Consider the following 71169-nt stretch of genomic DNA (forward strand, 5'->3'; position numbering starts at 1 on the left):
GCCCTATCAGGGCCCCATTCATAGTGAATGGAGCCCTGGCTGGGCCGGGTCATGGGACAAGAGGAGCCTGGCAGCTCCTGCAAAATTGTGGCACCAGGGAGCCAAGGCGGGGCACATTCCCCCCCCCCCCCCCCCCGATCTTTGCATGGGTCAAGGGTGGGCTGCAGTAGTGAGGCGAGCACCGCTTTCAAAGGCTGCAGTAAGGCACAGAAACCAACTTGCCCTGCAACCTGAGCCCACCCTTGTCCTGTGCAAAGATCAGGGGGGCTATGTGTCCCCCTTGGCTCCCTGGCGCTGTGACTCTGCAGGACCTACCAGGGATGACTTAGGTGGGGCGGGGGTCGCTAGGGCTGCGTCTCCTCTGGCCTGGTGGTGCAGCTGAGGCTGGCCCTGCTCCAGATCCAGGCCCCCCAGGCGGTGTGAGGCTGGGGCCAGACTGGGGCCAGTGTGGGGATGCAGCTAGGGCCAGTGCAGGGCTATGGGGTAATGGATGCTGTGCAACGACCTCTGGCACGAGGGAAGGGGCAGTCGTACGGGTGCAGTGGACCCTAGCCCTGAGCCCGATCCCTGCCCAGTGCCAGCCCCAGCCTCGCTCCCTCCCCCCCATGGCCCTTTCCCCTCCTCCACCCCTTCCCCTGCAAACTTTCACACGGGGGGTGGGGGAGGTGGGGGAAGCACACATGTGTGCACACTCAGCCCCTCCAAAAAATGTTTTCTCTCTCTGCTCCCCCGCCCCTGGTTGGCGAGTGGCTGCTGATGCCCCCCCCAGTATTAGGAGGCACCTGTCACCATGATGAAAATTGTCTTGTCTGTTTTGTATTGTTCATCTTGTTGTTTAATTTATTTAAATGTGAAGAGTTTAGATGTAAATCAATATCATGTAAATATAATAAAATGTATCGGGGAGACATCTGAGAATTAAACTTGTCTGTGAATCCCAGATCAGGACACTTCCATCCAGCCTGGACTGGAAGGATGTCTTAATCCTTGAAGTAAAAAGTGGCAGTTTATATGAAAATTCCAGGTTAAAGGCACTATGGTAATGTGTGTACTGTTTATAAATCTGATGAAATATATATTTGTTTTGTTTTTTTATTTTCCAGAAAATCCCTTTGGCATTTACACGTAATATATAATGCTAATTTACCAGGTTGTGTGTGTAAAATCTCATTAACCAATTGTTTTAAAGGAAATATAAATGCGCAAAGTCAGGTCTCTTTTGGATCTGGAACCCATGTGGCCAGAGGATGGTTGGAAGCCAAGTTAAATTTTGCCCAGTTTGGGCAGCTGCAGCAGACTGGAAGGTAAGACTGCCTTTTGTAATTAGAATTATTGAAGGATTTATTGATTATAAATTGGCAAGTATCTGGGAAAGAACTCCCATAGTGGTACATAACTCATCTGGAACACACCGGTTCTATGGCAAATGTTATACAGAATCTGGAATATGGACCCATAGTACACACTGTGGTTTGGAAAGAATCTTGTTCATGGGGGTCAAGCAAAATAAAATTAAGTTATATTTGTCAAGGCAATGTAACCTTGAGGGGTGAGGATAGAAGTTTTATTACTGTTACAGCTTGGAATAATTTTGTTGGTTCTCCTCTCAGGTTAGACCTCCAACACACACACCTTCTGAGTTACACTTGACTCCAAAGGGAACTGAAAGTAGTAAACCCCACTTTCATAATGTTTCACCATGATGTTCAGCAATATTAGTTCATGCTTTCAATTGGGTCCCACAAATAAATGTAACATTGCATATTGTAATGGGGCTTTGGGAGTCCAGACTGATTTCCCAGCTGGAGAACTCCCCCATCCAATTATCTACTCCAGGTGGAAAAATCGCTTCCACAACATTAGCTTTTATACAGCAGTCATGTGTATTTAATGTTTTCTTAGTAAATAATTCCAGTCCTCCAATTTGGTCCTCTCTTGCCCATTTAAATTAGTATGTATGAACTCCACAGGGAATTCAGTTTTCATGGTTATGCCTGGGAAATGTGTCACAAATTGTAGAAAAGGGTGCTTAGTTGGTATGGACAGCATGGCACAATTTATCATTACAAGTAATTAATCCCATTTTAAATGCCTCTCAACTAAGTAAAACCCCTATCGTGGGGCCTTGTGTTGTTAAGTTAGATCACAATAAACAAGTTTTATTGGGAGTACAGTGAGCTATTAAGAAAATTCCATAGATTTAAAGGGACTTAATTTGGCCACGATTGTTCCAAAATGTGCCCCCTATGTGCAAACTAGTTATCAAGGTTGAAAACAGTGGCTGCAACTTTGGTATGCTAATAATGGCCAAGTCCACATATGAGCAAGGCTAGAAGCAGCTGTTTTAGACGGTGCCAATACTGAAGATTTGGCCAACAAATTAAGCTATGCTACTGCAGAGATGCAAAAGATTGGAAAACCCTTAGTTGGCTCCTCGTCCTGTTGGGCTGGGAAACCAAATGGTGGGACACATTTTACCCATATTTCAGCAAGTTGCAGAAGAAAATGAGCAAGTGATCATTGCCACCGTTGACACACTGGTTCAGCATTTTTCCCTAGCCCTCACTTGCATTCAGGCACAGGCTGTAAGCCAAAGCATAGTTACTCAAATACTTTGGTCAGGTCTTCAAGGCCATCTCCACATTGAATTAAAAACGGTCATGTGAAACCATGCTTAGGCTGCAGAACAAAATCTCTCTGTATGGTGGCAGCTGGTATCGTTTGCATATAGGGATGCAAAACAACAAATTGTTACTCATGTAGTCACTTTTGGTGCTGATTCCCAAATTACAATATACCCATTAGTATCAGTGGGTCTAGGAATCAGTGAGGGAGTTATGTACCCAAGGAACCATCACCAGTGGGCATTTAAAAGGGTGGGTATATGGGAAACAACATGGAAAGGTGTTTGACTCATTAAAATGTGGGGTTTGTGTGTGAAGATCATAAGTTGCAAATACAGGATGAATGCTTGTTTGAACAACATGAAATTCATCAATGTGCTTTTGATATGGTCAGTGAAAATTATTCTGCAGTAGGTTATGCTGGAAAAGGGTATGTAAGAATGCCTTGTCCCTATGTAATGCTTGAACAAAATTGATTTTATTTAATGGCATTCTCTGTTAACCAATGTTTTTGTAATGTATCATCTATCAAAGGTTGTGATTTTGAATACTTTGTGCCTCGTTGGACAAAGAGCATTCTGAGTAATCCCTGGGTTTATAAAAATATCACTCCAATTTAATTGAGTCTGAAACTGTCAATGTCAAAACAAGTATCTCATCCAGAAGTACACGCAATGGTAAATTCCATTAAGCAATATAATCACAAAACTATGGTTCAAATTAAACATGATAATAAAGATGTTTTGCAAGTATTAGAAAGAGTCCAAAAGGTGGTGAAATATTCTCGGTGGGAAGTTTTCCTGGGATGGAGCCCTACCGCCCCAGGAGTTTTAAATCTAATGCTTCACTCCATTGTGGTAATAATTGGCATCCAAATTGCTATCATCATCTTTGTTCTTGTTTTAACTGGCTGGACATATTGCCAAGCTTATCAGTTTCACAGAGGTTTTGTTAATCTCTACTAGATCCCCACTACAAGCCTTTATATTTGTAGCAAACTTACCTTTCGAGCTCTGGATGAGTCCTGGGCTCAAGATTCTGAAATTTTGATTGGTGGAGCCTGTGGTAGGCCAGTAGGGGGTGCTCCTGCGTTGAGCCGCCCACTTCACTGCGCCCGCCCACCTTCCAGGCTCCGAGTGCCCTCCCTGGGGTGCCTCACGTCTGGTTGGCCCCTTCCCTGGAGCACACCCGCTAGCCTGGGGTCCCCGCTGCCACCACTCAAGGCTCTGGACTCAATTCTGGCTCTGCGCACCTTGGAAAACACAGGCCTGATCGTCCAATGGGTACATGACCCAATACAGTCACTTGGGGCACTTCCCCAAGTCAGAGGCTTAATAGGAAAGTCTCCCTTAGTCCACAGACCTAAGGGGCCTCCTCGGCATAATTTAGACCCACCCCTCAATAAGTCTCCCACGCCGGTCACAAAGGAGAACTTTACTGATTACAGGGGGTAGGGTGGAAACAGGGTAAAAGGTAGAGCAATATCATAGAAATATCAGAGGAATATCAGAGGAATCCCATAGAGCAAACCAGCAAGGCTGAGGCAGCCCTTTTGAGCACGCATCTGAGTTACTGTAAGCTAAATATCTAGTCGGATCTCGAGTAGCTTACTCACGCGCATCATCCAGAGGTGGTTGGAGTTTTCCTCTGGAGGCAGGTCACTCTTTGAGCATGCGGTTATGAGAACAGAGCCAGTTTCAGATGGTGAAGCTCTTCTCCCAGTTTCAGATTCCCCTGGATGACCGCATGGCTAATGGCTAAAGGCTGCCTTTTTCCTGGACCGGGCCTTTAAATAACCTTTCTGACCTCAGCAGCCCAGTCCAATCGAAGCTACCAGTGCTGCCCACTAGCCAACCAATTTAAAAAGCATCACTGGCTACCTGGGCCGGTGAGCAGGGCTTTTCCCTCCTCCTCCCCAGGTGAGCAGAGAATCCACATCCGAGGCACCAGGCTTTTGTGATCCCCCTCCCTGAGGAATTCAACACCAGCCTCTCACGCTGGCAGAGACAGATTTCTGGAGAGGGACACAGACGGTGGCATTTCTGCCACAGAGCCCATCCACCAATCAGAAACAAGCCAGGGTAAGCAAGGACATGCCCTTTCCCCGAAGGGAGGGGGGCAAGAAGCAGTCTGGATTTGGCTCGAGACTGTGCCCTGCCAGGTCCAGAGAATTTTGGAGGTGGAGCCACTGAGGTGTATAAAAGGAGCAGCATGCTCGGAATGCAGGGAGACATGATGGGGGAGCTGAAGAAGGAAGATTGGAATGAGAAAAGCTGGGGATGAGCTACCCCAGCGAGGAATAGCCCTGAGCTCCTGAAGATCCCTGAGGGGGTGTGAGACCCTTGGGCTCATCATGCTGCAGGAACTCACTGCACAGAGTGGCCCTGGGAGGGTGTGAGACCCTCAAGCTCATCATGGTGCATAATCCAATGCACAGAGTCCAGGCCCTAGAAGCGCAGCAAGGCAGCTTGAACTTGCAGACCCCGGCAAGTGGCTGGCAACCACTGTGCACAGAACCTGGGCAAGATCCAGGAACAGTGAGCAGCAAAAGGCTGCTCGGGTTAGCCACCTGGTGTGCGACTGGAAGGCCAGAGCCCTGCATATGGCCCTGGCAAGCTGAAAGAGCCCCAATGCCGAGCAGGGAGCAGAGAATGGGCCTGGGGGCACCAGGCCACAAAGGGAGTCCAGAGGCAGTGTGGGAGAAAAGACCCCAGCAGGGAGCATCACGCTGGGATGAGCCAGGCCATCAGAAGGCCCATGAGTTATTGGAGCACTGGGGCTCTGAAAAGGAGGGACGGTATTAGGATTGGCCTCACTAGAGCTGGGTGGAAAACCCCTCCCAGTGGGTGGGTCCTGAGACCCTGTTGGGAGTGGGTGAGGGGACCCCTGTTCTCCAGGCTTGGGGGACAAATTCATAATTAGACTTCTATGTGGTTGAGATTCTGAGTTTATGTTGCACTTTATATTTTATAAATAATTTTGTTCATATTATTTTAGTGTTGTTAACCGTAATGTTGATGGGTTTGAGAGCTTGAAGAAATCTTTGGGTCAGTTGTGTATATATTTTTAAGTACTGTTTTTTACCCGCTGGGGTGAGTATTATTGGAATCATTGGGTCAGGTAACTCATTTCTTGATTTCATAGATTTCATAGACATCAGGGCTGGAAGGGACCTCAGAAGATCATCAAGTCCAGTCCCCTGCCCCAGGGGCAGGAAGTCAGCTGGGGTCACAGGATCCCAGTAATACAAACGTCCAATTGACTCTCGAAGGAAGAGAGTCAATTGGGACAGGGAGGCCTGGGTGAGGGAGGTGGCACCACCACCTCGAAGAGGTGGTGACAGGTGCTGTCACCAGCTCTGGCGGCAGTCTGTTCCAGATCTTGGGGGCTCAGACTGTAAAGAAGTTCTTCCTTATGTCCAGCCTGAAACCATCTTGGAGAAGTTTGTGACCATTTGACCTTATCATCCCATGGGGCGCAGTGGTGAACAGACGTTCCCCCAGATCCTGATGTACACCCCTTATATACTTATAGGCAGCCACCAGGTCCCCCCTAGCATGCACTTTTCCAGGCTGAAGAGTCCCATAGCTCTCAGCCTCTCATCATAAGGTCTGTTTTCTTGCCCTCTGATCATGCGTGTGGCTCTCCTCTGGACTCTCTCTAGCTCCTCCACATCCTTTTTAAATTGTGGAGTCCAGAATTGGATACAGCACTCCAGCTGTGGCCTCACCAAGGCCGAGTACAGCTGGAGTATGACATCCTGGGATTTGCTGGAGAAGCATCTACGGATGCAAGCCAGAGTTTTGCTCGCTTTGCTAGCTGCAACATCACATTAGTGGCTCATATTCATCTTGTGCTCAATTATGACCCCCAAGTCCCTTTTGGCCATGGTGCCAGCAAGTGTAGCACTGCCAAGCCTATAAGCATGCTGCGGGTTTTTCTTCCCAAGGTGGAGTACCTTGCATTTTTCAGAGTTGAAGGCCATCAGGTTTATGTCCGCCCATTTTCCGAGCCTATCAAAGTCGGCCTGGATCACCATCCTGTCCTCAGGTGAAGGCTCTTTACCCCAAAGTTTGGTGTCGTCGGCGAACTTGGCCTGTCCACTCCTGAAACCAACATCCACATCATTAATGAAGATGTTGAAAAGGATAGGCCCAAGGACAGAGCCTTGAGGGACCCCACTGGTCACAGGACACCACAATGATTGACTTCCGTCAACTACCACCCTCTGGGTCCTACCACAGAGCCAATTCCCTAGTCAAAGGATCATGGTGTGACCGAGGCTGCAGTTATCCAGTTTTACTAAGAGGTGATCATAGGATACCAGATCAAAGGCTTTTTTTAAAGTCAAGATCTATGACATCAATCTATTCTTCTTTGTCCAGGTGATAGGTGACCTGGTCATAGAAGGAAATGAGATTGGTCAAGTCTGTTTAGAATGGCCTCTTTGATAATCTTTTCTAAGACCTTCCCTGGGATGGAGATCAGGCTGATGGGCCTATAGTTTGCTGGATCCACTTTCCTCCCTTTCTTGAAGATAGGCATGACATTGGCCTTCTTCCAATCATCGGGCACTTCACCAGAGCACCAGGAGTTCTCGAAGATCCATGCCAGGGGCTGGGCTATGATGTTAGCCAGCTCCTTGAGTACCCTGGGGTGTAAACTATCAGGGCTGGCTGACTTGAAGGTATCCAGCCTCTCAAGGTGTTCCTTCACAAGGTCAGCATTGATGGAGGGTAAGGAATCTCCCTCACCCGGGCCTCCCTGTCCCGTAATGGACTGGGGCGTCCCATGGGACTGATGAAAGACCGACGCAATGTACCCATTTAGTAAGTTGGCTTTTTCCTGAGCGTTGGTTGTCAGTTGTCCCATCTGGTTTAGCAGGGGTCCAATGTTGCCCTTGCTTTTCCTCTGGCTCACCACATATCTAAAAAAGGACCTTTTGTTGTCCTCAATATATGTAGCTAGTTCGAGTTCCGTCGCAGCCTTGGCTGTCCTATTTCGCTCCCTACAGGTCCGGACCAGTGCAGAGCATTCCTCCTTGGAGGTAGATCCAGTCCTTCATCCTTTGTAGGTCTGTCTTTTGAGATGCAGGAGGTCCGCTAGTTCCCTGGAGAGCCAAGGGGGCTGCTGTGCCCTTTTGCTGCCTTTCCTCTGAGATGGGATAGACTTTGCTTGCACTTCCAGGATTGTTACCTTGAGGAACAACCACTTGTCCTGAACTCCCCTCCCCTTTGGGTTGTGGCCCTTTAGGGTCTCCCTGATGGGCCTCCTGAGCTTGTCAAAGTCAGCTTTCCTGAAGTTGAGGACTTCTGCATTGCTGATTGACCTGCCAACTTTACGGCAGATGGTGAAGGTGATCAGCTCGTGGTTGATCATTAGGTCTCGTTGGTCATTAGGTCACCGATTAGGTTGCCCCCCGTTGCCAGAGCTAGTTCAAGCAACGCTTTACCTCTCATTGGCCCATTGACTTCTTGAGTCAGATAGAGGTCATCCACACATGAGAGAAAGCTTTGCAACTGTTCAGATTTGGACGAGCACTCTTCCTATGAGATGTCTGGGTAGTTGAAGTCTCCCATGACAACCATGCATCGGGAGCATGCGGCCTCAGCTAATTCCCTGGCGAACTCCTGGTTAAGCTCTTGATCCTGGGTCGGAGGTCTGTAGTAGACTCCCAGCATTGTGTCCCCTGTGCCAGGTTCCCCACAGATTTTAACTCGGAGGGTTTCTAGTCATCCACCATGGGTGCCAATGTCGGCTTGCAGGGATGCATAGCTTTCCTTGACATAGAGAGGTACATCCCCGGCCCTTTTGTCCGCTTGATCTCTCCTGTACAGGGTGTAGCCATCTATACCTGTGGTCCAGTCATGAGTGGAGTCCCACCAGGTCTCCGTTATCCCTATGACATCATAGTTAGTTGTGTTAAGCAGGAGGACAAGTTCCTCCTGCTTATTCCCCAAGCTCTTGGCATTTGTGTACAGGCAGGCAAGTGTCCCCTTGGGGGCTCTTGCCTTGCCTGCAGTTTACTCCAGGGCTGGGGTGGGGTGAGTTTCCTTAAGTGCCTTGGCCTGCTGGCTTTGCAAGGGTTGCTCAGTGGGCCAGCAGTGGCAGTAGTCCCCCTATTCCCCAGCGGGCTTAGCTTAAAGCCCGGTGGAGCAGGTCAGCCAGTCTGGCTGAGAAGAGCCTCCTTCCCAGTGTAGAGTGGTGGAGACCGTCCCTTCCCAGCAGCTCACTGCTTCTCTCACCAAAGAGCGGACTGTGGTCATGGAAGCCAAAGCGTTCCCTATGACACCAGTGCTGCAGTCTGGAGCATAGGGTAGTGGTCAGTGGGCTGGAGGAGCTTAGGGACCTTCTCCACAATGTCTCAGATACATGGTCTGGGGAAGCAGCAAACTTCCTAGGCTAAGGGGTCGGGGCGGCACATTGCCCCTTCAGTCCCCCTCAGAATGGAGTCTCCCACGACAAACACTTTGTGTTTTGTTTTGGGGAGAGCGGAGGCAGTAGCTACAGTAGAGCCTGTTTTGCCTGTGGGAGCTGGCAACTTAGCAGGCTCTGCTGGGGCTGCAAGAGGTTCATACCTGCTGCAAAGCTCCAGCGGGGCAGGGATCTTGTTGCGGTGGGCCTTGGGACCCTTGACCACCTTGGTTCAATCCCTTGACTGGACAGAATGGGAGGTCCCTGAGTCCTCCCTTGTCCTGGAGGGAGACCGTGGTCTACCCTCTGTATCCCAGGAGAGAAGGGCCTGGCAGTAGGAATTTATCTCCTGCTCACAGTCCCTGATTGCATGCAGTCTCTGGACTGTGGCCTGGAGTTCCTCTAGCTGGCATGCCAGAGACCCCAAAAGAAAGCAGACCTCACAAGGGGAGGTGCCTATGCCCCTGGGCCCCAGAGCCTGAAAAAATGACAGGCAGCGTCTGCGTGGAGCTCAGAACCAAGGGCTCCACCTGGCTGGAGGTCTCTGAGTTGCTGGGGAGGCAGGCCGCAGACCCTGAGGGGACCCTCAGGGTGTGGCATGTGCCCATCCGTGGCATGGTGCGGGTAGGCTGGCTACGGCTGGGACTGCCTACCCAAGGGGGCTGAACAAAGTAGGAGCTGGGGGGGGTGTTCCTCCTCGCCTCCACTCAGCTGGCTCCCAGCTGTCTAAGTTGGTTAAGTCCCACCCTCCACAGGGCCCTGCTTACCTTTGGGCAGGCCAGGGCTTGTCAGAGGTCCTGGGGGCTCTTCTGGGGGTCCCTGGGCTCATGGAGGTGAAGTGGGCTTACACCCACGTGTCTTGCACAGGAGCTGGGTCCCAAGTGCAGTTTTTACCATTGCCAGGCCCTTTTTAAACTGCACATGTGCAAAGTAGGGCCGGCCGGTGCCACACTGTTTTCGGGGGACTAAGGGGGCTAAGGGGGGTTCCCTCCCCCCACTGAAGGGGGGGACGGGTGAGTGCCCCCCTCTAAGCTGGCTCGCGCGCTGGCAGCCAGTCGCACAGTTCCCCTGGGGGGCTGGGTCAAGTAGGAGCCGGGGAGGTGTGTCCCCCCCCCCCCTCCACTCAGCCAGCTCCCAGCTGGCTAAGTTGACTAAGTCCCACCCTCCACGGGCTCCTGCTTACCTGTGGGCAGGCCAGGGCTCGTCGGGGGTCCTGGGGGTTCTTCTGGGGGTCCCTGGGCTCATGGGGGTGCAGTGGGCTTACACATGTTTATTGAATAAACATAGTTTGAGCAAAAGAGGAACAGTCAAAGCAAAACCTACTCCCACCTAAGAATGAAAAGATTAACTCAGAACAAAAAATTCCAGTTAAAGGTAACCATGTTTGGCAAGCAGAAGCAAGATTATTAATATGCATTAGGAGGAAGGCTTAAGTTAATGTTATGTATTAAAAAATGCAAGCTATATGGTATATGAAAAGAGGAGAGAATGTGTACTCCTTGGAACACTCTTGATGAATGCCTGAAGAGATCCTGTCACTGATCCAAGATCCAAGATCCTCTCTAGACATCAGATGTGGGAGCCAGGAGTCCCCCAGACAAGATTTCACAGCCTGATCCACCAGTGAAGTTGTGTTTGCAACATTTTGGGGTGGTGGGCATCTGCTTTGACTAGCTACAAACCTAAAATTTTTAAACTGATACTACTACTTCAATTTTAATTAGAATTGCATTTGTTAGGGTTTGATAAACTTGCTTTTAGTTTAGGACAACCTTGTCTTAGTCTCGTTGCCTGGAATAAGACCCATTATAGTGTCATAGGGATGCAACACCCCTTTTCTAAAAGAACTCTTATCCACAAATTTTAGCATCCACAGCAGGTTGTGCTTTGTGAAACTCCTCATCATTTGTTACTGGCACACAATCTAGTCAGGTACATGCTGTGTTTCCACATATTGTATAACATTGTCACAGAGCGGGTATGCTGTGCTTGAAGTGGAATAGTCCCAGGAGAGCACGCAGCCAGAGCATAGTAATATTTCAGGGCAAGAATTCTCTCACAGCAATGCTATTTTCATAGGTGTCACCTGAGAACAGAGTTTAGCTCTTACACTTCTCTGCAATCACTCGTTGATTGAAAAAGGCTAATTAACCCTGGGAAAATTCAAGTGAAAATCTGATTGTGCCTTAAGGGCACACCCATGACAAAAGGGTGATGCATTTGTGTCCCATGGTGGAGTGTCCCTCAAGAGCTTGCGTCCTGCCCTTGAGGAAGAGATTAATATGTGACATCCCTTGGTGGGCTACAAAGCACCCCCTCCACATACCCAGTCAGCTGCATTGATGGCATGCCGGGTGATGACTTTGTCATCAACTTCCCACTGTCTGCTCAATAGGAAGCATCTCCATTGTAGCCTTTGTGCATGCCAGAGTGTCTAGAGCCATGCAAGAGAAACTTTACTGCTTCCATTGCCACTGCACAGATTTGTAGGCATGATCTTGTCTGGTTTTATATTCTGCTACAGGTTCTATTTAGGGCTGCTCCAGTACTGGTCCATGGCCTTCTTGGGTGTTCGGAACAAATGCTCTTGTAAAAAAGACTCAGGTATTTAGTGCTGAACCAGAGTGTTTGAGTCATGCAGAACAGTTGTAGAAGTACTGTGAATTCACAAATGTTACAGGTTTTGAATCAGGGTGAATCTGTCCACAGCCCTGGTAGTTCCTAAATATTTGTCTTTGTTACAGGCAGCCAAGCTCTTGAAATCCACCATGGGCTATGGCCAGCACAAAAGGTGGTTGTAACGTCTTGCCAAAGCCCATTGCTTATTGCTTCTGGTAGAGTCCTAGGTTTGCATGATTACTTGGCTGCATTGCCTGTTTATACCAGGAGGTTGCAAAGAGATTTGGTGGTGAAATGTGCCAATAAGAATACTTTTGTATTTCCCAACATTTCTGCATCTAAAATCATATTCTTAATGTTACATTAACAGACATTTGCATACATAAGGCAAGAAGAGAAAGAAATTAGTTTATAAAAGGAAGGCAGCAGAACTACATTTAACTACATTTAACACCAAAGACTCAAGTCTAGTGGCTGCTCTGTGGATAGGATAAGGACTTGCATCCATTGCATTGACTCAAATGGATTTACAACAGTGACAAAATTAACCAATCATTTTTTAACTTGCGATTTGATCTGGAACCAATGAGAGAGAGGCAGCAGTTCATGGAACACACAGTTCTTTGCATTTGTTTTCTTATACTGGCTGTTTCTCTATCTTCCTATCATACACAGACTTGCAATGGATCACTAACCATTCGCTGACTGTACCCAGTCTGCTTTTGCAGACTTAGGAGAAGCAAGATAATATAGGTCTTGTACACCAAATTTTACCCAGACCACCCAGGTGCACAAGCAGCAACTCAGTCATGCATGTAGTATTGGACATGATCCATGACTGGACCTGGCAGAGAAAAATAGCTGGTGCCTGGTTGGCTTGAATAAACCAGCAAAAAGAACACAAATCAGTTAGTTCTTTCAATGTGTATACTTCATGCCAAGAATCTGCTTTAATTTCACTGAAAAGAATGCCTGAAATAATGAGGAGTTAAAGTCAACTGTCACTTAAAACCACTGGACCAAATCTTGAAGCTCTTCCTTTTTATTCCATCAGATTTTCATTGGTATCAGTTAACATTTTCCTAAATGTAGCTAACTGTAATAATGAGACTTTGGTTATGCTGGGCCAAGGGAAATTTTGTCTGATTCAAACTAAGCAATCCTGACCCTGGATTTGGGTCAGAGATCTCTTGGGAATTTCACGTGCTGTAAACATGAGCCAAATGTCCTGGTTGTATATTTAGCAAACATTAGATGGCAGAAATCAAATAAGTATAGATTCCCCTCGCTTTATGCGGGTTCTGTATGTGTGAATTCGCTCTTATGAGCTGACCCTTTTTATACCAAATATTTGTTATAATTGAGGTTAATTCACTGTTATGTGATTGGTGTGGTGGAAGCCTGCAGCCAGCTGTTTTGTGCAATGCATTGTGGGAGTGATGTACACCAAAATATATTCTCCTGTGTAAATCTGTGCTTCTTGCTCGTTGTCGGATGTGTTTCTGTAGTTGCCATCCCCATTATGGTAACATTCACCACTGCCCTGTGCTTGTGAGTACTTTCTGCTATTGGTGAGTTCTCTTGGAAAAGTGGTAGAAATGGGTCTGTGGTTCAGTACAGTCAAGGTTTTGGAATGTATCCCTATTTGTTACATTGTAAAATGGGTTCCCTTTATGCAAATTTGAATTATTCGCCGTTTTCCAGGAACTCACATACAGCATAAAGCAAGGGAAACCTGTAGAAAGATTTTGTTTGATTTCTTTGGCCTGGCTAAGCCAATGCATGGGAATCACAGAAAAAAAAAAGGGCTTGGGGGGTGGGGGGAGGAGGGGGAGTTGGCCATAAGGGCTATGGACAGAAGTTGCACATAAACCAGTTTAAGTCATCAGAAACTGGTTGAAACCTGTAACAGAACAAAAGTTCAGTGAACATAAACCAGTTTCAAAATGGCTGGTTGAATGTAGTATCACACTTAACTGATTTGGGTCAAACTGGTTTATGAAACTTCTATCCCAGACCCCTTCCTGGCTTAAGCTAAATCAGAGTCCCCCAGCATGCTTTCCATTCCTGGGCTGGGCTGGGCTGTGCTGTCTTCTCCAGCAGAGAAGGGTTGAGGGAAGGGGGCAGGCAGGGACTGTCCCCCTCTCCCACAAGCAAACCCCGGCTGGGTTCTGGGTACAGGGAGGGGGAGGCTAAACCCCACTTCCCTTGGTTAAACTCCTTGTCCCCAAGTACAGAGCTGCCCACCTGGCTAAACTTACTGAAAGTTACTGCTGGCTGCAACTGTGAACTACAAATCCCAGAGGTACCTGGAAACAGGACAAGGAAGCGATGAGCAGCCCTGCAGAGTCCTGCTTCTGCAAATCCTAGAGACGTCAGGGGCAGCAAGAAGAAGGGAACACACAGCCCATGCTGGCTACATGCCAGGAAGGTGTGCTCCAGCACTCCCAGGTTCTAGCCTGAGCCACCGCAGGTCTGTGGCTGCATTATCTGAATAAAAAATGAATGGGTGTCCAGTTGTTTCTCAGTTTAATCTCTGCAGCTTAGACTGACCTGCAAAGACTGAATTGATTTAGCCTTAGGCTTTTTGACTGCCTGTACCTAAACAAGATCATGATAGAAAGCCTCTGATAGGTCACATCAGGTCCTTCTCCCAGGCAGTTCAAGACCACCCCAAAGACTATATTCCCAGATGCTTTATCTACACTAAGTTTTAAATATATCAATCACTGGAGCTCCCGTAACTTTTCTTGGAAGACTGTTCCACGGTCCAATGGACCTACACCAGTACCTTTAATCAATACTTTTGTTTTGCTCAATCACTTGAGAAAGTGGTTCCTTTTTAATTTTGTGGAACCTTTTAAGGTGAGGATGTTAAAGCACTCTCAAGGTATTAATCAAACTTCACAACAATGTAGGGCTGATCCCACTTTATTGCCACCAGGGGAAATTCTGCCAATGATAGCAATGGCTCCTTGAGGAGTCTCCTTGAAGCTATTCAATATCCTGGCCCCCATTTTATTGATGGGCAAAAGCAGATAAAAAGGACCTTTCAAAAATAATCAGCACTGGCCTTTCTCTGCTGCCATTAAAGTCAGTGGGAGTATCACTGTCTACCTCCATAGGCATGTCTAAATTTACTGTGCAGTATGGGTGCACATCTACACCAACAGCAACCAGTGGCTGTACTAGGAAAGGGTTTTAAACATGCTGGATATGTGTGCCTGTCTCATTACCATTTCAAATAAACCACACAGAGAGGTATTTTTAGGCTCTGTATAAGGTCTACAATGACATTATTGAGTCATAGGAAGAGCTTGGAGAATCATTTTGGCCGATACCTTTTTTCTGGTGAAAAATACAGATTTGGTGACACTAAAGCTTTTTATGAGTTTGTAATGAAGAGAGAGAGCCAGTGACGATACTTACCGAACACAGGCAAGAACCAATTAAGGAGAAAAGAGAGCCACATTTCTGGAGCAGCTGTTCCATGAAGCTAGAGCAACTCAGGAGAGTGGGAGAGAGCAAGAGGGCCTTGAATAAGGAGGGAGAAGGTGGTGAGGCACACTGGAATGAGTGGAAGATGGATTGAGAAGGTGGGGGCAAAGGAGAGTGAAGGGACGGCTGGCTGGAGAACCCAGAGAATGATAGTGGAATGGAAGAGGAAGATGTAGGACCCTTCATCAGGAGCATGGTCCGGGAGCCAGAGCAACTTCAAAAGCCAGAGGAATCAACAGAGCCTGACAACATAAAGTAAAACTTTTCTTATATTTCCTTTTATGAAATAAGGTGGGCCAGTGCAACTTATTAAAGCAGAAACCCCAAAAAGAAACAATAAGCCCGGCATCATTTAGAGATTTAAAGGGAAAAGCACTGTTGTTTTTTTTACTAGTCTGATATTCAAAAAAAAGAAGGAAAATTGAAACTCACTGAACTCAAAAGATGGAAATTGGGGGGGGAGGCTGTGTCCTCAAGTCCATTATGAGATGTTTAGAGAAGTGGATAGGAATTAATACTTACCTCCAAGAGAGAAATGGTGGAACAGTAGCTTGAGGATCCAAAATCCTGTTACTTCTTCCAGCCCGGGTACAGAGGTACCTAAGAAACAAGAGAAATTGATGTAAAAAGATAGATACCTAATAAAAGAACGTTATCATAAAGAACACCTTGTGAGTCTCTATTTTTTGTCAACCAGTTCATTTTTGTAAATAAAATTCAAAACATAAGAAAATTGATTAACCCTTTTGGTCCAGTGGTTTTAGTTGTACCCTCCTGGTATAAATCCATTAACATCAAAGACATAGCAGAGGAGATCTGGGACACCACTGAAGAAAAAAGAAGTAAAATCAAGTAAACTGAGACTAATTGGAGTGACGGTGTTTTTATATATATATATATATATATATATATATAAAACAAGAGACTAGACAGAACTCCTCACAGAGTTACTTTAATTTTTTGCTGAATTGTTTTTTCAAGAGAAAATCAAGTCAAACCACTTTTTAAAATGTTAAGCAAAATGATTTCAACTTAAAGTGAAATGTTTTGATTTTTTTCTGTTCAAAACAACTTTTCATTTTCCTTTTTGTTCTAATTGTTATTTAAACAGCAGGTAAAATCTTTTAGGAAGTTCAAATCATTTGTTTGACCCCAGACAATTCTTTTGACTTTAATTCCCCACATTTTTTTAACAACATTTGTTTCATATTGACTTGCAAACATTATTTTGATACAGTGCTTCAGAATTTCCAGTACATTGAAAAATTACCCAGCTCTAGCTACAATCTGTGTAAATAAGCTTCTTTCTGTTTCTTTCTTGCTATGAATAAGATGTAGTACTGATAGGGAACTAGATACCTGGTACCCTATTGGAAGAAACCATAGAGGGGAACTATCCACGTTCCCAGTAAAGTGGTAGATGTGTTGTCTTGTGGTTTCCTTTTGTGTTTTTTTGTGTTTCCCCATGTGAAGGGGTTGAGAGAGAGGATGGGCTGAGGTAAATAGCATAAATGGTGCAGGGCCCATAGAGCTTCACATGGTGATTTAATTCTGAGGGCAGGAGTTCACTCTGGGCGAGTGCAGGTTCCACAATCAGGACCTCCAAACATAGAAAGGCACCCAGGACAGGGTAAGTCAAGCAGTCTCCAGAGCTGATTCTCAGGACGGGAAGAAACCCAAGAGGCCCCATAGTTACAGGAGAAGGGGACATGGACAAGAAGACTGAGTGCTCCATTGAGGTGGTGTGAGGTCGGGGTATAGGGGTGGTGGAGCCCCGGGCAGACTGTGTGCTGCAGAGGGACCCCAGATAGTCAACCCCACACTGGGAGCATTCAAAATCGTGGCAGGAGAGATAGGGGAAGACTACTCTTGGAGTGAACAGCTACTCAGCCATTTATGGGAGTCTGCAAGATGTACACCACCCATTGCGTGGACCAAGGTGGCACGTGACTGGGTGTTCAAAACCCGGTGGTCATAAGGAGTTTCTGGGAAACTGCACCTCAAGGTGCTGACAAGCAAAACTCGTGGCATGTGTATCTTTTTATGCTGTTTTTCTGTCCCTCCACCAGAGCACTGGGGGGACAGAAGGGACCTCAAGGAAGGATCAGAGTCACTGGCCAGCTACACAGTCAATATCAGCAGTCCTTCCCCCCTAATCCCCCTCCCTCTCCTTAGTTTCTGTTTAGCTGCAAGCAAGCCCGGCTTCAAAACATGAAACTCGAGTGCCCTTGTTTCATTTCGAAGCTGTTTCAAAGCCTTTTGCTTCATTTCTATTTTTCTGTTTCAAGCTTAAAACATGTTGAAACAGTTTCAAAATGAAAAACCCGTCGAAATTTTGCACAACCCTACTGCTAACTGTAATCTGCAGGATGTAATTTTCAGTCCTTCTACTCCCCTATATAATATTGTATGATGACCTAGTTGGTTCTGATTCTCCTCTCACTTTCTGACAGTTGAAATACACTGGGTCAGATTGTCTTCTGATGTAAATTGTACTAATGTATTAAGGCTATTTGGGTGTTTGTACAAGGAACGTTTTTTGCCCTTACTGCATTTTAACTGCAAGACTGTTTGCATGAATGGGGTTTCTGGACACTTTAGAAGTCTTTCTGGTGCATTAAAGTAGAACTCCTCAGACGTAGTTTAGTTTGGCTCACCAGGAATGAAAGCATCGTGCCCATGGATTTGTTGCGTGCAAACACAAAGGCACTCAAACACATGTAATTAGCCTTTTTTCTATCAGGGGTGCTGCGACTTTTTTCAGTTCACCTTTTTGTTGCTTCAAATTGCTGCCGCTTTTTACTTTTTTTTTTGTGTGCAGTTTCCCAACTTGGATTCCAGCTCCCTGCTCCAGGACACAGTGTGGGGGTCCCTGGGCATGCCTAGGGGGGCAGCGCATCCTGCTGTCCTGCAGCACTATCTGGGGACAGAGCCCACAGCTGTGAGGCAGGGCATCCTGCTGTTCTGTGGGACCAGCCTAGGGACAGAGCTGAAGGGCAGGGCATGGTGTGGGGGTCCCCAGCTGGTCATGGGGGGCAGCATGTCCTGCTATCCTGCGGCACCGACCTGGGGACAGAGCCCACAGCTGTGGGTCAGGGCACGGGGTGGGTGGGGGGCTCAGGGCCCCAAGGAATATCAATTCACCTCTGCCTCTCCCTCACCCCCCATGTGCCATGCTATTGCTGTTTGGCTTGGGGATTCCCTGTGATTCCATCTCTGCTATTTCAAACAAATTGCAAGTGAGAGTAGATAGCAGACACAAAAGAAAAGGAGGCAGATACATAATTAACCTTTAATGGTTTATTCACTCTTTTATTCATTCTTCAGCTTAGTAAACACATAGAACCAAGTGATACAGTTACATTTGTAAAAATCAAACTTGGGCAGACACCCAAGGGAGGTAGCACAGATAGACAGAGAGGAGAGAGAGTGGACATTGGCAACATTGCCCCTCTTGTGGCAAGAAAGGGTTTCTTTTTTAATCACCTCGGGTGCTTTTTGGAGAAAGGCTGGCTGAAACCATTATCATGGTAATTTTCATCATTAATCTTTTTTTTCATTAGTGTATGATCATAATTATTCTTCTTATTAGGCAAGAGGGCACCCACCCCCCAAACACAGACACCAAGTATGCAGGGACCCCCATAGCTTGGGGCAGGCGCCCAAGGAAGACAGGCAGGCACCCAAGGGAGGAAGGCCAAGAAGCAGGTCTGGAAGGGTGCCACAACATACTTCAAGTTCACAGGCATTTCTTACCAAGGACATAATTGGGCTCTTTGTCCTCACAAGATCCTAAAGAGCACAATCATTCTTATTATTAGACAAGAGGGCACCCACCCCCTGGATGCAGGCAGGGGACCCCATAGCTTGGGCTGGCACCCAAGGAAGGCAGGCAGGCACCCAAGGGAGGTGGCAGAAGCAGGCTGAGTGTGAAGAGGCGAGTGCAGCAGAAGCAGGGAAACATGGAGAACACCACTTCCGGAGTAGCTGTCTCTTTAAGGTAGAAGCGTCAAGAGAGAAGAGGAGCGGTGGGTCAAGAGAGTATTGGGAGTTAAAAGAAATAAAAAAGGAGCCTACTGGGGCAAAGGAGACAGATCCTTTCTTTGAATGGTAGAAAAATTAGTTGAGCTTATTTGTGTCCAGATCAAGCAAAGAAGAAATTACGTATCCTGGGAAGGACTCTGAGCGGTGTGGGAATGTCAGTTGCAGCAGTGGTGAGCAAAAAGGGAGACAATTATCTTGAAGGGTACATGTAAAAGAAAAGAAAAAAAATATATATATATTTAGGACTTCTTTTTTGTGTTGAGACTTTTTGTTGAAGTTACTCAGAGTTCAAGGAATTTCATGTAAAGCGGGGGTCTTGGTGACAACACCATAAGGAAGCAGATTCACTTGGGGAGATCTGAAAAGATAAGACCTCTCTTAACGTCAGAGTGCACTAAGCAAAGTGAAGAAAAGGAAAGAAGAATTTCATGGTTGCTATCAGTCATTAAGTTTTAGTTTATTCATGTTATATCTGATAAAGAGTGAAGTAGTACAGCTGAAGAGTTACCAAGTTAAAAATTTAAGAGATACTGGAAAGACCAATAAAGAATATAATTGCCATATTCTGCCTGGCTGTGTGTAATTAAAAAAAATATAAAAAGAAAAATAAAGAAAAAGTTATTAACCTTAATTAAACTGTGATTCGATCTCTAACTTTAAGTTCACGTATTGTCAAGAGGAGATTGATGCGATGACTTAGCAAGTCCATATATGAGTTGTCGTTGTATGAGTGCAGTTAAAAAAAAAAAAAAAAGAGCAAGTAACACCTCTCCACTAATAACATCTAAAAAAAAATATCCAAGACATGGCAGGCGAGAGAGTCAGACTATACCTCAAAATCTCAAACAGTGGCAATCACAGGAAAGGTTCTAATAAGTTAAAAAAAAAAAAAACAGCAAAAACACCACAGTGGTGCATTGGCAAGGAATCTGACAAAAGCCTGATTAATAGATCGCATGGAGAGGCAAACAGGTACCATGGGGTGTCCGGAACCCCTCCAACAAACCTTACATTTGGTGAGCCAGCTACTACAGCAACAACAACAAGTAGCTAGACAAATGCACTCGAAGAAAAATTGCTCCAGCAACAAGCATGGGCTCAACAGAATTAAATTGAATTAAAAGTTCCCAAGATGACTCTCAAGATGATCCAGAAGTTTTCTGGAGAGTTTTGATTGAGGAGCATTGGCTTCTGGCTTAAATCAAAGCAGATGGGCTGACCAGCTAGGTGTACTTTTGATAGGAAGGGCACAAGCTATATATTGAGTTATATTTCGGGGCAAAGCAGTAGATTATGATAAAATAAAAAAAGGAGATTCTGTATTGTTTGGACATCCATCCAGAAAGGTATCACAAAGCCTTCTATTTGAAAAAGAAGAGGGAAGAGAAATCTCCATGAATCCTGCTTCAGCAATTGGCTGACCTATTAGAAAAGTGCTTGAAGCCACATGAAGTATCTAAAGTTGAGCTGTGCAATCAGATCTTATTAGAACAGTTCTTAGTAGACCTGGATGAAAGTACCCAATGTTACGTACGGTGTCATCGTCCAAAGTTGTCTGCAGAAGCTCTGCAATTAGCAGAAGATTTTGATAGTGCACAAGCAGAAGGCAACAGAGAGAGAGGTCCAAAGACCGGACCAAATCACATATCACAAGAGAATGAGCGTAAAGAAACTCAGGAAGGGAGACAATCGACTACTGTGTGTTTCTGATGCGGACAGATAGGACACGTGGCAAGGGAGTGTAAACGCACCCCACACCTGACTCAATGGCCAGATTCAAAGAAATGAGTGGAGTAAAAATGGACAAGTAGAAATGATGGACTGCAGCATTGGGAAAGCAGGCTGGGAAATGTCCAAGGAGAAACCTATTTTTTGGGCACATGTCAAGGGAAAGAAGATACAAGCCATAGTCAACACTGGCTGTGCTCAGACCCTGTTTAGAGCGGATCTAGCTCCTCAAAACTGGGCACCAAAAACAGATGCAGTAAAGATGATTTGTATGCATGAACAGCCGTTGGTGTACCCACGGAAAAAATATTTGTTAGAAATATTAGACCATGCAAAAGAGATGCCAGTGGGCTTACCTAAGGATCTACCCTACCTGATGATATTGGGCAGAGATTGGAAAGAGATTTATAACATATTAGACACAGTGAGAAGATAGGAAGAAAAGCGAGAGGGTTTAGCTGGAGAAGATGCCGAACTTTCTCCAGAAACTGATAGACTGGATCTAAAAAGTTTATCAAGCAGCTCCTACTTTCAAGAAGCTCAACAAGGAGAAGACCTATTCTGATCCATCATCAAGACTGAGTTGGCCTAGCAAGATTGTGGCAGGGCACTGTTGGTGCTTGCCACTTTAAGACCTAGGCCAAGCAGCCAGCAGGTACCTGACTGTGGCAGCCATTTTAGATTTAGGGCTGCCTATATAAACAGGGCAGTTCACTGCTGGCAGGGGAGGCAGCAACATCGCCTCGCTGCAAAGCTTCACATTTCATAGTTTCATAGTTGGTAGGGTCAGAAGGGACCTGAGGAGATCATCAAGTCCGACCCCCTGCCCTGGCAGGAAAGAATACCGGGGTCAAATGACCCCGGCTAGGTGTTCATCCAGCCTCCTTTTAAAGACCCCCGGGGTAGGAGCCAGCACCACTTCTCCTGGAAGCTGGTTCCAGATCTTAGCCGCCCTGACAGTGAAGTAGCGCCTCCTGATACCTAGCCTGAATCTACCGTCTGCCAGCTTGTGACCATTATTTCTTGTCACTCCTGGGAGTGCTTGGGGGAACAGGGACTCTCCCAATGCCTGCTGGTCCCCCCGGACTAGTTTGTAAATGGCCACTAGATCCCCATCCCCCCTCAGCCTTCTCTTGTGGAGGCTGAACAGGTTCAGGTCCCTTAGCCTCTCCTCATAGGTCCTGCCCTGCTGACCCCTGATCATGTGGGTGGTCCTCCTCTGGACCCTCTCCATGCTGTCCACATCCCTCCTGAAGTGCGGTGCCCAGAACTGGACACAGTACTCCAACTGCAGCCTGACCAGTGTTACATAGAGGGGGAGGATCACCTCCTTGGACCTGCTTGAGATGCATCTGTGGATGCATGATAGGGTATGGTTGGCCTTCCTGACTGCATCCCCACACTGTCAGCCCATGTTCATATTGGCCTCAATAATGACTCCTAGATCCTTCTCTGCTAATGCACTGATGAGAAGGGAGTTGCCCAGCGTGTAGGTCTGTTGCTGGTTCTTCCTCCCCAGGTGCAGTAGCCTGCACTTGTCAGTGTTGAAACCCATCCTGTTCTCTTCCGCCCAACCCTGTAGCCTGTCCAGATCTGATTGCAACCTATTCCTTCCTTCTAGCATGCCCACTTTTCCCCACATCTTAGTGTCATCTGCAAATTTGAACAGGGAGCATTTTATCCCTTTGTCCAAGTTGCTGATAAAGATGTTGAACAGTGCGGGCCCAAAGACTGAGCTCTGCGGAACCTCACTGCCCACATCCCTCCAGGTCGAATAAGACCCCTCCACCACCACTCTCTGTGTGTCGCCCTCCAGCCAGTTAGTGACTTATCTGACTGTATAGGCATTAACACCACAGCCTCCTAGTTTTTTAATGAGAATGGGGTGAGATACAGTGTTGAAGGCCTTCCTAAAATCCAGAAAGACTATATCCACCATGACACCTGCATCCAGGGATTTGGTGACCTGGTCATAGAAGGCCACCACATTGGTTTGACAGGACCTACCTCTAATGAATCCATGTTGGTTGCCCCTAAGCATAATCTCCCCTGCTGGCCCCTCGTGGACATGTGCCAGGATAATTTTCTCAAAAAGCTTCCCCAGGACCGAGGTAAGACTAATGGGCCTATAGTTTCCTGCGTCCTCCTTCCTCCTTTTTTTGAAAATGGGAACCACATTGGGCCTTTTCCAGTCCCCCAGCACATCGCATATCATCCTGGAGGTAAGGGAGGAGCTGTAGGGGATGGCTAGGAGGCTCCTGGTCCTGGGCATGACCTAAAACGTCACCCTGCTGGGAGTGGGTGGCCTGGTGGGGCTCTCAGTGGTGCAGGAGCCCCCAGGAAATGCCAGGCTATTGATCACCCTGGTGAAAGGCGGGTAGGCATGCCTTAACCCTAGCCTTCACCTTTGGGTGGGCTTGCATAACACTGGAGGTAGTTGGGGCCAGGTACGGCTGCGGGCACCAGAGCCCCGTGGGGTGCAAGACCCTGTGAAAATGTAGTTGGGGCCAGGCATGGCTATGGCAACCTGAGCCCACCGGGGAGGAAGCCCTGTGGCCCGAAGTGAGGGGGTGGTGTGGAGCCCCGAGTGAAGGGGGCAGAGTTGAGGAGCCCCAGTGAGGGGGGTGTCCTCCACGTGAAGGGAGTAGGCCAAGGTGGGTCTTCGGATGCCTGAAGCCGTAATTTGGGCCAGAGGCCAATTAAAGGTGGCTCAGCCCGAGAGACAGGGGCAGTAAAAGAAAAAAAAAAGAGTAACACCTCCCAACTAATAACATCTAAAAAAAGTATATCCAAAATGTGGCAGGCGAGAGAATTGGACTATACCACAAAGTCTCAAATACTGGCAATCACAGGAAAGGGTCTAATAAGTAAAAAAAAAAAAAAAAAAAAAAATCAAAAACACCACACTGAGGTTTTGCAAAGTGCTTCCATGCAGGAAAGGGGAGATTGTTCATTGGCAGGGAAGGCAGGGCCTGAAGCCCCTTTTTGTCCCTGTGTAAAAAGTATTTACCTGGCTGGAGGAGAAGACGATTTTTTTCCTCCAATCAGAAGCTAAAAATGAGCACAATCGTTCTTGTTAAGAGGGAACTCATTCCCCGAACACAGACACCAAGCAGGGAGGGGACCCCATAGCTTGGGGCAGACACCCAAGGAAGGCAGATACCTAGGGACAGGCAGGCAGGAAACGGAGGCTTAAAGCCCCTTTTTGTCCCTGTGTAGAAAGTGCTGATAGTGTGCACATGTCATCCACAAGGTGCAGTTCCTCTCTGAAGGTTACAAAAATAATTATTCAAATAAAATATGTGTAGGTTATCTCAAAAGAAAAGGAAAAGAAAGGGCAAGCTCAGAAAGTATCAGAAGTGCAGAATAAAACCTGTACAGATGAAGGCAGGGCTTGGAGCCCCTTTTTGTCTGTGCTAAGAAACAATTTACCTCAAGGAGAAGAGGGGGTTTATTTTTTAATCACCTCACGTGCTCTTTGGAGACAGGCTGGCTGAAACCATTATTGGCATTATCATTATCATCATCATCATCATTATTCTATTGTTTTGTCATTATTGCTAATGAAATAATTATTTCAGGCAGGCAGAGAAGCCAATAGAGATAGGGACCTGGCAGACAGACATTGCAAACATTGCCACTCTTGTGAGGCAGCAAATGTTAGCAACTGGGTTTGTGTTTTTTTTATGTCCTCTGGTCCTCTTTGGAATTCTAGCCTCTAGAAAGGCTTTCAAGGGACCTTTTTTCTATAGGCCACTGGCAGAATAATATTGACTTAACAGTGTAACATTCATACTTTATCATACTCATTATCATTGTATCGCACTTTATCATCGTACTTTATCATTTGATAGTAATTTATCATCGACGTTTATCGTTATCATGATGTAACCCCGCCCTCCTCCCAGTCATTAACATGCATCCACAGTGCATGTTTTTTCTGCCATAGACATAGCTTTAAATGTTTTTTTTAATCTCTGCACCAATTGATAAAATTGGAGCTTAGACTGACCTGCAAAGACTAAATTGATTCAGCCTCCAGCTTTTTGATTGTCTGTACTTAGCCAAGATCATGATAGAAAGCTTCTGGTAGTTCACATCACGTCCTTCTCCCAGGCTATTCCAGCCCATTCCAAAGACTATATTCCCAGGTGCTTTCTCTGTACTAAGTTTTAAATGAATCAGTCACTGGAGTTCTCATGACTTTTCTTGGGGGACTTTTCCACAGCCTAATGAACCTATACCAGGACCTTTAATCAATACCTTTATTTTGCTCAATCACTTGAGAAAGTGGTTCCTTTTTAATTTTGTGGAACCTTTTAATGTGAAGATGTCAAAGCACTCTCTGGGTATTAATCAAACCTCACAACAATGTAGGGCTGATCCTACTTGACTGCCACCAGTGGAAATTCTGCCAATGATAGCAATGGCTACTGGAGCAATCTTCTTGAAGCTGCTCAATATCCTGATCCCCATTTTACTGATGGGGAAATCCAGAGAAAAAGGGCTTTTAAAAAATGATCAGCATTGGCCTTTCTCTGCTGCCACTGAAGGCAGTGGGAACTTTACTCTCATACTCCATGGGCACGTCTAAACATGTGCATGTACTGCACAGTATGGGCACACGTCTACACATGTGTGCCTGTATTACACACTAAATATGACAGTTTACACCAACTTGAGTGTAAATTTAATACCTGCATCATGCAGGTATTAAATTTACATCTGATTAGTTGCTGTGCAGCAACGCACATGTAGATGACTTGCTGAGCAGTAACACTGTGTGTGTGGACTGATTTGAGACTAAATTTAGTCCCAAGTCAGTCCACACACAGGGTTAATGTACTTTAATGCCTGCACATGTAGATGCTGGCCTATACCTGCTTACTGAGCAGTAACTTACTTCACAGTACATTTAAGCTGGTATAAATGCATGTATAGACATGCCGAGTGGGAACAAAGTGAGGTTCACCTTCAGCCCTTCTCAAAATGAAGTTGTGACCTTCTTGGAGGCCAGTCAGTGTCAGAGCCAGGACTGGAGAACAGATGTCCTGATTTCACTCTCTCCTCATGGGCTGTGCTGTAGTCTGAGGAGTTTTGTATTCCTCTGGTGAACTCAATTCATTTAGCAGCTCCCCACATTTGTAAGGGAAAAGTTGCAAACTTCCTGGTTTGCAGGGTTTATTCCTTTTCTTCTTTATGAATTCTGTCAGGAATAAACTAACTGTTTCACACTAGAAGCATTGCTACAATATGTCAGCCACAGAGCATAATACTTCATAAATAAACCAGTGTCTGTATTAAGAACAGGTTTTAAACATGCTGGATGTGTGTGCCCATCTCATTACCATTTCAAATAAACCACCTGGAGAGTTATTTTTAGGCTCTGTATACAGTCTAGAATAACATTATTGAGTCATAGGAAGAGTTTGGAGATTGTTTTTGGTCAAAAACCTTTTTTCTGGTGAAAAATACAGATTTGGTGACACTAAAGCTTTGTATGAGTTACTTTCAGTTTTTGCTGCATTGTTTTTCCCCAAGTGAAAATCAATTCAAACCACTTTAAGTTGAAATACTTTTGCTTAACATTTTTAAAGTGAAATGTTTTGATTTTTTTCTGTTCAAAACAACTTTTCATTTTCATTTTTGCTCTATTTTTTATTTAAAGAACAAGTAAAATCCTTTAGAAAGTTTAAATCTGAAACCAAATGGTTTGTTTGACCCAAGACAATTCTTTTGAATTTGATTTACCAATTTTATTTTTAACAATATTTGATTCAAATTGACTTGCAAACATTATTTTGATACAATGCTAAAGAATTTCCAGTGCATTGAAAAATTACCCAGCTCTAGTTACAGTCTGTGTATATAAGCTTCTTTCTTTTTCTTTCTTGCTATGAATAAGATACAGTACTGATAAAGCAACTGGATCTGTGCTCCTGGACATAGAAATCTTTTGCATAGCTGTAGAACAGATACTAAATGGTCACAGTAGGAGGCAGTACAAGATCCCTTCCTGCTGCCCCCTACTAAATCTTTGACTTAAAAGGACCACGTTCAGTAGTAAGAATGCTACTCCTAGTCATGCCTTCCATCTCATGGAACCAGTGAGTGTCCATTTTTGATGGCAGCATTTGTGACTTGGCCTCTTAGGCACTGAGCACACAGGTATGAGATTTACCAGCTGGTTCTACATAGGTTAGTTTACCTAGTCATCATAAGAATAAAAGTGAGTTTCTGTGAGATTTTTTTTCCCTTCAATGTAACAATTGTTCTGCGGTACATAGAGGCTGCTTGTGGCTTCCCCTCTCGCCCTTTTTTCCGTTGTCTCCTTTTCAGCTCACTACTTTGTCATGTAAATGTCAAAGAATTGTAGAAATGAATCAGGCTACTACTCTTTCCCCCCCCCCCCCCCCCCCCCCCCGATAGCTGCTTGCCCTGTCTCAGTACTAACTCTAAAAATTGCCCCCATGTTAATCAGGGGTAGCATGTGTAGCTCATCTGTGGAAGGCTTCTTTTCTTGTGGGCAAATCTAGCCCTCTCATTTTTGTAATCCACCCACCAGGAGAAACTGTGTAATTCCACCCCAGAAATAGGCCTTTCATTTGGGAAGCTGGGCAGAAGCCTATAAGGCATGCTTCATGTGGCAATACATAAGGGGTACAACTGTTGCTAATCAGAAAAGTAGTGGGGGTGAGGGGCAGAGGATTTGCTGCTATTGGGGAAATTCTCTAGGCCTGCTTTTGTCATGGGATCATAGAAGACAAATCTAACCTGTGACCTCAGGTGTCATCTACAAAGTACATTGACTTGAAACGAGATTTTTTTTTTGTTAACAGTTTAGCAAGCTGAAAATTCAAAAATAAATTTGTTTGGGATCAAATGAAATCATTTTGTTTATATCTCATTGTGTTTTGTTTTCAAGATGGCTGAGATGCTTTTAATCACATTAAAATAAAATAAAAAAATTTAAAGTTGTAAAATACTTCTATATTTTCAGAATTTTTAAGGTTTTTCTTTTTTAAAAAGAAACAATTTCCCCCAATAATATTTTGATGGCCAGAATCTGTGTTTTTCAGCAGGGGGTGGGGGGTGGAAATCAGCTGAAAAATGTCACTATGTTCTACTTCAGGTGCAGGAGACCCAATCCTCTACTGGCAGGATGCATTAAAACTCCCTTGACTTCACAGGAGCTATTCCAGAGTTGATACTAGATGCCTCTAAATCCCCAAGGCTGCACAAGTAGTCTAGTAAAGGAAATAGGAGGTTATTTATTCCTTGCATGCTATGTGCCAGTGTAATATCACTGGCATGTAGAATGGTTTTGTGGTCAAAGTACACAGGCATGGAAATCAGGAAAACAGAATCTTAATCATGAATGTGCCATTTATTTGATTGCATTAACTGCTTGATGCTTCCATTTCTGTCATATGTTCACTTACCTCCCAGCATTTTTGAACGGCTAAGTTTGCTCCTGTTGAGAAGGTGAAATAGCATTTTATGGACATGTACTGCCCTTTTGAAGTTCCATGAATAAAAGTTCTGGTTATTTGGAAGTTTATTTTTCTACCAGGTTTTGTTTGTTTGTTTGTTTGTTTGTTTTTAACTTTTGCTACAATGAGCTCAGACAAATAATTCAACAGGATTGTATTCTCTGACAAGCACATTGTTCAAAATAGTCTTGATACTTAGATGAGTGCTGGTTACGAGGGGAAAACCGTAAAACCACCAAAAGCCTCAAGGATTCTTTCAGAAAGTTTAGAGTGGAACTTTTTCAGTGTGGGTGTTCACTTTGCAATTGTGCGAGCTGATTTCTTTTTTCCCACCTCAGTCATTTTGTATTCACTTGCCTTCCCACTGAGCCTCCTCCACTCTAAACGGCTCACAGAGTGAACAGCTAAGGAAATCAAAAAGCCTACAGAATGGAAAATACTTCCTTGTGTCATTTTAAGGATGTAGCTGGGGGAGGGCCATGTTTCATTTCAGGCAGCAAATAAGGAGCAGTCACTTTTGTCGTCAAAAGTATTGTAGTATTTTGTGGAACAGGATGTGGCCATGGAATGGCCAGTGCGTACTAACCAGCATGAGGCTCAGCAGCCTGCACAATTGATGGCGTGGTTAGAAAGTGACAGCTCATCTCATAAGTTGTTTCACACATGAACAGCAAAGAAGAAAACCTTTTTTAAAAAGCTGTGCTTTTTTTATTATTATTCTTTACCATCGAGACAGTCAGCCTCAGAAATGTTTTCATTTCCCCCCACAAAGAAGTGTTTATAGTCAAAAAGATCCAGCCCTAACTTTTCCTTCCACTTGTTGAAAAGGATGACTGGCAAAGCTTGAAAGCCCTGGATAATGACATCATCACTCTAGGACCTTCTACCCTAGCGTCTTGTATTTATGCAGGGCCCATCCAGGCTGATCTGTCCCCTGCCCTTCTTTTACAGTTTACAGCTTTTAGAGGTGTTGGGAGTCCTGATTTACAGGCTGCAGCCCTAACTATCATGTTTAATACCTACTGATGAACCTATTCTGCATGAGTTTGTCTAATCCTCTCCTGACTGTAGGGAAGTGAGAAGAGGTCTGAGAGAAGAGGAAGTGTCTCAGCCTATTTGAGAAACAATCTGTGTCTGAACTGCCCCTATAGTTCAGGGTTCTTAGATTTGTTCAGGGCAATCTCTCATTTCCACAGAAACTGATTTACACTTGATTAACTGAGAGTCAACATTTATTTTGAACACAGTTGGCCTCATTCTTCTCTAACTGAGAGTCACTAGGATGAGAACTGGTTCCCATATCTCAGGCTTTACAAATGAGTCATGTAAGGCACTATTAAGCCTTTCTCAATCTTGGAAACTGAAGAGGAGAAGACAGGGAGTGACAAAGGCCATCATCAAGAAAGAGGAATAGGAGACTGAGAATGCAGTCTCTTTGAGCCCATCTTCCTGTTGTGGAATACTTAGTTAGCTTGCTGTTTGGAGCTTGCTCATGGCTAATATAGACTGGATTAAGTAAAATTAGGTAGATCAAGTGCCTGAAACTTCCTCTTACAGACACTTGGCAGCAACCTGTATAACTATTTGTTAACATAAAGCCCTGAGCAAGAGAGACCACTGACTTATCTTGGCTATATAATTTCATATGACTGCCAGTGCTATGATTTGAACAAATAAAATGTTCTATATAAGCAACGACTATTAGGTTCCTATAGAGGACCTTGGCAAATGGGTCACTGGAGATTAGAAATCCATCATTGCTGAAGATGGTCAAGCCTAGGGTATGATATGTAGTATCTAGACAACATCTGTCTAAAGTCCCTTTCCAGACAAATTTTTCTGGGCCTAACTTTCCATACTTGCATGCCTAAGGTTGGATGCCTGAGCAGAAATCTTTTGAAAGTGCCTGCTGGACATAAGAGTTCATGTTCCATTAAGGGAGTGGACATTTTAGCTAGACTAGGAAAATATTAGTGTGACCTTTTGGTTTATGCAGTAGCAAAGAAGAGGAAGAGATGGTGTGCAACAAAAGTCGTTGAATATGACTAAGAATAAGATTGCTAAAATGTGTAAGTTTCTGTACCAGGAACACTGAACATATGCAAGGTGAAACAGAAATGTTACCAGGGTCCTAATGCAAGACAAAAATCTTTGCACAGGATGAATTCCTGTTAATGTCAATGGGACGTGACCACGTATTAAAATTTCATCAGAAGAACATAAGCAGTTCCATACAGGATTAGCCCAATGATTCACTTAGCCCAGGATCCTGTCTCTGGCAGTGGCAAGCAGTAGATGCTTTAGAGAGAGAGAACATAAATGGGGTATGTCCAGACTGAGGGCGCATGTGGAGTACTGTGTCCAGTTTTGGGCCACCCACTACAGAAGGGATATGGAGAAATTGGAGAGAGTATAGTGGAGGGCAAAAATGATTAGAAGGATGGGGCACATGACTTATGAGGAGAGGTTGAAGGACCTCAGCTTATTTAGTCTGAAGAAGATAAGGCTGAGGTGGGATTTAACAGCAGCCTTCAACTACTTCAGTGATGGTTCCAAAGAGGATGGAGCTAAACTGTTCTCAGCAGTGGCAAATGACAGAACAAGGAGCAATGGTCTTAAGTTGCAGCAAGGGAAGTTTAGGTTAGATATTAAAAAAAGCTTTCTCACCATGACTGCAGTAAAACACTGGAACATATTGCTCAGAGAGGTGGTGGAATCTCCATCCTTGTAGTTTTTTAAGGCCCAGCTAGACAAAGCCTTAGCTGGGATGACAGATTTGGACGGTCCTGCTTTGAGCAGGGGGGTTGGACTAGATGACCTCCTGAGATCCCTTCCAACTCCAGTTTTCTATGACTTCTGTGTTTCCACGTCCATCCCTGACATGCTCTCCCTGGTATCTGCCATCATTGGTGTAGCAGGCTTACCTTTCAGAGCTTGGGTTGAGTCCCAGGCTTGAGATCCTGCTGTTTTGATTGGTGGAGCCCATCCAGAAATAAAGTCATGCTCCTTTCCTGAGGGGAGGGGGAGAAGAGCTCCCCTAGACCTGATTGAAGACTGTAAACTGTCAGGTCTGGAAGACTGCAGGGGTGGAGCCCTGGAGTGTATAAAAGCAGCTGCGTGCCCAGCATGAGGGGCAGATGTAGTGAGGGACTCAAGAAGCCAAGAAAAGCTGGGGTGCTCTCCCTCAGGAGGCAATAGGCCCAAGGTTCCTGAAGCTGCCACTGGAGGAACAGCCTTGGGAGCAATGGGAGACTGCTTGAGCTGTTGACGGCACACAGGAGTGGTGCGCGGAAACCCGGCCCTGAGAGCAGTGTGAGACTGCTCAGGCCCATCACGGTACACGGTTCAGTGCACGGAGCCAAGGCTTTGGGAGTCACAAGTGGCAGCTCGAGCCTGCAACCCCGGCAGTGCCAGCAGGCCACTCAGTGCGCAGGGCAATGCATGGGGCAAAGGCCTTGGGGCTGCAGTAAGTCGGTTCAGGCCCCATCTCTTGGCAAGCAACCAGGTCCCATAGTGTGCAGGGCAGTGCACAGGCCTGAGCCTTGGGAGCCAGGGAGCAGCGGAGGCTGCTTGGGTTAGTCACCCGGCATCATGACAGCCAGCTGGAGCCTGAAGGGCCTGGCCTATGCTAAGAGAGCCCTCAGTGCCAAGCTAGGGCACGGGGAAATGGTAGTGCTGCAGCATGAGGCCCAGCACCCAGGAGTCAGCAGCAGTGGTGCAGCAGCTGAGAGGAGCTGAGCCCTTGGTGCCCAGGGTGGGGCACAGGGTGGGGAGGACCCAGCGGCGCAGGAGAGGCCTGTAGAGGCACTCCAGCAGAGGAGACCCCATCAAGCTGTGCCCTGACCACTGCCACCTGAGGGAGCGTGAGTCATTGGACCCTTGGGTCCCTCAGGGGAAGACATTTGGGGCGGGCAAACCCAGAAAAGGGGCTGGGTGAGCCACCCCCCTGCCTAGTCAAGGCCCTAAGAGGAGGGGCTCTTGATGCTTCCCGGACACCCCCCAAGTGACCCCATTGGAAGGAGGACTATCTCTTGTCATGGATCAGGGACCATATTAAGGAATAGATGTTATTAAGATTGTTCATGTTTGTGCCTTATATTTTGTAATTGAAATGTTGTATTATGATGTTGTAAAAAGTGTTATTTAGGGTTTGACCTTGGTTATTGGTTAGTGTTCACTGTGTAAGTATATATATATGATATTTAGTTTTATGTTTATGTATATTATAACAATCAATTGTATATAGTTAAGAACTTTGGGTTTGGGCTAACTCTATAGAGGAAAGAGGGATCTGCTTGAATTTCTGGTATCTCTCTCACAGCACCCCCTCCTGCCTACCCATCCCATTCAATTGAGAATAGGGCACTCCCTTGTGTGTACCCAGGTTACATTGGTTTAGAGATGTCAAAGACTATATCCTTGGTTTTTCTATTTAGTCACTCCCAATGGATCTGTTCTCCATGAATTTATCTAATCTCTTGTTAAATCTGGTTAAATCTGCCTCTGAAACCTCCTGTGGCAACAAATTAGCAGGAGGTTAAGTACTCTACTCAATAGAAATGGATTTAAGCATGGGCTTAAATTAAACACATAGGAGCACAGGACTGGAAGGCTCCTCTTAGGCCATCTCCCCTTAGGTCATTTTTGTGGAGGGTTGTGAATACTAAAGGAGAAAGTTGCTTCTCTGAAGCTTGGAGTAATGTGTTTAGCATGGGGTAAGAAAGCAGGCACACATTTCTCCCTAGCATTTCCTGCTGGATGCCTTAGGTAGCCATCCACTCAATCTTCTGGCTTTTGTGTATCCCATTCTTAAGGGTCTAACTCTCCCCACACATTGGGTCTGTCTACATGTGAAAATAATCCAGGAGCAGTTTTCTCTAAAGTACTCTAGAGTAAGCTCTCCTGGGCACATGTCTACAAGTGCAGGGACATGGGAACAGATTTGCTGTTCCTAGCAGCAGCCAGGGGATGATGTAGATTCCCCCTGGGTTTTAGCCCAGGGGCCAGGAGACATCTTTCTCCTGGGGGGGTCTGGGACATTACTTCCTGCCACTGGAGCCCAGGCAGGGACAATACCTCCTGCCCCAGCAACAGGGAGCCCTCAGCCCCTGCTCCATGATTGTGGAGCTGGGGCTGGGAGAATCTAATCTCCAGCCCAAGTCCCATAATTGCAACACAGTCATGGGGCCCAGACTGGGAGACCATATCTCCCAGCCCAAACCCTGTGGTTGTGGGGCCCAGGCTGGGCCCCATGACCAGGGGGCTTGGGATGAGAGATATGGATCTTTCGGTCTGGGAGCTGCAACTGTGGAGCGGGGGATGGGAGATAAGGATCTCCTGGCCTTGGCCCTGCGATTGCGGAGTGGGGGTTGGGAGCTTCTTACTTCCAGGCAGGGGGACATTGTCCCTTACTACGCTCCAGTGGCGGAGTCCACCCTGGCAGCCAGCAGCTTTTGGGGGCAGGGAGCAATGTCTCAGCCCCCACCAGGAGACAGCTGTCTCTTGGCCCCATGCTCTCTGCCAGTCCCTGGGCTTGTACCCAGGGGGAGTCTAGAGCTCCCTGTAGCTGCTGCAGGGGCCAGATGCAGGGCCTCAGGGAATGCAAGCAGTCTGCTGTTAGGAGCAGCAAATCTGCTCCCACGTCCCTGCATGTGTAGACGTGTGCCCGGTACAATTTACTCTATAGTACCTTAAAGTAAACTGCTCCTGGATTATTTGCATATATAGACATGCCCAGAGTGCCCTTGTTGCCAAGAAAGCTAACAGCATACTGAGCTGTATCAGTTGGAACACTGCCAGCAGATCAAGGGAAATGATTATTCCCCTCTATTCTGCATGGATGAGGCCACATCTAGAGTACTGTGTACAGTTTTGGGGCCCTCACAACAGAAAGGCTGTGGACAAGTTGGAGAGTGTCCAGTGGAGGGCAACAAAAATGGTTAGGGGATTGGGGCACATGATTTCTTATTTAGTCTGCAGAAGAGAAGACTGAGGTGGGATTTGATAGCAGCCTTTAATTACCTGAAGGGTGGTTACAAAAAGGATGGAGCTAGACTGTTTTCAGTGGTGGCAGATGACAGGACTAAGAGCATTAGTCTCTAGTTACAGCAAGGGAAGTTTAGGTAGGATATTAGGGAAAAAATTTTGTCACTAGGAGAGTGGTGAACCACTGGGATGGGTAACCCAGAGAAGTGGTGGAATCTCCATCCTTGGAGGTTTTTAAGGCCTGACTCAACAAAGTCTTGGTTGGAATGGTCTAGTTGGGGATGGTCCTGCTTTTTGCAGGGAGTTGAACTAGATATGACCTCCTGAGGTTTCTTCCAACCAGGGTTTAAATTACACTCGGACTCTTGGGGAGGTCTGTAGGTCTGTAGTGATAGCAGCCAGAAGCTGAAAGGAGCCTCCACCAGTGGCTGAACTGCTTAGAAAGGCACAGGGCAGGCTGGGGGCTCTTGTCTCTTATAGGGGGGCTCTCATCTCTTTCGGGTAGAGTCCCCCTGAGTCCCTGCCCTGTTTTTTGAACCCTGATTCCAACCCTAATTTTCTATGATTCTATGATGTAGCATGCTCTCATATCAGAATGGTACTGCTGTATAAGCACATAGTTCCTTTGTACTCACTTTGCCACTGGGTAAATGACTTACACTGGGTTTGAGGTAGAGACAATTCAGGAAAGCCTGTAGCGCAAAGAACAATGGACAGTCCTGTAGGTTAAAGAACATGGCCTCCAACTATAAGAGGTGCTGGGAGACAAGATAGTGATGTGGTTGCAGCCCAGCATTAGATTCAGATCATCTAGGTCCAGCTCTGTCAGAAGATTTCTGCATGAGCATGGATAAATTATTTAATCTCTGTGTATCTTTGGCCCTACCAACAAGAAGAATGATTCTTCGGCAGCTGGTGGCAGCTTATCTGTGCCAGCGATCACAACCAGAGTTTTAGGAACAGGGGAGGGAAAGGCCTGGTGAGAAGAGGCTCAGTCTCCCCGGGCGTAGAAAATCATGACATTTGTGTTGAAACTACAAATATGGGTGCTGGTGAGTGTGGACAGCTAGACACAGGAGGATCCAAGCAGCTCATGGTGCATATGTGGCCTATAAAAGCACCCTTATCCATAAGGCCCTTGGCATCCATACATAAAGCCCTATTATCAGCATTGTCCTTAAACATTAGTTACAATATCTACTCCCACATTAGGCTGGGCCCAAAAAAAGGACATTCATTTCTCTGTCCCCTTTGTGCTAGGTTTCTTGGGCTCCTTAATTATACTGGCAGGATCCCTGTACCAGCTTTGTCCACTACCCTTTGAATTATGCTTCTCTCTTCATGCTTGAAGGAGGAGATACAGCAGAGATTTGGTCATTGTGATGGCCCTGGCCTTGGCCCAGGCTCTGTCAGGCTAGCTCCAGCCTGTATGCCAGAGTCTCTCACAAGGGATAATGGTGATTTGTGTAGAAGCTCATGAAATATCCAGTTTTCTGCAGGTTAAGGAGTCAATCTGTATTTCTGTTCAGCTGCATTCTGCAAATACCTGGTGATGTTAACCTGGGTCTGTGTGTATATCAGGAGGAAGCTGAATAGCACTGCCAAATCCAGAACAGACAGGGAATACATCTACACTAGTAAACCTTTAGAGCCACCACTAATGTAAAACTGCTATGGTCAGTTCAATTTATTCCATTAGCAAAGCCTCAGCTCCTTTAACTCATGTTTCCCTCTTCAGGGGTCGCCTGACTCTGCTTCTGTGGTGGAGATGTGGAGTTTAGCTTCCAGGGCTCATAGCTGAGATCTGAAAGGGCAGAACATTCATTAAAGGTTTCCACTGCTGCAAAGGAGTTTTCTTTGCAACCTAAAATAAAACTCGCTTGTAACGTGTTAGCAGAAGCAACCACAGACTTGGTTTGTGACAGGAAAAAAGCCTGCAGAGGGGGGCTAGCAGGACTGGGGAGTTTTTTTCTGATCTTAAAAAAAAGTTTCTTTCTAAAATTTTCCACCTATGCTCGCCCCCACCATGATGCCCCTCTTACTGAGCACAGGAAGTTTGCTGACCACTTAATGACAGTATATAAGTGTGGGGACAGGGGTTCAGATTATCACTTTCTCCTCTGCCGCAGGGTGAAGTATTCAGCAATGAAGCTCTACCACTTGGCTATCCTGGTCCTTTTTTGCTTTGGCATCCTCACCATGCACACAGCGAGAGGTAAGTTTTCGTCTCCATAGGAATGTAGGAATTGCTGAATGATATCAAGACTGGGGTTTGTCTAATTCAGTGTCCTTTCTCAGGGAGTGACCAATACTGGTTACTTAAGAGGAATCTGTGAAAAATTACATAATGAAATTCTCTGTTAATTGGGGGTGTTTCTTAACCTCTATCAGTTTGTGGCTGGCTTAGGCCTTGAAGCTGGGAGGACATTTTTTTCCTAGAAAATTTTATTGCTATCTAGTATTATCCTGGATGCTCCCACTCACCATGTCAATGTTTAATCTGCTGTGGCATTGAGTTCTGCAGGTCAGTTGTGCCTTGTATAAACAGCATGTTTTTCACCTAGTTTCAGTGGTATTGCCTTCCAGTATTGGTTGTGCCCTTGTTCAGAAATTAGGAAAAGGGCTTAATAATGCTAACAGCTCCTGTTTTATATTCTCTAAATTACTATATTATATCCTTATTATATACTTCAATATATATTGGATTATTACATACACCATTAGTTTATCACTTCTTATTTTTTTCCTCTCTAACCTGTCTAGTCTTACTCTTTTAATTGCTTTCTGTAAGGAAGGCTTTTCAAGCCTCTAAGAAATTTCTTTTTCCCTGTGTTTTTACTAAATCACTTTGCAAATGATTGACTGAAAAGGAAAGCTTCCAAGAATAAGTCTCACCATAGATTTACACACTGGCACTGGTGCTTTCAGTTTTGTTCTGTATTCCTTTCTTAATACAGTTTAAGGTCTAATTAAAGATTTTTTTTATGATGATAGCTGCATATTGAACATAGGTTTTATATGAGCCATCCATAATAATGCTTAGACATATTAACTACAAGCAATTTATAGAGCATGTGACATTTGTAAAAGACCACGCTTGTAGAAAAACCACGTGCACACACATGCACACAAACACATGCATGTGTGCATGTATACCAACATTCATAGTCAGACAAGCAGAAGCCCAAAAATCACACGCGCAAAGCATTTATACTCAGCCTCTTTGTGTATTATTGTAAAATGACAATAATACACAAAGAGAAGCACAGGATCACAAACACGTGGAGAGTCACAACTACATAAAAGCCAAATACAACCCATCTTCCCTTTTCTCCCACCAACAAAATAACATATCTGCAACACAGACCAACTGATGAGATAAGAGCTCCTAGTCCTTAGTATCACAGTGGTCCAGTTGGCCATCCTAAAGTCTGGGATTGGCAAAATCCCTTCTTTCCAGAAACTCTCCCCTGCCCTGTAATGTTCCCATGGGTGAAACACTGTGTAGAAGGGCAGTGCAAAGTAGGGTGGTGTTAGGATACCATGTGGCATTTTTTGTCATCTAAAAGAAGGGGATTGCAGGGTGGATAGTAAGCCTGCCATGGGAGACCAAAACAAGGTCTGAGGAAAGATGGAGGGAGGGAGCAGGTGCTTCAAAGGACTTTCTAAGGGCAAGTGAATAGAAAAAGGGAAGAGGAAAGATGTTTCCCAGAGAATATCCCTCCCATTTTAATTACATAGAATTTTAATTTAATTTAAATGGTTTGCAAGTCTTGTGCAACCTATTCTGTTCAGCTGCGACTGAAATCGACTGAAATAAAGCTGCTGTTGGGAACCTGTTCGTCAGGGCTGGCCCATAATATTTTGGGACGCCCTGATCCATGGAAAAACCCGAATTGAGGTTAATTGCAGTATAAACTCACTGAAATAAAATAGTCGGGGCCAGGCTGCATGCATGTGGGCTGTGCTGCAGAGGGCACGGGGTGGTGGCAGCACGTGCTGAGGATGCCTGGGTTCCCTTCCTGGAATTGGGGTGAGAGCAGAGCCAGGAACTCCTCCCCTGCTTGGCTAGGAAGCGGCTCTCTGCCTGCATTGAACCCTTTAAACATGGCACAGGCGGTGGGGGGCGAGCAGAACACAACCCCTTGGCTGCAGGCCCCCTGTGGCTGCAGGTTCTGCAGAATAGGACAGGCCAGCCCTGCCCTGCTGTTGGTGGTTTAACTTTGTGGCAATGAGTTTATGTGTTAGTTTTTTTTACAGAGTGTGAGGACTAGTGTGTCCAACTAAAAAGCCTTTTAAGAAGGAGAATGTAATTGTTTACATGCTGTTGAATTTGCCCAGGATGCCTACTCACAGAGAGAAGCTTGGGTTATTCATGGATCTCATATGATTAGGATTTTTGCTCTATAACTCACAAGGATGATGCATGTATGGCAGGCTTAGCTAATGCAATCCAATACATAAGCATAGAGGTACCCGAGTTGTAATTTAGCAAGCCACTTGCTGTAAAGAATCACTATTCTTTAGTACTACTGGTAATTTACCATCATTTTTTTTTCATTTTAGGGAGTGTAGGAAGTCAAATTATAAGAAGAAGTTCCTGCATAAACCTATCAACAAAGCAGCTAGACATAAGAGGGCTTGCCAATTATGAAAATCAGAACATACCAGTAAAAGCCGTTATGTAAGTATGTGGTCCAGTTTTCATCTGCTAATTCATCTAGAGAAACATTCTGCCCTCCCCATTAAGAGAAGAAAGAAAGTCAGTAAAACTGACTCAAAGCAAGCATAGGGGCTGTGTATCTGAATAAGCATGCTTACTTGAGAGCCTTTCTTCATATCTCATATGAAAGCTTCATTAGGCAATGTCAAAAAGTCTGGAGTACTGGTGCTGTAAAGCTGCATATGCAAAAATGTATCAAACAGCAAAACGTTTTTTTCTAAAAGTTAGGAAGAAATGTAAGAAAGCAAAACGTGTTTTGAGTGTCATAGACTAGTATAGCTTTGGGGGTTACCAGTCACTGCATCGGGGTGAGGTATGCAAGAAAATTTGTGGAAGGGATAGGAGTAATAAAACTCCTGTAGGAATTAGTTGGTCCTTGTGCAATAAATGTGAGGCCATATTTTCAAAGAACCTCCACATGCTGGGTGTTCTTAGCTCTTCCAGAAAGTCTAGAAGTACAGTACATGCATAGATACATATAGAAATACACAGTATTATACACCCTCCCCCCCAATCTATAAGTACAGCTGGTGTTCATTTGCTAAATTGCAGAACCAACTCGCGGCTGGGTTTAGGACATGTTACTGATGTGACCACCCCAAACTTACACCAGTAAAACTTTGTCACATCACATCTTCATCTATTCCACAAAGAAACATGTACATGTGGTCTTGTCTTGGAAACAAGAAGTTTCATGTCTGTCTGCATTTCCACTTCTTCTCCTTCAGGTTCATCACCAAGGAAGGCATCAAAATCTGTGTGGAGCCTGAACTCAAATGGGTGAAGCAAGCCATAAAATACCTAGATCAAAGACGTGTCATCAGAAGAACCACTATCAAGCCCAAGCCCAAGCCCAAACCCAAACCCAAACCCAAGCCATCTAACTAAATGGAGATGCCACTGAAACCATAAGCAACTGCTTGTAACTCCTACTTGGTAACTGATAATAAAGTCTCTGAACTAACACGGGCTGATCAGAACCTTCCTCTATTCATTTTCATTCTGCAGCTGGACTCTTCTACATTGTTCTCAGATTTATTTACTGCAAAGTATGTTCATTATTTATGATTGTGTGTGAGCAGTTTTCTCCTAGCAGGGTGGGCTATGGACTGCCCTTTAATATGCTGACAGGGTTTCTGTCAAAGACCGATGACAGAAGTCTTTATTTATAAGAGGGAAGGAAAACATGCAGGGTGTTGCCTGTCTATGGAACTCATTGCTGAAATAGGTTACAGGAGCTGACATTGGGGCCCTATTTGAAAAATGTGCTGCATAATATAGTGATAGAAAAACTACTTAAGCTATAAGTAAGCAAAGTAAGTTTCAGCCCACCAGCTGCTAATTGCAATGTGCAGGATACAATTGTTTGCCTTTCTATTCCTCTTTGTAACATACTGTGATGATGTATCTGGGTCTGATTCTCCTCTCACTTTCTAACAGTGCAAATATATTGGGTTGGGTTGATTTCCGAGGTGAATTGCACTAAATGTGCACTTATTCAGAGTATTTCTATATAGATTTATGATGAGGAAGGATCTAGCCTACCAACTTCTGTGAAGTTACTGCTGATTTACACTGGTCTGAGATACATCTGAGATGAGCACTTTGTTTTTATCTTTGCTTTTTTATGCAGCATTAAAATTTAAGCAATGACTGTATTTTATTTCAATCCTGTATAGCAAATTCTCAAGCCCAAACTAATGTAGAGGCTGGTGCAATGGAAATAGTTATATTCTCTGTAAATGTTAATTTCATTTTAAAATGGATTAAGTCTAATAATTCATGGACTTTTTGAACATTAATAAAAATCTTGTAAACCTTCAGTCAGATGGTCTGTTTGTTTATTTATGACCTGGTTGGAGATCCTACAAAAGGACGTTGCCATTCTAACACAAATCCATGATCTTAATGTCACACAAGGAAAAACTACCTTTGCAGAAAAATGTGGCAACACCTCCAAATTCTTATAGTCTTAGAAAGTTATGCACACAATCTGTAGAACCCCATGTTATGGAAATAGTATCACATCATGGCTGAAAACCAAGATGGACAGATCCTTCCCTCCTTTTTCTACAGAAAGCCTTCAGCCCTAGTTTCATTCTTCATCATTCTCTGCATCGTCCAAATGAGAGAATAACATAAATTTTTGATCAGCTCAGACAGCAGATCAGAAAGTCAAGCTGCTGTCCATATATGAAAAAGTGAGTTGACCACTTCTATGTACCATTGCAGGTTAGAGCCAACATTTCTGTTTTGTACCTGTTTAAAACAGCTGCAGCTGTCCTCTGTTCTCCATTAGAGGCACCAATTTTGAGCATGCTAGAAAATTGATGCTACAATAAGCTTGGTAATAAAAGTCTTGTTGGCAGAGTGGAAGGCTGAGGGCAGAAGATTCAGGAAGCCTGGCTGCCTATAGTATGCTTCATTCAATGCCAAAACTGCCAGGCAGTCCTCTCTCTAAGGACCCTTATTCCTCTCCCATTACAAGCACTGGAAAGGCTTCCTGTTCAGCACAAGTGTGATACACAACCTGAAACTAGGTGACCCTCCCAGAAACATCCACAAGGCAAAATGACCTCAGATCTACAGCAAAACCAAATCACTGCTGCTGTGTGGAGTGATACAGGGCTACAACACACTCAAACTCTGTGTCCTCGTTTGCCCTCCTATAAAATTAAGATTATCCTACATACCTACCTTGACAAGGTCGTTTGAGAGCCTCTGAAGGAAAATGTCGAAGGCCAAAGTGGTTATCTATTATGAACCCCCTGGGTGCACATGGCAACGCAGGCAAAAATAAGTTGCAACTGGACATGTGGAAAGAGGAGTGAAAACAGGTGAAAGGCCTGGTATAAACAGTGATTAAGACTAAGTGAAGTGAGGCAGTCCTGGGAGATTAATTACTGACCACCAGGAGCTGAGTTGCACCAGTAACATCACGCTAGCATTAATTTCCAAAAAACGTAAATGTAAGTGCCATTAAGGATGAGCAGGGCCTGCCTGCCTGTAAGTGCCATTAAGGATGAGCAAGGAGTCCTGAGTACAAAAGAAGAGGAAGCTTGAGGCTGCAGCAAGGGGAAGAGAGAGCAGCGTGCACGTGGAACCTGGTCAGCCTGCACAGAGGAGCACGCAGTGGAGCTGGAGATCTCACTGACTTGGTCTGCCAGGACTGTGGACTGAAGGAGTTGGACTCCCACTTGGAGGCAGCTGCAGACTACTCTTTGAGCACTCTAAGGACTAAAGGCTTGTTTGGGGACACTTTCAGAGGTATGGGGAGGAAATTAAAGTGCTAAGAATGCTACCACAGCATTGATGTTTCTTTACCTTTTGACTGTTCCCTCCTTTTGGCTTGTTGGCTAAGGAACCTGTGATTTTCTATGTAAAACTGGGAATTCACTTTTATTTTTCCTGCTAGTTTCTGGGGCAGCAGGATTGGCATAATGGGTATGAAACAGAAAGGGTGGCTCTAACCTGCAGTGCTGCATAGGGATGATCTGACCTGTTTTCTTATCTGGACAACAGGTTCATGTTTAGACTTGCTGTCAGGGATGTTCAAAAATACATGTTGTTTTGTCTCCTGGACTATGTGACAGCAGAAAAGGAGATGCTGGGGCTGAAAGGTTTTTGCAGAGTTAGATAAGATGAAGCTGCCAGGGCCTGGATTTCAGGCTTGATGATGATGTGATATTATCTCCAGAATGTGGGGAATCTAAGGATGTAAAATTTTGGATACATAAGTATCCTAGGCTGTAAGCATTTGGAAGTTTTTCTACATCCTTCTGGAAAGGAAATATTTCCTGATGTGGCATTAGGACTTTCGACTTGTGTTAGAATGGAGACATTCTCTCCTATGCAGTCCAACAAGGTCAAGTATAAGCAAACAAATAGACCATTTGACTGAAGGTTTACAAGAGTTTTATTAATGTACAAAAAGCTTTACATTTATTACATTCAGGCAATTATTATTTAAATATACTTCACTTTTAAACAGAATATAACCAGTTCCAGTGCACAAGGCTCTGAATTAATTTGGTACATAAAAGTGACCTCAAGTACAACCAATGCTCGCGTGCTGATGCTTCGCAAGAAAGTAAAAATAAATGCATGTCTCAGTTCCATCTCAGACTGGTGTAAATGAGCAGTAATTTCAATGACGATGACAGACCTGATCCTTCAACAGTGTAAATCTCTATAAATAACATGGATATCATGATTTATAACAGTGCAAATCAAAGGAGAGAAGCCTCCTTCTCATGTAAAGTGAGAGGAGAATGGGAACAAACTAGTTAATCTTGCAACATTGTATGGGAGAGTAGAAGGGCTGAAAATTGCACCCCACATATTGCACTTATCAAAGGATGTCTTTGCTTATTTATACTGTAAGTAGCTTTTCATTACTATGATATTATCCAGTATGTTTTTACAAATCCCACAGACTGGCAACATCCAGGGTCTTTTCCTTTCCTCTTATGAATAAATAAATTTGCCAGCAGTCCTTGATGGAAACCTTGTTATGATATTAAGGTAGTTGCCTGGCGCTTGGGATTGGATTTTGTGGTGGGTCTTCTGGTGACACCTTTTTTATCCAAGTATTTCATGGCATCCTTCACCTATTTGAGATCAGGCTTCACACAGATCTTGTTGCCTGTTTTGGTGATGAACCTGAAGGGGAAGAAAAGGAAAGGCAGAGAGACATGAGACTTCTTGTCTCCAAACCTCAGACCACATGTGCATGTTTCTGTGTGGAATAGGTGAGGATGTGATGTGCTGAAAAGGTTTTACTGGTGTAAGTTTGAGCGGTCACATTAGTCATGAGTTGTAAAAACCAGCTATGTGTTGGTTCTGCAGTTTAGTGAATGGACTCCAGCTTTACACGTAGATTGGGGTGTGTGTATAAGTAATGTGAATTCCTATATGTGCCTATGCATGTGCTGCACTTCTAGACTTTCCAGAAGAGCAAAGTATGCCCAGCATGAGGAGCTTTTTTGAAAATACAGCCCCACATTTATTGCACAGGGACCAAATCTAATTTGTGTTTAATATAGTCTCATGAGATTGAGAGACTGATCACATCTTTTCAGACAGTGATTCTTAAGTAGGAAGCCGTGAGACCCTTTTAAGGCTGCTGGGGATGCCAACATGTACATGATTCACAAGATAGATCTGGAGATGTCAAACAGGAATCCATAGTGTTAAAACCATTCTGACCTGTTGTGTTATCTCTGAGTTTTTACAACAGATCCATTGCTTTCATGGTTTTCTCTAGTCAAAATGAAGAAAAACTAAGAGCTCGCACTTTTGAGGGTGCCTCAAGTTTAACAAGGGGTGTCTCAAGTCTAAAAAGGTTGATAATGACTGCTCTTTAGGAGCCATCATTACTTCCAGCTCTTCCACAAACCTCTTGTGCACATCACAGCCCAGTTCACTGGAGTACTTACCAGCAATACCTCAGGCTACTCTAGTCCATAGCACTATGGCAGGGCACTGTGGGTGCCGGCCACTTTACGGCCTGAAGCTGGCAGCAGCCGGCAGGTGCCTGATGAGGGCAGCCATTTTGAACCGAGGGCTGCCCACATAAACTGGGCAGTTCTGCTGCTGGTCAGGCAACAGCACTGCTTGGCTAGAGGGCTGCACATATCATTTGGAGGTAAGGGAGGAGCTGTAGGGGATGGCAAGGAGGCTCCTGGTCCTGGGTGTGATCTAAAACTGTAACTTGCTGGGAGTGGGTGGGCTGGTGGGACTCTCAGTGGTATAGGATCCCCCAGGAAATGCCAGGCCAGGTACTGTTGGCTACAAATGTCCAACTTGGGATCCTTAAAATTCTAGTTTATTAGGCAGATTGAAACACTGTAATCATAAACCTTGGGGCTGGTCCACACACACACACACACAAAAGCAGGCTACAGAGTCAGGTATGCCTATCCTACAAGCACTGGAGTCTCTCGTTGAGGCTTCTTTCAACGTGGTGTTATCTTCCAGAAGGGGGTCGCTGGCTGGTCCTTCTGGCTAGACAGGTCTGCCTAAGGTGGAGATCAAGAGGGAGCCACTGAGGGTCACTTTTCACTGCCTTTTATCTGTCCCTGGCGGACTTTGGTGACTCCCCAGTTCTCAGGTTTGCCCAATCCAGGGGTCATTGACCCTCATGGGACTTCCCCTCCCCCCCCCCCACCGGTGGCTACTGGACGGCATCTGTCAGCCCCAGAGGTCATCCGCATGTACGTGCAGGTTTGGGAGTCCATTGATGAATTTTGAATAGGGCTCTGGGAGCAGTTGATCTGAAGATACTCAGCCCAAAAGTTGGTCCCCGGCATTGATTAACTCAGGCCAGGGCTTCTAGACCTTGATCAGTGACGTTTAGAGATTTCCCGGTTGTTACATTGTCTTCTATTGAGTTCTTCCATTGGCTGATCTGCAGCTTCTCAGGTGTTAATTGCTGTCTGCTGCTACTGTATTACACATTCAATCACTGATTCACTCGCTCTTTCAGGGGCCAGCATGAAACAGGGAAGGGCAGTTTGATTCCTGCCCTTGTTAACCTTGTTACAATGTATAACTTACTAAAACACATTTAGTTGAAAGTTGAAAGGTGAGGAGTATAAAATATAAGCTACAAATGCCATGGCACACAAATAGATAAAAATACCAAACTACAAGGGGAGATACAAAATGCACACACACAAATTTTAAAACACAATTCCTTATCTTAAAGTGAAAGAGAGAGGAAGGAAGAAAAAGTAGAAAAAGAGAAACATATCCAAAGACGGGAGAGCAAATGCAGGCAAGAGGAAAAGGGGGATTTCTGCTACATTATTCCCCCCCCTTGGCATCGGCCTTACACAAGGGTGATGTCACTATACTATTTGAACACCATTGTTCAGCTATATAGACAGGAGGTGTGTCATCTTCAGCTGGTTTGAAGTTAAAACAAAACTTAGGCAATTAAAAGATATTGAAAGAGAAAAGCCTTGGGGGGGTGGAGAGAGAAAATAACATAATGAGGTTGATTTGAACAGTTACAATGGTATAGTTGTCTCTTTGCTTATTAAAATATGACTTTGAATGCAGTTTTTTTTACACACATCTTGTTATACTGATATTCTATATAGCATTTATATCCTTAAGAGATGTACAGAGAAAAAACAAAAACAAAACAACCACCCCCAAAAAAGTACACATGACCCTTAATAAATATCCTTTTGCTAACCAGGTGGAATATAAAACCTTTTGAGAATTGCTGCTCTTGTTTCAAATATCAGAACAACTTTCCAGTCTAACCGGACAGAAGTGTTCTGGTCTGGGATCCACAGACAGGTCCAATTTTTAGAGGAGGTATTACCAATTACACTTATTATATTTTTATGATATCATATCTATTTGAACTGACAACTTAAAACAAACCAAACAAACAAACAAACACAAAACATATAACAAGACAACACAAACAGACAAAACAATTTTTGCCATGGCTGTGATGAGGAAGATGCTGCTGGTGGTAGTGAGGCCTCATGGTTTGTTGGTCACCTTTGACTACACTGTGGTTTCTGCAAAAGAAAACAAACGCACACAAACCTGCCAAGGAAAACTCCTTGCAGTGGCTGATTATTCATATTTACAAAGTGCAATGCTGACATATGCAGTGGCAGTGTACACAGCATTTTCCATTCTTTGGGTGCTTTTCTTTTATAGTGAAAATTGGAGCAGTTACCTACAGGAGGGTGGCCATCCTAAGTTAAGGATTTTTGGCCTTTTCCTGCCTCAACATCGAAGTGGGCACTGATCAGCCCGTCCAATACGTATTTTCCAACGGCTCAGAGCCATTCCTTCCTGTTAGCCAAGAAGGGTGGCCGGCAGGATTAAGAGGTTGGTTACCCTGTTCCTCGAGGGTCAGGTGGTTGGTTGCTCTCTTTTTTTTTTTTCTTTTCTTTTCTATTCTCTAAGCTGGGTCACTGGGATGCTCTCCTCATGACACCAGGAATCCTGTTAACAGGGCTAGGTTCAGGGTTAGATCTATTCCACGCCGTTAAACAGTTTCAGTTGGGACACATGTACCCATTTTCCTGATTTAGGTCCCATTTCCCCCCGAATACATTTAGCACAGCTCCGGTGTTCAGGAGTGCACTGGTATGCCCTTGAGTTCCCACTGTAACAGGTATTTGGGGTCTCCCTCCTGGATCCCAATTGAGGGTCCCCAATTTCTCCCATGAGCCAGGGCTTTGCTCAGGGGTCCCATTACGGGGGCTCCATCAGTGCTCTTCGGATACCGGGGCTGAGGCTGCTACCCTGTTAGAAAGGGGAGGTGCTGCTCCCTCCCCAGTCAGCTCTGCCATTCTGATAAGCAGCTCAGATAGGGGCTTTCCATGCCATCTCCCTTTCGGTTCCCCATGCCGCATTAAAAACTTCCACACTGCTAACCGAATCCCATTTTCCCCCTCTCTTTCCTTTGATACCCTGGGGTTAACCCAGTGTGGGCTGGGGCGATAATTTGGGCCCCCAACCCCCCTATCAGTTTTGGGGTAGGCACTTTCATTAGAATAGGTAACCATATAATTCGGTGTGTCATTAAGCTTTTCTCTGAACTGGGTGGCTGCAATCACCCCCCCTTGACGTTCAATTAACCTCTCTGCATCCTGAGCCCGAGCTATGACTTCTCCCAGCACATGTTGTAGCAGAAAGCCCCCTTTTCCTCTTGCCTGCATTTGCTCTCCCCTCTTTGGATATGTTTCTCTTTTTCTACCTTTTCTTCCTTCCTCTCTCTTTCACTTTAAGATAAGGAATTGTGTTTTAAAATTTGTGTGTGTGCATTTTGTATCTCTCCTTGTATTTTGGTATTTTTATCTATTTGTGTGCCATGGCATTTGTAGCTTATATTTTATACTCCTCACCTTTCAACTAAATGTGTTTAGTTTCATAAGTAAGTTATACATTGTAACAAGGTTAACAAGGGCAGGAATCAAACTGCCCTTCCCTGTATCATGCTGGCCCCTGAAAGAGCAAGTGAATCAGTGATTGAATGTGTAATGGGATTGAATGTGTAACATAGTAGCAGACAGCAATTGTCACCTGGAAGCTGCAGATCAACCAATGGAAGAACTCAACAGAAGACAGTGTAACAACCGGGAAATCTCTAAACGTCACTGATCAAGGGCTAGAAGCCCTGGCCTGAGTTAATCAGCACCAGAGACCAACTTTTGGGCTGAATATCTCCAGATTGACCACTCCCAGAGCCCTATTCTAAATTCATCAACGGACTCCCAAACCTGCATGTACATGTGGACGACCCCTGGGGCTGACAGATGCTGTCCAGTAGCCACTGAAGGGGGGGGGGGAAGTCCCACGAGGGTCAATGACCCCTGGATTGGGCAAACCTGAAAACTGGGGAGTCACCAAAGTCTGCCAGGGACAGATAAAAGGCAGTGAAAAGTGACCCTCAGTGGCGCCCTCTTGATCTCCACCTTGGTCAGACCTGTCCAGCCAGAAGGACCAGCCGGCGACCCCCTTCTGGAAGATAACACCACGCTGAAAGAAGCCTCAACGACAGACTCCAGCGCTTGTAGGATAGGTATACCTGACTCTGTAGCCTGCCACTGTGTGTGTGTGTGTGTGTGTGTGTGTGTGTGTGTGTGTGTGTGTGTGTGTGTGTGTGGACCAGCCCTAAGGTTTATGATTACATGTTTCAATCCGCCTAATAAACTAGAATTTTAAGAATCCTGAGTTGGACATTTGTAGCCAACATTATTTGGTGGAGAACGCAGGCATTATTCTAGGATTATTAGCAGATTGGTAATTGGGGAGACTGTGTCTCCAGATAGAACCCACGTTCACGGAGGTGGGTGGGCAATAGTCACCCAAGGGGGTGGGCAGACTCAAGGAAGGGATTTGGTTGTAGAACTGCAGGGGCAGGGACAGAGCTGGTTGGGAGCACGAGGGATCAAGGAAACTGACAGGCTCGAGGCATGTTGAGGAAAATGTCTTTGTTTAGGAAAAAAACCCCTATGGTTGGAGCAGGAGGCCAAGAAGATAAGTGGGTACGGTGGGAGGAAATTTCCCCTTTCCATAGGGAGATCCTCCATGGGCTGGGTCCACCCTTCAGAGAGGATGTGTGCACCCCAGGCTTTTCCATAGGGGACACTGAATCCCAATTTGAAAGAGTTTACCTTTGTGAAAAACCCTCGGTTCAAAGGCAACACAGTGCCTTGGTTTGGCTACTTTGGCATGCTGTAAAAACAGCAGTTGAGGAGAAAGCTCAGCGAGCCTCTGAAATTGAGGAAAGGAGGAGCTAATTCAAATTCTAAAAGATAGATGTATTCAATTGGAAACCAGTAATCAGACTCTAAAGGGGTTGTCTCGGAACTTGGAAAATGAAAATGAGCAATTGAGAAAAATAAATCAAGACAATGCCCAACAATTGGAATTATTGGACCAAGAAAAGGCTAGCCGAGAAGCCTTGCAAAAATTGGTAAAAACAATGGCTAAAGACCAAGCCGAGAAGGGAGCCAAGGCCAACCATGGCCCCTATCTAAATACCATTAACCATTTGAAAAAGGAACTCCAGGAGCGCAGCCTGCAAGTAGCAGCTGTCATCCGGGGAGACCAAGCCAGGGATCCAGACATCCCCTTCAATCCAGGAGAGATTTGGGGTGGGGAGATGTGGGGAGATCCAGAGGATGCAGGGGAGCCCTCTCCTGAAGACCCTAAGTCAGATCAGGAAAGGACCCTGGTGCCCGAGGTGAGTGCAATCACGCGGACCTCAGTCACTCAGGATGCTCAGGGAAAACCCACAGAAACCACACAGGTAACGGTCCCCCTCAGTGGAGCTGATCTAGCAGCCCTGGGCAAGACCCTGGGATCTGCTAACATTAGGAATTTGGGACAGTGGTTGCAGAAATCCCTGACTGTAGTGGACTGTGAAACCCTGAGTGTCCGGGAATGGCACCGCCTACTAAGGGCTTGTGCCACCCCAGAGATTCAGGCAGCTATGAATCAAAAGGACAGCTTTGAGGGAGACAATATTCTCCGGAGCATAGTGGGTTTGGGGATCAGTTTGGGAAGAAAGACATTTAAGGGACAGTTTGGGGCTAGCCACCAGACACCTGGGGAACCTATTAGGGACTACGTGATCTGGTGTGTTATGCTGGGATTGCTGTCAGGGACGGTTCTGCCCCTAGACAAGGAGAACAAACGGACATCAGACATAAGAAGTATAGATTACCCACCTGGGTTTTGGAAGGAGGTACAGGAAGGCATGCATCAGCCCATAATTGGACTGATGGGGCCGCTCCGAGAGACCGGGAGATATTGTTGGCTACAAGTATCCAACTCAGGATCCTTAAAATTCTAGTTTATTAGGCGGATTGAAACACTGTAATCATAAACCTTGGGGCTGGTTCACACACACACAAAAGCAGGCTACAGAGTCAGGTATACCTATCCTACAAGCGCTGGAGTCTGTTGTTAAGGCTTCTTTCAGTGTGGTGTTATTTTCCAGAAGGGGGTCGCCGGCTGGTCCTTCTGGCTGGACAGGTCTGGTCGAGTTGGAGATCAAGAGGGCGCCACTGAGGGTCACTATTCACTGCTTTTTATCTGTCCTTGGCAGACTTTGGTGACTCCCCAGTTTTCAGGTTTGCCCAATCCAGGGATCATTGATCCTCGTGGGACTTCCCCCCCCCCCCCCTCGGTGGCTACTGGACGGCATCTGTCAGCCCCAGGGGTCATCCGCATGTACGTGCAGGTTTGGGAGTCCGTTGATGAATTTAGAATAGGGCTCTGGGAGTGGTCGATCTGGAGATATTCAGCCCAAAAGTTGGTCTCTGGTGTTGATCAACTCAGGCCGGGGCTTCTAGCCCTTGATCAGTGATGTTTAGAGATTTCCCGGTTGTTACATTGTCTTCTGTTGAGTTCTTCCATTGGTTGATCTGCAGCTTCCAGGTGATAATTGCTGTCTGCTACTATGTTACACATTCAATCCCATTACACATTCAATCACTGATTCACTTGCTCTTTCAGGGGCCAGCATGATACAGGGAAGGACGGTTTGATTCCTGCCCTTGTTAACATTGTTACAATGTATAACTTACTTATGAAACTAAACACATTTATTTGAAAGGTGAGGAGTATAAAATATAAGCTACAAATGCCATGGCACACAAATAGATAAAAATACCAAAATACAAGGAGAGATACAAAATGCACACACACAAATTTTAAAACACAATTCCTTATCTTAAAGTGAAAGAGAGAGGAAGGAAGAAAAGGTAGAAAAAGAGAAACATATTCAAAGAGGGGAGAGCAAATGCAGGCAAGAGGAAAAGGGGGTTTTCTGCTACATTATTCCCCCCCTTGACATCAGCCTTACACAAGGGTGATGTCACTATATTGTTTGAACACCATTGTTCAGCTATATAGGCAGGAGGTGTGTCATCTTCAGCTGGTTTGAAGTTAAAACAAAACTTAGGCAATTAAAAGATATTGAAAGAGAAAAGCCTTGGGGGGGGTGGAGAGAGAAAATAACATAATGAGGTTGATTTGAACAGTTACAATGGTATAGTTGTCTCTTTGCTTATTAAAATATGACTTTGAATGCAGGGGTTTTTTTTGTTTTGTTTTTTTTTTGTTTTTTGTTGTTGTTTTTTTACGCGCATCTTGTTATACTGATATTCTAAACTAGCATTTAAATCCTTAAGAGAAGTACAGAGAAAAAATTAAAACAAAACAACCCCCCCCAAAAAGTACACATGACCCTTAATAAATATCCTTTTGCTAACCAAGTGGAATATAAAACCTTTTGAGAATTGCTGCTCTTGTTTCAAATATCAGAACAACTTTCCAGTCCAACCGGACAGAAGTGTTCTGGTCTGGGATCCACAGACAGGTCCAATTTTTAGAGGAGGTATTACCAATTACTCTTATTATATTTTAATGCTATCATATGTATTTAAACTGTGACAACTTAAAGCAAACCAGACAAACAAAACATATAACAAGACACCACAAACAGACAAAACAATTTTTGCCATGGATGTGACGAGGAAAATGCTGCTGATGGTAGTGACGCCTCATGGTTTGTTGGTCACCTTTGACTACACTGTGGTTTCTGCAAAAGAAAACAAACGCACACAAACCTGCCAAGGAAAACTCCTTGCAGTGGCTGATTATTCATATTTACAAAGTGCAATGCTGACATGTGCAGTGGCAGTGTACACAGCATTTTCCATTCTTTGGGTGCTTTTCTTTTATAGTGAAAAAGTGGAGCAGTTACCTACAGGAGGGTGGCCATCCTAAGTTAAGGATTTTTGGCCTTTTCCTGCCTCAACATCGGGGTGGGCACCGATCAGCCTGTCCAATGCGTATTTTCCAACGGCTCAGAGCCATTCCTTCCTGCTAGCCAAGAAGGGTGGCCGGCAGGATTAAAAGACTGGTTACTCTGTTCCTCGAGGTTCAGGTGCTTGGTGGCTCACTTTTTTTTTTCTTCCTTCTCTCTTCTCCAAGCTGGGTCACTGGGATGCTCTCCTCATGACACAAGGAATCCTGTTAACAAGGCTAGATTCAGGGTTAGATCTATTCTGTCCCCTTAAATAGTTTCTTGGGACACATGTACCCATTTTCCTGATTTAGGTCCCATTTCCTCCTGAATACATTTAGTGCAGCTCCGGTGTCCAGGAGTGCACTGGTATGCCCTTGAGTTCCCACTGTAACAGGTATTTGGGGTCTCCCTCCTGGATCCCAATTGAGGGTCCCCGATTTCTCCCGTGAGCCAGGGCTTTGCTCAGGGGTCCCATTACGGGGGCTCCAACAGTGCTCTTCGGAGACCGGGGCTGAGGCTGCTACCCTGTTAGAAAGGGGAGGTGCTGCTCCCTCCCCAGTCAGCTCTGCCATTCTGATAAGCAGCTTGGCTTGAGGCTTTCCACGCCATCTCCCTTTCGGTTCTCCATGCCGCATTAAAAACTTCCACACCGCTAACCGAATCCCATTTTCCCCCTCTCTTTCCTTTGATACCCTGGGGTTAACCCAGTGTGGGCTGGGGCGATAATTTGGGCCCCCAACCCCCCTATCAGTTTTGGGGTAGGCATTTTCATTAGAATAGGTAACCATATAATTCGGTGTGTCATTAAGCTTTTCTCTGAACTGGGTGGCTGCAATCGCCCCCCCTTGACGTCCAATTAACCTCTCTGCATCCTGAGCCCGGGCTAGGACTTCTCCCAGCACATATCTCCCAGTCTCTCGGAGCGGCCCCATCAGTCCAATTATGAGCTGATGCACACCTTCCTGTACCTCCTTCCAAAACCCAGGAGGGTAATCTATACTTCTTATGTCTGGTGTCCGTTTGTTTTCCTTGTCTAGGGGCAGAACCGTCCCTGACAGCAATCCCAACATAACACACCAGATCACGTAGTCCCTAACAGGTTCCCCAGGTGTCTGGGGGCTAGCCCCAAACTGTCCCTTAAATGTCTTTCTTCCCAAACTGATCCCCAAACCCACTATGCTCCGGAGAATATTGTCTCCCTCAAAGCTGTCCTCTTGATTCATAGCTGCCTGAATCTCTGGGGTGGCACAAGCCCTTAGTAGGCAGTGCCATTCCCGGACACTCAGGGTTTCACAGTCCACTACAGTCAGGGATTTCTGCAACCACTGTCCCAAATTCCTAATGTTAGCAGATCCCAGGGTCTTGCCCAGGGCTGCTAGATCAGCTCCACTGAGGGGGACCGTTACCTATGTGGTTTCTGTGGGTTTTCCCTGAGCATCCTGAGTGACTGAGGTCTGCGTGATTGCACTCACCTCAGGCACCAGGGTCCTTTCCTGATCTGACTTAGGGTCTTCAGGAGAGGGCTCCCCTGCATCCTCTGGATCTCCCCACATCTCCCCACCCCAAATCTCTCCTGGATTGAAGGGGATGTCTGGATCCCTGGCTTGGTCTCCCCGGATGACAGCTGCTACTTGCAGGCTGAGTCCTGGGCTTGAGATTCTGCTGTTTTGATTGATGGAGCCCATCCACCAATCAGGAGGCAGTAAGAGGAGTTAAGTCATGCCCCTTTCCTGATGGGAGGGGGAGAGGAGCTCCACCCAGACCTGAGTATAGACCGCAACACTGTCAGGTCTGGAAGACCTCAGGGGTAGAGCCCTGAAGAGTATAAAAGGAGCTGTGTGCCCAGCAGAGGGAGATGTGTCCAGGATGGAGAAGGGAGAAGAGCAGGGCTTAGAAGAGCTGAGGAGACCTGTGAAATGGGAAAGCAGTAGCCAGGAAGCGCCCCTGAAGACTTCCATCGGCAGGGAACGGTGAACGGCTCCAGCAGCTAGGCTCTTGGTGTGCTGCACAGCGTCCAGACCCTGGGAGCTGCATGAGGCGGCTTGGGTCTTCAACCTCTGGCATGAAGCCAAAGACGCAGGGCACAGGCCAGTGTATGGAGCAGGATCTTTGGAGTGCTTGGGCAGCTCAGGTCCCCAACCTCTGGCACGAGCCTGGGAGCTTGGTGCAGGAGGCGCTGCACGGAGGGTCGGGAGTGGACTGAGACCCAGTGCTGCATGAGGCAGCCTAGGCCTCCGACCCATAGCAAAAGATTGAGTCCAGGGAGCCAGATGGTGCTCGGGCTGTTGAGCCAGTGGACAGGGCCAAGCCAGAGGCCTCAGAAGCCTTGCATAATGGAGCTCTGTTCCAGGGGATAGTGACCTCCCTGAAGCCCACTGCAGGTGAGATTGCAGCTTGATGCAGAGGACAAGGGCCACCCTCCAGGCCTGGGCGCCATGAGTTGCAGGGAAAAAGGATTCCCACAGGGGAGGGGGAGTCCCCCCTGGTTAGTTAAGGGCTCCTGAAAGTAGAGATCCCGCTGGGAGGACCCCCCTGAAGTTACCAGCTTCCTTGAAGGGTTTGGGAAAAGGCCCAAGGGCATTGGGATTAAGTTTATCTTTGATGTTCTTGCGCCGTAAATAGTGTGATGTCCCGCTAGGGGGAATTCCTTACTGGAATTGGTGTTGGCTACGGGGGAGGACCTGGTAGGGGAGCTGCAGATTCGTGGTCACCTTGGGGACAGTGACCATGAATCAATCAAATTCACCATACAGCGTAAGGTGGGTAAGATAACTAGTAGGGTGGTATATATGTTTATATCCACGTTTCTTCTCTTTGTGATATATTAATGTAAATGATTTTGTACATAGTTAAGTCCCCTGACTGTCCTGGCCTAGGTCTATAGGGACGGAGGGAAACTGAGTGGTCTGTAGTTTCTCCATAGCGCACCTGCCAGCTAACAATTCCCTTCAGTTGGAGAAGGGGAGTATATACTTGAGTACACCTGAGCTACATCAGTCATTGCTTTAAAAGTTGTTCTGTACACAGTTTAAATTTCTGTATGAAAACATTTTTGTTCAGCATGTTTATAAATGTAGTATCTCATAGTAAGAATGTATTCCTGATCCATTTTATAGTAGTCAATGGGGAAAACTCCCCATGCTCCAGGCCCACTAGAGCAATGAGACTGCTTTCAGATTTTGAATTTAGTCAAGTTGAGGCCACGTCCCCAGCTGTTGTAATTCAGTAGGGCAACCTCAGTCTGTATCAGTTAAAAAGTTCTCTCTCTTTAGTGCATCTCATTCCTTTGCTCTCTTTTTCCCTTTTCCTTCCTTCAGTCCTGGAGTTTCAGAGCCCACTTCAGTGTCTTCTAGAAATGAGGATGTTTCTACCATACAATCATAGAAATTAAGGGCTGGAAGGGACCTTGAAAGATCATGGAGTCCAACCCCGCTGCCCTGGACAGGAATATTGCTGAGATTAGACAGAAAACTTGCTGGGATACTTTAGACTCCTCTTGAAGACTTCCAAGGTTGGGGACTGTACCACCTCTCTTTGTAGTCTATTCCAGGTTCTGGTCACCTTTACTGTAAAGTTCTTCCTCATATTCAACCTCAAACCATCCTCTAACAGTTTATAGCCATTGCTCCTTGTCCTCCCCTGGGCTGCCCTAGTGAATGGTTTTTCTCTTAGCTCCTGATATTCACTGTCGCGGAACCCCGCTCCTAAAGAGGGGAAAACTGCTGGGGAAAAGCCCCAGCAGCCATAATGAGTACAGCTGCAGGTTGCCAGGGCGACTAATAAGAATCAGCTGCCTGTAGGGGGCAGGGCCTGGCCCTCATAAAGCCCAGGGCTGAGGCCAGGCTGGCAGTTCCCTGCCAGCAGCCAGAGAGGCAGGAGCTCCCTCGACCGAGAGATGGGTAGAAGCCCGATGGCCAGTACAGCTCATGAGAGCTCCGAAGGTTGGAGTAATGGTGCTAAGTTATAGCCAGGCGGCTTACTTTGTAGTGGCTAGGTGCCATAGGTTTTAGTTGTAGCCAGGAGGCTTGCAGTGTTTTGTGGTTGTTTATTACACCGGTGGTTTGGGAGAGGCTATTAGGGGTTGGAGGAGGCCTCATAGGGACCCCAGAGGGGTGGGGCCCCAGTGCCTGAGGAGGGCGCAGTGTCCTCATAGGGACCCCATAGGAGTGGGGGACCCTAGTGCCTGGGAAGGGTGCAGTAGCCTCATAGGGGGCTCACAGAGTGTGAGAACCCCGGCGCCAGTAAGGGTGCAACTTGTGGGGTGCGTAGACCCCAGCCCTAGAGAGGGGCATGTTGAGAAGCCCGAGTATGGGTGTGGCGAGCCCCAGGAAAAGGGGAGCGCACTTTAGAAAAGCCCAGCGTGGGCGCAGCGAGCCCCAGAGAGGGGGTGGCACTTTAGAGGAGCCCAGCATGGGCATAACGAGTCCCAGAGAAAGCGGGGGGACTATCGAGAAGCCCAAGGTGGGCACGGCGAGCCCCAAAGAGGGGGAGCGCCTTATGGAAAAGCCCAAGACGGGTGTAGTGAGCCCGGTCATAGGCTACTACGGCAGCAGACCTCGGACAGGGGCAGGGTGCTGCGGTGGACCCTGACGGAAGGGGTTAGTGGCACAGCGCCCCAGGAGAAGGGCAAGGTGCTGCGGTTGTCCCCGGCAAAAGGGGATAGCAGCGCGGTGAGCCCGTACCAGAGAGGGTAGCAGTGTAGTGGGCCTAAAGGACCGGAGACTCGCTAGGAAGCCCCGTAGCGGGCTGGGTTATTTGAGAGAAGGCCCAGAGTGGGCTTGATGAGCGTCCCAGTGGGGGGCTGTATATCAGAGGAGACCCGGAGAGAGAGTGACGAGGGTGTGGTGCTGTGGTTGTCCCTGAGGAGAGGGGATAGCAGTGCAGTGAGCCTGAGGAGAGAGCCCGGAGTGGGCTAGATCACAGAGGAGGCCCGGGAGAGTGGGCGTGTATTTTGACGGACCAACGTCCGGTACATCTGCGAGGCTTGGGGCGTGGTATTAGGGGTTGGTAGGAGCCACATGTAGCCCATAAGGCTAGGGTGCCTGGGGAGCACCCATCATACCGGGAGACCCCCAGGGGGGTCCAGAAACACACGGGGACTGAGGTCCCAGCTAACTGTGCCCAGGGAGTCATAGGCAGCCTCCCAACTATATGCAAACATCAAAGACGTGGCGGGCGAGAATTTCAGGGTGCCCTTGGGCCGACTTGGCATGGTGAGGGGGCCTAAGGAGATCATGGCCCTCCTGAAGGACCCTGCTGTGACATTCACCCCTTACATACTTATAGATGGCCACCAAATCCCCCCTCAGTCTTCTCTTCCCCAAGTTGAACAGTCCCAGATCCCTTAGTCTTTCCTTGTAAGGGTTGTCGTCCAGGCCCTTAATCATTCTTGTGGCCTTTCTCTGGACCCTTTCAAGATTTTTCCACATCTTTTTTGAATTGTGGTGTCCAGAAGCGGACACAGTACTCCAACTGGGGTCTCACCAACACTAAGTAGAGAGAAAGTATCACTTCCTTAGCCCTGCTTATGACACATTGGCTAATGCATCCCAGTATGCTATTAGCCTTGTTGACTACAGAATTGCACTTGTGGCTCATGTTCATCCTGTGATCAACCATAACCCCAAGGCCCCCTTCAACCATTGTGATGACCAGCACATCTCCTTCTAACCTATATTCATGTTGCAAGTTACTTCTACCCAGATGAAATACTTTGCGTTTATCTTTATTGAACTGCACTTGGTTCTGCTCTGCTCAGCTTTCCAGCTTGTCCACTTGCTCTACTTGGATCCACATCCCATCCTCTAGCATGACCATAACTTAGTATCATTGACAAACTTGGCTTTCCATATCCTCATCTAAGTCATTGATAGAGATGTTGAACAGCATGGAGCCAAGAATTGAATCCTGCGGGACACCACTGGCCACCTCCCGCCAAGATGATACAGACTCATCCACTAACACTGTCTAGGTTTGGCCCCTTAGCCAGTTCCCAATCCACCTAACCATGGATTCTGCTAGCCCACAATCCCCCAGTTTTTTATAAGAGCACCATGGGAGACCATATTGAAGGCCTTTTAAAATCCAAGTATATTGCATCAACTGTGTCTCCCACATCTAAGCCATTTGTTACTTGATCATAGAAGGAGATAAGGTTGGTCAGACATGACCTGCCTGCAATGAAACCATGTTGGCTATCCTTCAGCATCATGCCTTCTGAAAGTCTCTCACAAATGAACTTCTTGATGATTTTTTTTCCAAAATTTTACCTTATATCCTGGTCAAACTGACCAGCATGTAGTTTCCTGGATTCTCCCTCCTTCCTTTCTTAAATATTGGCACCACATTGGTCCTTTTTCAGTCTTCTGGGACTTCTTCCAATCACCATGAGTTCTCAAATACCTTCACCAGTGGACCTGCAATTAATCCAGCCAGTCCCTTCAGCACTCTCGGGTGTAGTCCATTTGGTCCTACCGACTTGAAGACATTCAGCTGCTCTAAGTGTTCCCTCACCAGTTCAAAACTAACCATTGGTTCGCAATTGCCCCCTCTGCATCCATCCAGTATCCAACCAGGTGGGCAACCACCATTTGCATGCAGGAACACTGACACAAAGTATTCATTAAAGAGTTCAGCTTTCTCCTGATTGTCTGTTATCAGCTGTCCCATCCCATTTTGCAAGGGCCCCACATTTCCTTTTGTCTTCCTCCTGCTCCCTGTATACCTAAAGGAAGACTTCTTATTGTCCTTGATTTTGGTTGGCAACCTGATCTTAGTTGCTACCCTTGCCTTCCTTATCCTCTCCCTACAAATACAGGCTATACTTGTGCATCCCTGTTCCCATGGCGGGACAGATCAGGCTGCTAGCAGCACTAGCAGCCACAGCTCCAGACCCCCCTTCCTTCCCTCTTCTGCAGGCCAACTGCACTTCTGCCTGGCCCATGGCACCCAGGCTCGGGGCACACGGGGTTCCTGGACAACTGGGATGAGGGGCTCACTGAAGCCTCTCCCTGTTGGGGGCCTCTCTGGGGAGATGCCAAAGGGCTACCACCCCATGCTGTGGCTGTGCCCTGAGCATGCCCCTGCTGTGTATTCTCTGGGTGGTATGTGATGAGCTGTTTATGCAGACTGAAGGTTGCCTGAGACACTATGCCCTGCTGCTGATGATCTCTTGGTACACCGGGCACTCCTGCACTACTGGTTTGGGATGCTGGGCTATGATGGCATGGGGGACAAGCCCAGGCTGCACCTCAACCTCTGCCACCACTTGAAGGGCTACTGGTGTTAACGCTACATGTCCCTGGCCCCTGTTGCCAAGGAGGACATCACTACCGGCATCAATGCGTTCCTCGGTGTGTGAGAGGCCCACCCAGCTGTGGGGACATGGGCTGCTCAATAAAGTTTTGAAATATGTCTGTCCCACCTGTCTGTTTTCTTGTGGTGGGGGCAGGGGAGGGAAGCTGGGGCCAGGGAAGCCCCTCCCTCCAATGCAGGACTTACTACGTGTCTGAGGTTGGAGAGGCTGGTGGTTTAGCAAAGGTCAACCCATTGGCAACAGCATCTGGCTACACCCGATGTCCTCAGTTTGCGGTGGGCCAGCACCCAGCCAGCTTCCTCCCCCCCCCCCCCCCCCCAGGAGGTGCTGGTGCTGATGGCACCTAGCAGTGCCATGACTGGCTATTCTTTGTGGCAGGGTCTGGGGCTGCAGAGCTGTTGAGGCAGCCACTGGCCAGGGCTTCCCAAGCTGCTGGTGGATGCAGCAGCCAGGGAGGTAGGTGGGGTGGGGTGCTGAACACCCGAGGCCCCCTCCTCTGGGGAGGGGTCAAGGGAAGACAAGGTCTCAAGTAGGCCTCCCCTGCTAATGAACACTTTGGGATTGTGGCCTGGGTTCCGAGGCACCAAAATATTGGTCAACTGCTGCATAAAGGTCTTGTGGGCATGACCAGACTGACAATTGTGGTCAGTCACAGTCACCCACTATACCCACAAGGCCTTGTTCTTTATATGGCACTGCTGTGCTGACTGGGAGTGCCCTCACTCCCAGATCCCACCCAACAAGGCCTCATAAATATGGGTGTTTGAGTGCCTGCCCTGAACGAACGGCCTTTGAAATGCCGTATTACTCCAGACCACCACAAGGTCACCTATATCCTCCTGGGTCCACAGGGGGGCCTGGGTAGAAGGTTTGGGCATGTGCACGTGGGCAGTGGGCCAGGATGGGGAGGACATGGTGGTGGTGCATCCTGTGTTGGCTCTCTGGCCCCCTACATGGCTGTCCCTGAACAGTGGCCAGCAGCACTCAGCACAGGGGCATAGCCAGGGACTGGGAGCCATGTGGCAGAGGCAATGTGCCAGAGCACTTGCAAGCACAGGACAGACAGCTGGGGTTGAACAGCAGCAGGAAGCAGAGGCTGGTTCTGCTGCCAGAGACAGACAGCCAGCAGCCCTGGGGAGATCTCAGAGAAGGGCAGGGGTGCAGCAAGCTGCAGCCCTTTGCAACACCCACCTGTGGACAACCAGCAGCTCTGACTAGGGGACAACAGAGTTGGAGGCTGCCCGTATCCTGTCCTGGCGGCACACAGGGCCTGCAGTGCTTCTATGCAGAACGCAGGCCTTTACAGGCACCTGTGGTATGTGACCCAAGACACAAAATAGCTGGATGCTTTTATACCCAGCAGAGCACCCAGCCCTGGGGCAGGAGAGGCAGCTAGAAAGGAGCCCTGGGGCTGGGCTTAAGCCAGCTTCCTAGTGGTTGGGCAGACCTGGCACTAAACTTAGTGCCAGATCACGTCTATGTGTGCGTTATTGTGCATTAATTAATATTGACTAAATTTGATACCTGTATTTGCAGTTATCAAACTCAGTCGCAACTAAGGGAATTTCCTGCATAATAAGGGTGTGCACATGTTGACACTCACCCGTGCTGTGCAGTAAATTAGGCTAAGGCACAGTAAAGCATCTTATGTAAACGAAGCCGGTATATTGTATCTCTAGTTAAATTGTATATGTCTGATTCTGTAAATGCTTTGATATGTAATTCCATCTCTCCTTCCTCTTCTACACACATTGCTACTGATGTTCCTATTGTAGCTTTGTTTCAGGATTCTTATGCCTCAGTACTGTAGGTCATGCTCCTCATCGTGAAGACCCCAAAAGAGCACAGGTTAAGCATATGCTTATCTTTAACCACCTAAGGCAGAACTTTGCAGTAAGTTGGTAGATGAATATCTGAATTTCTATGGTGTTCATGGTGACCATGTTTTTTACTAATACTTTTTTTTGCCATGACTGCCTGTCTGTACTTGTGTTTTCAAATGAGTGGAGTGCTTTGTCTCAGGTGGGCCTAGTGTTATTGATTGCAGTGTTAACTAGAACTAGGTGTAAAGCAGGAAGGCTTAGACTGGGAAGCCTTATAAAAGGCAGCCCCTCGCAAACAGAGAAGCTAACAGAGGGACTTCCAAAGCTAACAGAGGCAATTCACTTGAGGAAGAAGCTAGAAAAGAGCATGTCTTTCCTCCAATCATGAATTTTTCCAGGAAACAAAGGGAGAAAAATGGAAGGTGAATCAGCAATTGTTACTGGTTACCTGTGTGGGATGTGCCATGCTCATGCTGTTCCCTGAAGGCCAAGATGACTTTGTCTGTACTGAATACAAGCTGGAATTTGCCTTAAAGGAAAAGATTCAAGAGCCAGAGTTGCAAGTATGCATGCTATGCAATATCAGAAAGAATGAAGATTTTCTGGAGTTGAGTCATGAGAAGCTGGTGCAGGAGATGCAAAAGAACAAGAAGAAGTAACATCATGTTACTGAGAGATGAAGAAGGGGCCTCAGAATTCATGAGGTGCAGACTGAGGTAAGTGACCACTTTTAGGCACTGCGCTGTCACTGCTGGAGAGGAGGCCCTGGAGGAAATGATGGCAGGTGAGGACCAGGGTCAGACCTTGCAGTCCTGAAGGCAGAAATCACTTGAGTCAATGAATGGACATTCCATGGCTAACAAATGGAGGACGGGGGTGGTGGTGGTCCTTGGGGCTCCCTCCTGAGAAGGATGGAAGTACCTATTTGTTGTCCAAATCTGGAGTCCTGTGAAGTGTGCTGCTTGCCCAGAGACCATGAAGGCACCCAGGATACCATCATGGACGACACCAAGGAGATCAGAGGAAACTGCAAAGCTCTAGGCAAGAAGGTTAAGGGTTTGCCACTGTCAAAGATTTACCCCAAAACCAAGTTGCCACTTGAGGTTCACTATGTGACATGCATAGATATTCTCCTAAATTAGACTTACTCCTATGGTGTTCAGTCTTTGTAACAAGGATGAAGCTGTTTTTGGTTGTGTCACTTTCATAACTGCATGTGTTGCAATATTTGATACTAATATAATTTTGATATCTTTACATTATAGCCAAAGTTGTATTCATAAGGGAGATATTAACGTAAGTATCCCTCAACTCTTCGTAAAACTAGCATTTAACAAAAGTTGTTTAGTCTTGAGTAGCCTTTGCCAGACAACAATGAACTTACACTTTAAAGAAGGGACTGTAGGAATAATACCTAGACATTTCCTACCGAGGGGAAACTGCAAGGAAGATGGATATTGAATTAGTGAAACTCTGTATCTGAAAGGATGCCCATATACTTCTGGCCTTGACTGCTCTGGGAAACCTGTACCTTGGGGTGAGGGGGGAAGGGGGAGCAAGAAGTTACTGGTATGGTGTCAGACCCCTAGAAATGAAGAGGTGATATAGGATTAAGTGCTGTTGCCTGTCTAGACAGTATAGCTTTACCTTTAGAGACTCTGGGCTCATCTACATGTTCAATTAATGTGACACACAGACCAGGGCAATTCACACTGGAGTTTATTGCTCCTGGAGACAGCGTTTACACATGTGGCTGGGTCCGCAGCATGTTGAACTGAAGCAGTGCAGCCCCAGCTGGCAAGGGGCCCCAAGAGTCAGCCTGCCAGCCTAGACCTTCTCCCCCACCTGGCTCAGCATGCTGCAGAGGGACTGGCTGGGGCACGAGCGTGCTCCAGTGCAGAGCCAGTCAGCAGGAAGCCCCCTACACTATAGCACCCTTGGGCCCCAGTCAGCCTTGTCTCTGTCTACACGTGTGTTGCAGTGCAGTAAATAATTCTACCATAGTAGTACTTCTGATTGGCAGTATTAATCTATGGCAAAGGTGATAAGTTTATTCCAGCCTAATAGCTCTGCACATGTAGACAGTCGGTGTGTCTACCTGTTCATTAATACACTGCACTTACTGCTCGTTAAGTTTAGTACTTGGTTAACTAAGTACTAAATCAATGCACAGTAACTCACAGTAGTGCCAGTGCACAGGTTTTTAGTGACACTTACTACTCAGTAGCCTAGTACTACTGCATAGTAGCATATTAGCAGAGCATGCTACTGTGCAGTTAGTCTTGTGTAGAGGTGCCCAATGATGTTTTACTGCAGAGCTAATTGGGCAACTCCACAGTAAGCATCTCATGCAGCTGCCCCCTTTGGGTATCAGAGAGACTGGAATCCCTTAGCCTAAGAAAAGCAGGCTAAGCAAACAAGCTGAAAGGAGAATGCAGAAGGCTCTGGCATGAGGCCAGAGGCAGAGCCCTGCTCTAACATGGGAAGTTGGCTAGGGATGGCATCCCTTGAGTTTAAGGGACAGGCTAAGGACAGGTTAATGTTCTGATATATCATTTCAGGGGTGTTGGTTTTAGCCGTGTTGGTCTAAAGACAACCAGAAACTAGGAAACACCCACAGAAGTATCAACAAGGCAGAATGACCTCAGATCTACAGCAAAACCCAATCACTGCTGCTGTGTGGAGTGATACAGGGCTACAATCCACTCAAACAGTGTGTCCTGGTTTCTTCTCCTATAACATTAAGATAATCCTACATACCTACTTTGACAAGGTCCCTGAGAGCCTCTGAAGGAAAATGTCGAAGGCCAAAGTGGTTATCTATCATGAACCCCCTGGGTCCGCTTGGCAACATGGGCAGAAATAACTTGCAACTGGACATGTGGAAAGAGGAGTGAGAATACGCGAAAGGCCTGGTATAAACAGTGATTAAGACTAAGTGAAGTGAGGCAGTCCTGGGAGATTAATTACTGACCACCAGGAGCTGAGTTGCACCAGTAACCTCACACTGGCATTAATTCCCAAAAAACCTAATTGTAAGTGCCATTAAGGATGAGCAGGGCCGTTGCATTCTGCCCATAGAAAGCATTTTTGTATATGCATGGTTAATGAGATGTGATGTTGTATATGTGACTGAAGAGTTTGCCTCATGGATGTTTCTCTGGGTCACCTAGTTTCAGGATGCAGATCACACACTTGCTGCAGGGAATGGAAGGCTTTCCACTGCCTGTAATGGGAGAGGCATAGGGGCCTTTGTAGAATGACAGCCTAGCATGCCTGACAATGAGTCCTGCATACAAAAGAAGAGGAAGCTTGAGGCTGCAGCAAGGGGAAGAGAAAGCAGCGTGCACGTGGAACCTGGTCAGCCTGCACAGAGGAGCGCGCAGTGGAGCTGGAGATCTCACTGACTTGGTCTGCCAGGACTGTGGACTGAAGGAGTTGGACTCCCACTTGGAGGCAGCTGCAGACTACTCTTTGAGCACTCTAAGGACTAAAGGCTTGTTTGGGGACACTTTCAGTGGTATGGGGAGGAAATTAAAATGCTAAGAATGCTACCACAGCATTGATGTTTCTTTACCTTTTGACTGTTCCCTCCCTTTGGCTTGTTGGCTAAGGACCCTGTGATTTTCTATGTAAAACTGAGAATTCACTTTTGTTTTTCCTGCCAGTTTCCGGGGCAGCAGGATTAGCATAATGGGTATGAAACAGAAAGGGTGGCTCTAACCTGCAGTGTTGCATAGGGATGATCTGACCTGTTTTTATACTTGGACAGCAAGGTTCATGTTTAGACGTGCTGTCGGGGACAGTCAAAAATATGTATTTTTCTGTCTCCTGGACTATGCAGCAGTGGAAAAGAAGATGCTGGGGTGAAGGGTTTCTGCAGAATTAAATAAAAGATGAAGCTGCCAGGCCTGACTTTCATGCTTGTTTAAAATGTTGGATACATAAGTATCCTTGGCTGTAAGGATTTGGAGGTTTTGCTACATGCTTCTGGAAAGGAAATATTTCCTGATGTGACATTAAGACCTTGGACTTGTGTTAGAATGGAGACATTCTCTCCTATGCAGTCCAACAAGGTCAAGTATAAGCAAACAAATAGACCATTTGACTGAAGGTTTACAAGAGTTTTATTAATGTACAAAAAGCTTTACATTTATTACATTCAGGCAATTATTATTTAAATATACTTCACATTTACATAGAATATAACCAGTTCCATTGCACAAGGCTCTAAATTAATTTGGCACATATAAGCAATGACTGTATTTGATGTCACTTTTATGTTGATGCTTTGCAAGAGAGTAAAAATATCTCAGACTAGTGTAAATGAGCAGTAACTTCACTGATGTTGACAGGCCTGATCCTTCACCAAAGTAAATCTCTATAAATAATATAGATAGCACAATTTACATCAGGAGACCTGTCTCCGTTTATTTACACTGTTATAAAGTGATGGGAGAATCAGAACAAACTAGTAGTTAATCATGCAACATATGGGAGGGCAGAAAATTGCACCCCACACGTTGCACTTATCAAAGAATGCCTTTGCTTATTTATACAGTAAGTAGCTTTTCATTACTATGATATTATCCAGTATGTTTTTTTCAAATTCCTCCCTCATGTTAGCTCCTCTGACCTCTTTTAGCAGGGAATCCCACAGACTGGCAACATCCGGGGTCTTTTCCTTTCCTCTTATGAATGAATAAATCTGTCAGCAGTCCTTGATGGAAACCTTGTTAGTAGTTGTCAGGGGCTTGGGATTGGATTTTGTGGTGGGTCTTCTGGTGACACCTTTTTTATCCAAGTATTTCATGGCATCCTTCACCCATTTGAGATCAGGCTTCACACAGATCTTGTTGCCTGTTTTGGTGATGAACCTGAAGGGGAAGAAAAGGAAAGGCAGAGAGACATGAGACTTCTTGTCTCCAAACCTCAGACCACATGTGCATGTTTCTGTGTGGAATAGGTGAGGATGTGATGTGCTGAAAAGGTTTTACTGGTGTAAGTTTGAGCGGTCACATTAGTCATGAGTTGTAAAAACCAGCTATGTGTTGGTTCTGCAGTTTAGTGAATGGACTCCAGCTTTACACGTAGATTGGGGTGTGTGTATAAGTAATGTGAATTCCTATATGTGCCTATGCATGTGCTGCACTTCTAGACTTTCCAGAAGAGCAAAGTATGCCCAGCATGAGGAGCTTTTTTGAAAATGCAGCCCCACATTTATTGCACAGGGACCAAATCTAATTTGTGTTTAATATAGTCTCATGAGATTGAGAAACTGATCACATCTTTTCAGACAGTGATTCTTAAGTAGGAAGCCGTGAGACCCTTTTAAGGCTGCTGGGGATGCCAACACGTACATGATTCACAAGATAGATCTGGAGATGTCAAACAGGAATCCATAGTGTTAAAACCATTCTGACCTGTTGTGTTATCTCTGAGTTTTTACAACAGATGCATTGCTTTCATGGTTTTCTCTAGTCAAAATGAAGAAAATCTAAGAGCTCGCACTTTTGAGGGTGCCTCAAGTTTAACAAGGGGTGTCTCAAGTCTAAAAAGGTTGATAATGACTGCTCTTTAGGAGCCATCATTACTTCCAGCTCTTCCACAAACCTCTTGTGCACAACGCAGTCCAGTTCACTGGAGTACTTACCAGCAATACCTCAGGCTATTCTAGTCCGTAGCACTCAAAACACTTTTTTTTTTTCCTTTCTGACTTTTCCTCCCAATATTCAGAACAAAAACTGAATGGCCAAAACTTTTAACTTTTGTATGCTCAAGTCTACAGGACAAATACTTCAGGCCTCTTTGAGGTTATTCAAGGGAGATTTCATGTGAGATATGAAAGAGGGTTCTCAAGTAGGCATGTTTGTTCAGATACCTTTTGCTTTCTTTGAGTCAGTTCTACTGACTTCCTTTCTCTCTCTCAGTGGGGAGGGCAGAGTGTTTCTCTAAATTAGTTTGCAAATGAAGCCTAGATCACATACTTACATCACAGCTTTTATTGGAATGTTTTGCTCTTTATAACCAATAAGCCTTTTGATATTCAGCTTTTTTGTTGACAGTTCTATACAGGAGCTTTTTCTAATAATATCACTAGACACACTTCCTAAAATGAAAAAAAGGAGATGACTAATTAATTAAATGAATAGTAATTCTTTATAGCAACTGGTTTGCTAAATTATAACTCAGGTACCTCTAGGCTTATTTGCTAAGGCATGCATCATTCATGTAAGTCTTGTGGCCAAGATCCCAACTATATGAGATCCATAAATAAACAAGCTTCCACATTCAGCAAAACATAAGAATTTTATTCTCCCTCTAGAAATGGCCTTTCAGTTGGGTACATTAGTCCTGACACCCTGCACTAAACTGCTGTGTAAACTCATTGCCACTGTGTTAAACCACCACTTTGTTCCCAAGAATGACTTCATTCCAGTGGTTGGTAAAATGAACAAGGTGCAGACCTTTACAAATCACTTGGAGATAAAGGATGCTTCAATTGAATTAAAAATGCCTGGGAATCATCTTTCCTTTTCTCCTTTCTATTCATCTGCTCTTGGAAAGTCCTCTGAACGTGCCTACTCCTGCACTCCATCCTCAGGTCTTTTTGTATCTTAGCTTCCCTGGGCAGTTTTGTCATTGGCCCCACAATCCCCTTTCTCTAGATGGCAAAAGTGCTACCTGGCCTGCTTAGAAAACTCCTGCTTTGCACTTCCCTCCTACATAATGTTTTACATGTGGGCAACATTACACGGCAAATTAGGCCTCCTGGAAATGTGGGGTTGCTGGCAGGCAATCCCAGCTCATACCTGCATCATTACAAGCAAGAATGCTGTGATGTCAAGCTGGCCTTTGTCCCCTTGTTCTACATGCCATGAGGAGCAACAAATGTGAAGGGGGGGGGGGGGAGAGGGGAAGGATGGATTGCGTTTGGCTTTTGTGTGGTTTTGTGGAGTTCATGGTGTTTGGACTCCTGTATAAGTATTTTGTGCATCTGATTCTGGGGCTTGTGTTTGTATGAATCTGTGCATATTTGTATATGCACTTGCTTGTGTGTGCATACAAGCTTTTGACATCAGCATGGTCTGTTACAAATGTCACATGGCCTACTAATTGCTTGTGGTTAATAAGATAAAGATCTAAGCATCATCATGGATGGTCCACATAAAAACTATGGTCAATATGCAGCCACTGTCATAAAAAATCTTCCGTGACATCTTAAACTTGATTAAGAAAGGAATGGATAATGTGACTGAGAATGCCAATGCCATCGTGTAAGATCTATGGATGCTTTATCTGCAAATGCTGTTTTTCCCATTTAGTCAACCCTTTGCAAACAGATTTAATAGAAACACAGGGGAAAAGAAAATACTTAGGCTGCTGAAAATCCTTACCTATAGTCAGTGATTACAAAGAGTAGGACTAGACAAGTCAGACAGGAGACAAAAAGTGACATACTAAACTAAAGGGACATAATAATAATCTAATATATGTATAATTACATGTAATAAGGATATAATCTCATAGTAATTTAGGGGAGAAAACCCGGAGCTGTTATTTAACACTTTTCGTAATGTCTTTACAAGGGCACAGCCAACAACACTGAAAGACAATGCCACTAAAACTAAGTGAAGAACATAGTGGGGTGCATCTACACATTCATTAATGCATAGTAGTTACTGTACATTTAGTTTAGTACTTCCTTAATTAAGTACTAATTAAAAGTAGCCTAATAAAATGGTGTGGTAGCGTATTAGCATGGTTTTTGACTGGCACGTTACTGTGCAGGGTTATTAGGCTACTGATTAGTAAGTATCTCATGTAGACATGCCCACTATTTATACATGACACAACTGATCAGTGGAACTTGCTGCCATAACAGATTTATTAGACGTTGACATGGCAAGTGAGCGCATCCAGAGTGAAATAAGATAGCATAAAAAAATTGCAAGGAACAGAAACCCTCCCAGCTTCACAGCATAAACCAGCCACATACTGAGACAAGTTAGGAAAATAAGTCCACAGTTGATAGATTATTTCATTATGGGGTTTCCCATAGCTTCTTTCTAAGCATCTGATTCTGGGCACTCTCTAAGACAGGACACTGAACTAGATAGACCCTTGTGTTGAAATCATATGCCAATTCCTACATTTCTACAGAGCTGAAAACTCACCTGTTGCTGTGTGCATGGTGAAGATGCCAAGGCAAAGAATGACCAGGATAGCCATGATTTGGAGCTTCATTGCTGAATGCTTCATACTGTGACAGAGGAGAAAGTAATAATCTGAACCCCCTGTCCTCAAACTTATATACTGTCATTCAGTGGTCAGCAAACGGTAAAAGGGGTGTCATGGTGCAATGAGTAGAGGTGGAAAATTTTAGAAAGGCATTTTTTTTTAAAGGTGAGAAAAAACACCCTCTTCTGCTAGCCCCCCTTTGCAGGCTATTTTCCTGTCACAAACCAAGTCTGTGGTTGCTTCTATTAATGCATTGCAAGTGAGTTTTTATTTTTGGTTGTAAAGAAAACTCCTTTTTTGTACTGGAAACCTTTAATGAATGCTCTGCCCTTTTGATCTTAGCTATGAGTACTGGAAGCACCCTATCCCCCCAACATCCCCACCACAGAAACAGAGTCAGGCCACCCCTGAACAGGCAAATAGGAGTTAAAAGAACTGAACATTTGCTAATGGAATAAACTAGATTGTCCAAAGCAGCCCTGTGGCAGTCATTGCTTTAAAAAGTGTTCTGTACACAGTTCAAACTTCTGCATGAAAACATATTTGTTCAGAATGTTATGAATGCAATGTCTCTTAGTAAGAATTTGTTCCTGATCAGTTTGCAGTGGTAAATGGGAAAACTCCCCATGCTCCGGCCCCACTATAGCAATCAGACTGCTTTCAGATTTTGAATGCATTGGTTAGACAATCTGAGGCCACATCCTCAGCTGTTGCAATTCAATAGAACAACCTCAGTCTTCATCAGTTAAAAAGTTCTCTCTCTTTTCTTTGAGTTGATGTGATATCTTTTATTAGTACAGCTGAGTAGTTGGAAAAAAAGTTCTTAGCAAGCTTTCAGGAGCAATCACCTCCTTGGGCATAGGGAGTCTGTACTATTCCGGGACTCCAAGGAATGAAAGAAGCTAAAAACGTGGCAGGATGTCAGTGAGAATGTAAATAGGTAGATATTACAAAAACAAAAGGCAAAGCAGGGGAAAAAAGTCCAAAGGTGAGTAGGGGAGACACTACGGTGGTAGTAATACAAGTTAGAATAGAGGTTGTCAGTGAAAAAGGAAATAGCTGGAAATTAGGAAGACAAAGGACAGAAAAGTAGGGGAGAAGAGGTAGGGAAAAAAGAAAAATGTAAGAGGTCAGGTCTGGCAGGTACCTGGTGAATCCAATGTCAGGCAGGTTGTAATGTGTCATAAATCCAATGTCTATATTGAGTCCATGATTTTTTGTATCCAGCAGATTTATGAAGTGAAGTACGTAGACTTATCTATGGAAGGTGTTTTGTTTGTAAGTTCCCTTTGAGGACTAGGACTGAGAAATTGGAGAGGGAGTGATTGTCCTGTAAGAAGTGTGTCCCTACAGATAGCTGGG

The 71169-nt window shown here is 45.7% G+C and overlaps 2 protein-coding genes across 3 annotated transcripts; one reads left to right on the top strand and one right to left on the bottom strand.

Moving 5' to 3' along the window:
* The first annotated feature begins 1035 nt into the window (after positions 1–1035).
* On the top strand, positions 1036–40094 carry LOC102562887 (lymphotactin). 2 transcript variants are annotated; one of them, XM_059720455.1, is made up of 4 exons: positions 1036–1304; positions 36535–36620; positions 38972–39089; positions 39857–40094. In XM_059720455.1, exons 2-4 carry the CDS (start codon positions 36551–36553, stop codon positions 40014–40016), a joined length of 348 nt encoding a protein of 115 aa, XP_059576438.1. In that variant the 5' UTR covers positions 1036–1304; positions 36535–36550; the 3' UTR covers positions 40017–40094. The 2 variants fall into 2 exon arrangements, with proteins under 2 accessions (XP_059576438.1, XP_006268589.3); XM_006268527.4 differs by lacking the exon at positions 1036–1304 and having other exon boundaries at positions 34948–36620.
* Positions 40095–65901: 25807 nt separating this feature from the next.
* Positions 65902–69820, bottom strand: LOC132247690 (monocyte chemotactic protein 1B-like). The gene is made up of 3 exons (XM_059720456.1): positions 69744–69820; positions 67558–67675; positions 65902–66443 (listed from the first exon to the last, which is right to left on the bottom strand). Exons 1-3 carry the CDS (start codon positions 69811–69813, stop codon positions 66278–66280), a joined length of 354 nt encoding a protein of 117 aa, XP_059576439.1. The 5' UTR covers positions 69814–69820; the 3' UTR covers positions 65902–66277.
* Between the last annotated feature and the right edge of the window lie 1349 nt (positions 69821–71169).

The sequence above is a fragment of the Alligator mississippiensis genome, chromosome 1, assembly GCF_030867095.1.
Source record: "Alligator mississippiensis isolate rAllMis1 chromosome 1, rAllMis1, whole genome shotgun sequence".
Taxonomy (NCBI): domain Eukaryota; kingdom Metazoa; phylum Chordata; order Crocodylia; family Alligatoridae; genus Alligator; species Alligator mississippiensis.

What these genes read in the sequence shown, in the direction of transcription:
- LOC102562887 (XM_006268527.4), top strand. Translation starts at nt 36,476, where the DNA reads ATGACAGTATATAAGTGTGGGGACAGGGGTTCAGATTATCACTTTCTC. An exon ending in CACCATGCACACAGCGAGAG is followed by an intron (nt 36,621 to 38,971) that starts GTAAGTTTTCGT and finishes TTTTCATTTTAG; the next exon opens with GGAGTGTAGGAAGTCAAATT. An exon ending in ATACCAGTAAAAGCCGTTAT is followed by an intron (nt 39,090 to 39,856) that starts GTAAGTATGTGG and finishes CTTCTCCTTCAG; the next exon opens with GTTCATCACCAAGGAAGGCA.
- LOC132247690 (XM_059720456.1), bottom strand. Translation starts at nt 69,813, where the DNA reads ATGAAGCTCCAAATCATGGCTATCCTGGTCATTCTTTGCCTTGGCATC. An exon ending in CACCATGCACACAGCAACAG is followed by an intron (nt 67,676 to 69,743) that starts GTGAGTTTTCAG and finishes TTTTCATTTTAG; the next exon opens with GAAGTGTGTCTAGTGATATT. An exon ending in ATTCCAATAAAAGCTGTGAT is followed by an intron (nt 66,444 to 67,557) that starts GTAAGTATGTGA and finishes CTTCCCCTTCAG; the next exon opens with GTTCATCACCAAAACAGGCA.